The following is a 56,393-nucleotide window of genomic DNA, read 5'->3' as shown; positions in this document are numbered from 1 at the left end:
CAAAAAATCAGGTGGTGTGCTTATTTTTTTCCTTATCTTCCCATTAGCACTACACATACCAGTGCTCACCTGTGTGTCTTTAAAGGTCGTGTCCACAGTTGGTGATTTTTCCCCCTATTTTTCTTCAACCAAAAAGGGCATATTATAAAAAACAGTAAGAAAATGTTATTGTGAAACAGCAACCATTCAGGAAAGGATGAAAGCTTCCCAGTGCTTTAATATGGCTTTGGAAATTCATTAGATTATGAACTGTTAGTGTCCTGTTAGGCAATCTCCTGCAGCAGAATAAATCTTGGACCCAGGCATCCCATAACACAAGTGACCTTGGATGAAAGCCACAAAGATGGCAACAGAATAAACTAGTACGTGTCCTTTGACATTAAGCAGCCGGTGCTTTTTTTTCCCGCAGCAGTATTGTCATGAAGTAAAATCTGGAGTTAAAAGTCAACTACAACTCCATACCCAAATGAAAAGTAAAAGAAAATTCATCTTTTTTTTCCCCTCTAAAATCAGGAACAGAGAAAGAACATGAAGCTATAATTTAGTTTATAAACAAAGCAATAGTCTTTCTTTCTTGTCATAGTTAACATTGGATTTGTTTGCTTCATGTTTTCTGTGTCTTCCCCAACCTGCTGTACAGTTACATAATTTCATTCAACCAGGATTTGGGCCCTGAGTCAGTAATTGGGCCCTGAAACGCTGAAAAAAATTGCTCAAAATCTATTTGAAAATATTACTGTATCAAAAGAAGGAAACAGAATAGGAAGAGAATCCCGTGATTAATAATCCATGCTTTGTGGGAATATCTATCAACAGAAAAATCCGGGATCACTCCACAGTTCTTCCTAATCCAGCAGATCACAGCCACAAACCCCCAAGAGGTGCACTTGTGTGAGGAAGACAGAGGAATCAAGAATCACCATTAAGTGAGAATATGTCTTTGTTTACAAAAAACAGAAGCTCAAGATCTAAGGCAAGATCCTGATGCCCTGGAACACCATTGCATCCTAAAGCCATAGAACAGACAGCGAAGTGAGAGGGTAACAGAGCCTAATCAGAGCAGACAGGAGATGAAGGCAGCACTCTCCCCCACCCTTCCATGACAGGCAGCCAGGCATGATTTGCAACCACAAACAGCTGCTACTTCAGCCACATAGCAGCAGTGGTTTCTCAGTATGTGTATTTTATTAGAAGAATATCAATCACGAAGTAATAGAAAATCCCATGAAACAATCAAATGTGCCTTCGCAACAGTTAGGAAGAAGCAACCACAAGAACTGAGGCAGCCTGAGACTGTGCAGAATTCTCCCTTCGTGATAGAACTACCTTCGGCAGCCAGGAAAGTCCTTCAGATCCTCCAGCCTGGTGGCTCAGACAGCCCTGGGTTCTGAAATCAGCCATACTTACAGATCAGAGGAGCACAATGGGAAAGTATTAGCAACCTCCTTACCTTAGTCCTACCTTCGCGAGATCAGTAAACCTTTTGATCAACAACACAATGGGATAAATATTCTGTAAATGAACATCAGTAGTAGTACCTCTTCCTTGGAGCAATTTCCATGCTTGCTCTTCCAGTGAAATCAAACCTCGGGGGGCTTCTTGTGCATGGACTCTCTCTCTTCACCATCTTGGCTTTCCTCCCACAATGATGCAGACAGATCCTGTCAGTCTTTCTTCAAAACAATAATATAAATTGAGCTAATCATGCTGTTCACCCTGAGCTGATTCTTGTTTGGCAAAATTCAACAACTACCATACTTATTGTACCGAGAAACTAGACTCCATGTATCTGTTTAATCTCGCTTCATGCTGACACCTTTCTGACTGGTCTAGACATAGAAATGGATGGTGATAGCTGGTTCTGTTCAGTGCACGTTCAGATGCATCGCGGTGTTCCCCAATTACTCTTGTCGCGGTTTTGTTTAATCCCCTGCATCCTCCAGAAAGATACTTACGGCAGGAGGAAAACATGACACAGGGTATGCTTTCTGCATACAGATGTAGCTCTTCCAGAGCACAGCCACAACTGCTACTGAGGTCCCAGGGTCAGCCCCACAACTGTGCCAAATCCCTACACAAAGGTGCAGCCATTAGGCTCCATTATTGCATTTTGCACAACAACCTGTCAAGGCAGTCAGGTGCACAGCAAGGTATGTCATGCTGAAAGGGACAGTACAGGTTATTTATATTTAATAGGGTAGGGAGACTTTGAAGCTGCTTAAGACACCCTTATTTGTTGCAGTTGCATACTCTGCTCTACAAGGTGCTGAGAGATAGAAGGCCAATACCTTTAATAAAAAAGAAAACTTGCCATTATTCATATACTCATATGACCTTTCTAGATTCTCTCTCTATGTTTTACTCCGAATCTCATTTATATGACTACGGAGAGTTTTCCCTATGTGCACACAAATCCATGTATCTTGACCTCTGCCAGAAAAACCATAAATTCAGTAGGAAACTCCATTTGATTTGTTCAAGCCCCAGTGCTTTAATCAAATAGGTATTTAAATTCTTTAAATTACTCATTTAACATACTTGATAACAAGAGAAAGCAAACACTGATCATCTTTCACCCTTGCTGGGGACCGACCAAAAGAAATTACCATTTTAAGAGATTTGGAGTTAGAATTCAGCTTAAGAATGTGATTCTAGCTAAAAGAAGATCAATGCTCTGTCAGAGGGCAGGAGGCAGCATAGAAGCCATGTATTTATTTGGGTAAAAAATACACTTTTTAGAGCCTGTTAAAAGTGGCAATCACAACCTACAACTTCATATCTGACCCAGCACGTTTGTTAATACCTGCAGAGAGGCTATAAGCTTCCCAGCACCCTGATACAGGGTATAGACGATACCGCTGGTCACCTGGAGTTCTGCTCCCACGTCATCAGGTTCACTTCAAAGCCCCAAGAGGAATTAGCAACTGGGATGTCATTCACCACCTAGCTGAGAACTATTTTTCTACAGGCTCATCATACCAAGCCACCCACAGAAGATACAATTAAACAATGTCAGAGCTAGACAGCTTAAAATTGCAGCTCAACAGAGGAACTCACTGTTCCTAAGCAATTTCATAAATTAAGTACTTTCTGGCAGAGCTTCTCTGGAAGGTATTAGCAGTGATCCAAACACTAGGACCTAGCAAATTTCTTGGGTGAAATCCTGGCTCCATTAGAGACAATGGCAAAACTCCCAGGCACTTCTAGAGAGCCAGAATTTTAATTTCTCATGCCAGCTGCAACACACTGCTACGGCTTTGGGCAAACTACACTAACTCAACTTCCCCAGTTATAAAAATGGGCCACTAACCACTGCTCTTGGAGATACTGTGGAGGATTCACAGAAGTGCCCCATATAGAAAAGGGCAAGCGTTATCAATCAGTGCAATTTAGCAAACAGGCTACTTCAGCAACTCACCGTCAGGGAAATACTCCACTGATACAAATACCAGCCTTGCAGTTTCAGCAGGATTAATCTCTTGTCCTGCGGAGGCTTGGTAACACTATCTTCTTTATGAATTCCGTGCACAGAAGACTGGCCCAAGCTCTGGTGCAATCCCCGCTCTCAGGACTGCAGGATGACTATCTTCACTAGTTTGATATGTTGAGAATTGTAACCGGACGATCCATAACGATCTTACCTACATCAAACATCAGTTATGTTCTTTCACAGGCAGAGCGCACATGTGAATAGCTGCCGTCGCAAATCTGAGATTAACAAACACACACCGCTACACAAACGCATGTATTAACACTGGATAACACACACATTTGTTTGAAATTAATTCTGGGGTGTTCCTGCAAGTAAGTTTTATGGCTGTATGAAGAGAGGCTATAAAATGAGATTGGGCTCCTCGGTAGGTGGCATGTTACATTTTTTTAAGAAATATTATTCCTCCCATATAAATGCACAACAGATGTAACACTCAACCTAAGCAATAAGATTTATTACTATTTTTAAAGCAAATTCAGCACAGCCTAAGAGAACACCGTACAGAATTCTTTAAAGCCAGGAAGAGGTTCTTCTTGTCCTCAATGCATGTTTTGCATTTGTCAATTCTTGCCCTCAAAGCCAACCCACAGTTTAGTATTTTAGGCTTCTTACAAAGGTGATGATCCTGCAATGCAATCTGCTAATGTAGCACATAGCGGTCTCCCTCTAGTCACTGCAGGCATGGGCTCTTATCTTTGCTTTTAATATCAAAAGAAATCTGCATGGCCCCTTTGGTCTCTTTTTGAGCCCAAAAACATTTCAGGTGATTTACGATAAGTGTACTAACAGCACATGCAATCAAAAGCAATTTTCATACATTGTTTGGCAATGAAAATACCCACATTACAGCTGTGATCGAAGAAGAGAGTCTTGCTTATATTGTCTTATATTCATTTCTTTACCTCATGCACTTTTGTATAAATATTTATTGTTTCATATTTTCTTTAGAGGCCATAGTTGTTCTGTTTTCTAAAAATAACCTGCTTGTGCATAGTCTTCTCTTTTCAGAGCACTGTTCTTCCTTTTGTTGAGTTCGTTTCCAAGATCCCTGTGCGTGGAAAGTAGTGGAAGAGGGATATGTGCAACTTTACCAACAAACACATTGAAAATATCTAAAAATGAGTAACAATTCTCGGATAAACACCTTCAATAGTAAACAGTCCTGTGAAAAATCAATAGTCCTACATGTCATGTAGTAATTTTGTATTTTGTGTAAGGGCAAGAAACCCGAAAATTAAAACATATCTGAACATAATTAAAATCTCATTTCAAGCAAACACTCATTTTTGTTGCTCAACAGCTTCAACTATCAAGTAATTTTTTCCCTTCTTGCATTTCACTTCATCTAACATAATCCTGGATGGTCTAGCAGGCAGCCCCTGACCAACACTCTTCATTCACCTCAGGTGAACCCTGGAGCTGACACTGTTGTGTGCACATTGGAGAAATCAATGCATCTGAAAGTTCATCTCCTACCCCATCATGTGCGTAGCCAAACACTTAAAAATGAGGTGAAAGCGGTATATTAATGCTAGGTTTCTCTTTATAGGCTATATAGAGACTCACAATTTTATGATATGGACAACTACCAGCTTGTAATCAAAATTGCTTTCTGATCCCAAGTTCAAAGCATCACAGCAAATTTGGGGCTGCACAAGCACATTCTCTTCCTGGAGAAACGCATGGGACAAAGTTTTTGGACACTCCTCTAGAAGATCTAAGCAACGTGGGGAACACTGCAGATCTGAGATCATATCAAATGCATCACCTCAATTTAAATGGATGCTTTCCAAATTCATCACAATTACATAGGCCTGCTGATTCTCTCTGAATTGCTGTGCCCCAAAACTCTTTAGCCGAGGAGCAGTTCATCAGTTAGCTCCTGAGACACGGAGCACTTTAGGTAGCCCTGTAGTAGGAGGTATGCTGACAATCTTTAAGAAAGGCTGTAATCCCACTGAGTGCCTCCCGTTGGTGACTGCACATCAGCCAGGACAAGAGGTTCATAGACTTTTTAAAGGGATGCATCTGTTTTCTGCCAGTAAAAAAATCACATTAAGTCTTTACCTCTCATTAACAGCTGTCACATTCAGGGTACTGATATCCATACAGATGTTGCATATTCTATTTGAAAAGTATCTGAGTGCATTTGCAGCAAGTATTGGGATTAGATTCACAGGCCAGGGAAGTCTCTACCTGTCTAGTGCACAAGCAGTGCTTTAGTTCTCTTTCATTTTACACTGGTTTTGTTTGGTTGGTTTTACAAAAGTAGTAGCAATGGAAGACATGTCAAAAGCAAGCAGCTTGGCCTGTTCATATATCCTCTTTACGATACAGCTTTATGCTAAGACTTTCTGGTATCTGGAATAGTGTCTGGCTTCCTTTAACACACTGGGCACATCCATCTCTACTGTATCCCATCCGTCTGGGGTAAGATTTGACATCCAAGCGAAGAGAGTGCTATTTTCACTCATAAGATCAAGAAGTTGATAGCCATGCCTGCTCTATGCTTTGCTGCAATGAGGGAAATATGATTCTCTGTCCACCTGCAGAAATACAGTCTCTTGGACTTGAATAATGTCCTCAATCAGAGATGGAGATCCTTGAGGAACTGACCACCAGACTGTCAAACATTATCAAAAGATTGAGTAGGGCGTATCTCAGAACTAGGACTGGGTACTCTGTTACATAGTGCATTTTTGCCTGTCCTTTGAGCAAAGTTCAGTACAAGGTGTGGGGATTTCAAAGTACCCATATTAAGAAGTAAATCACAGAAAGTCTCTACCAAACTGCAGGCACAAGTGAGGGGTTTTTGTAATTCTGTATCATCTGCATATGTCAAATGAGAGACTTTGTTCTATAAATAGAAATGCAATGGATAGGTTGCATTGCTTCAAGAACAACAGGATTTTTAAAAAATTGTTTAAGCTTTACCTTTTCAGGTATTTTCAATATCCCCTGAAATACCTGATAACACAGTGGTTGGCAAATGCAAGGGAAGGAGGGAAGAAAAAAGACTGAAAAGTATTCTGGAAACAAAAGACAGTTAATAATTCATGTTGTCTACAATTCCTTTGGTTCACAAAAGTCTCAAGAGAGACTCTTGCTTTATAATAAAAAAAAAATCCTCTGCTGTCCTGCCTTCTCTCCTCTACAATGTATGATGGCATCCAGAGTCACAAACCGCCTGGACTTCAGACGCAAAGGGGATATCCTAAAGCAGTTCACTTCATGTCTCCCTGTCACCCCGCAGGCAGCCTTTCCCCCTAAAGCAAAGAATCTCACAGTATCATTTTGTGTAACATTCTTTACATATTTTGACTTACACTCCCAAAGCACATTTATTTCAATCAGACTGTGCACATGTGGGTTTGGGGGGGATTGTTGGGGTTTGAGTTTTTTTAGCTTTTTTCCTTAGCTTGATACTCTGTGCTCTTCCTGGAGCTGGCCATTTTGATTAAAGATTTTGCTTTGCAATGAAAGCAAACCAAGTACTTCACTTTGAAAGAGTGAAAGCAAAAAGAAGCAGCCAGAACATGTCGTGATTCTTATTTTCCTTTCAAGAGTGACAAAACAGCATATGCAACTCAATACCCAGGATCAATTACTTTTATCTGAAAAAGCAGCTTATCATGTAAGTTAACATTTGCTATGATTATAACCTACACAATGCTCATGTCCTACGCAAAGCTCCCATGGTGCCCATACGAGTCACCTTCACACTTTGGGAACATGGGCATGGGGCAACATAGGTCACTGGTTATCAGCTTTTGTTTTATTTTACAATACATTCACGATTCTCTGTACTTCCAGCAGCAAATACATCATGCTTGGTTGGCTGATGCTGGTATCTGATATTCCATGATTACCTTGGCTTCAAAGTGAGACAGTAATGTACATTTGTGTTACTCTCCCTTTAATGTAGTACAAAGCTGGACACAGCTCAGAAAGAAATCCCTAAAATCCATTACCTATTTATGGTCATGTACAAACGGATATTTATCATGTTAAAAGAGAACCATATGTTAAAGTGGAGGCTAGAGCCCAATAAATCTTTTTGGATGAAAAACCTTTTCAAAAAAAAAGGAATAAAATAATTAACATTTGCTTTTGCCAGTAGAAACATTTGCTCATGGATCTCCTGGGAAGGGAAGGGCATTTAACCTTTTTACATGCCATCCCCTCAGACACCTCCGACCCCCACTGCAAAATAGACAACAAAGATTCCCGACTCCATGCTGCTGATTAAACTCCCTGTAAGAAACATCTGGATGAAATTTTCTTGGCAGTTGACTTGAAAAGTATACAAGAAGCAGAACTAGGGAGCAGCCATAGTTCAGCTGAGTGACACAAAGATGATGCTATGCAAAAGCAGATTTTTCCTTGAACACATTAACTCCTAAATATGAGCTTGTGACTGCACAAGCAACCTCATTAGCAGAAGAAAAATAAATCCCTCTTCTACTCTGCATGCCAGTGTAGAGAAGGCAAATGGGCTTTGAAAGAAATCCAACTCGATAATCTCTTTTTTTTTTAAATAAAATAATAAAGGGCTTAAACAGTTTATCTGCCTAACACTTAACTCCAATTGTCAGGTAAGAGAGAAGTCGTCCATGTCCTTAACTTCCAAAAAACATTTCTTAAATTCATGAATAATTTCAAAACTTTGAGAAACTCACCAACAAACTGGATGTAATGCCTTCCTACCATCTCAGTCAATACATCCCCAGGCCTAAATTAGCAAAAGTGACCTATAATTTTCATGGCCTGACGTTCAAAATAAAGGATGTCCCGGCCCTCTGCTGCTTGAGCTTAAAGAGTCTGTCCAGTGCAGCTCAATGTATTGTTCCCTTCTGGAAATACAGACCCTGGAATTCTCACCATTTTCCGTATGTACAACAGACCTAAAAGTGAGAAATTTTCACTGTTGCTATTGAGTAGTAGCAGTGAAAAAGCTACAAGAACCAGGCCAACTTTACTCTGCAGCTGCTGTGTGGGGGGAAACAAAAAAAGAAGCAGCAGCAGAAAACAGCACCAGAGAGAGTGTGACACAAAGGTGCAGGAAAAAGGAAAGCTGCATGGAAACTTCTGCCTCACAGCTGCCAGGCTGAGAAAATTCCAGGGGACGGGGCAAGGAATGGGCAGAGATACTTTGGCCCTTTCTAGAAGCCAAGGCGTAGAGCGCTTCAGATTTATCAGACTGAATTACAATTACTCTGACACATAAAAAATGAAAGCTTCAGCACAGCGCAGGGCCAGCAATCTGTAATTCGCTACAGTCGTTGAAAATTTGATGCGGTATGGGAAGGGCTTCGACTTTTCAGTCGGGGCACTGCTCTGAAGAAATACATTATCAGTATGTACTTAAAATTGCTTGGCAAATATTTTTAAGTTATAAAGAAATTAACACATAGAGACAAAATCTGGTCTAAACATTTTATCTCCAATCCAAACTTCCCATTCTAAAGCACCCCTACTTATTTCGGCTACGCCACTGTGATCCCTATAGATCTAAAGAAGGGGCACCTCTTCAAATTAGTACTGCTATCAGTTTCTCAATAAATGAACATATTCACAAACACTTTGTTATACGTGTTTCAATTTATGAGAAACCAGTCTTCAAAATTTAGGAAATATCTGGCAGATAATGAAATTTCAGCATGGGACAAGAACAGCCAAATGGAATGCAGACCAGAAATTCAATCACAAGAAGTGTAAGGGTAAGAAGAAACAAGTTTGGAGCTGTTTTTCTTCTATCAAGATAAATAAAATATTGTAAATATTTTGTACCACATTATTCAGTACTACCACTGGAATGGTAATGAATGAATAAAACCAGAAAAGATGTTTGTAGAATCCCAAGTAAAATCCAGTATTCATCAAAAATAGTGGAAATAAAAAGTTGGCATGTAGAACATCTACCTGCAAGGGCCACACCACTTGTCCAGGCAGGAGGTAATATCAATGTAGATTTAGGGTAGCCACCTGCCACGCATGCCATCATAACTCGAGCAAGTTGATTTCATGGCTAAGAGAAATAATTTAAGACTGCATCAAGGGAAAATCTGCAATTTTTTTAAGACCCTTTGACATAACCAGTGTATGCTTTGCAACTCCAACAGACACCTCCCTCTACATATTTGGTCTGCACCAAATAGGGAAGATGAGATAATATTCTAAATCCAGCAATGTGTATGTAACCAACAAACAATTAAACCGAGTAGTAAAAAGCAGGTGACCGGAAAACATGGAACCAAGGCTTACAGTGTATCAAGAAATGTCCTTACACTTAAAAAATTATAATGCACTCCAAAATCCATTCGTTCAGGCAATCCACGTACAACAGAAGGCACTGTTATCCATATGAATCTATCAACTCTGCACAGCAAAAACCTGAGAAGTGCAACTAACTCAATTAGATGCAGTCTGGCCCCTCCCAGTCATTCAGGTTCCTTGAGGACAAATGTTTCCTTTCAGTCCATCAAATTATAAAAACACCACAAGAATTTGTACATTACAGTAGCTGGTTAGAAAGATCATTCTGGTGGGGAAGCACACTGCTAATTTCCAGAAAACCTTCAGCAGCATTAAATTACCCTCCCCTATCACTCAGAAGTCACGATGATTTCAAGAAAATGTAATGATGAGACCCTTCCCATTGACCTTCGTAGCTGATCCTTCAGTTGCCACCAGGAGTACTTCCAGCAAAGTTAAATGCTGTGATCAGTCCTTTGTTGTCAAATGTGTAGCCACTTTGTTGTTCTATTGTCTTAGTCTCTAGAATTCAAAGAAGGGAAAGGATATGAAAAATTGTCGATAGAGAATTCTTTTGCCAGAGACAATACAACTCAGCTAAGAATGCAAAGTTGTGGAAAAAACTCTCAGTTGAGTCAAAATTTCATTCCCTAAATGCAGTGACAGTAATAAATTACACTCAGATTTTCTCTAAATGCATAAACACACACACCTCTACAACAGAGCTGAGAAATTAATCCTCCACAGAATCAGTCTATGTTACACTATTCCACGTGCTTTTTGATTAAATCTGAATTTACTTTCCACAATGCAAGCTTTCTAAACATCTAAAACCTTACACTGATTGTGAAGGTAATGTTAGCGGTTAAAAAGTTACAAAACTGTTAAACACATAATAATCTATAGTACTTTTCATCAAATGCCTGGCTGACAGCTAGATATTGCCTTAATTTGCTCTTCATTTCAAATGTCAGATTGTGCAAAACTAGTTCGTACCCCATTCAAACAGCAGCACATGTCAATGAGGAGGCAATTAATTAAAAGCAACAGTAATCTCTCTGAATAACACACACTTCCATGCAAGGGATAATATAAATGCAATATCCTACTCACACTTCTCAGGAAATGTTAATTAGCACAGGGATTTATTCTATCTGGTGTTACAGATTAGGTGCAGTTCCAACGTCCCTGCAACAGATAAAATGGCCCCAGAGAAATGACTCACCTGCAGCATTTCGCCGGTGTTCTGCTAATGTATAAATTTCCTGCAGCTGTTTCTTCTGATCCTCACTCAATGGTGCTGTCAGCGAATGGTACCAGGCTGCATCTCGGCTCTGCACCGCTGTTAGAACAGGAATGGATGAAAAGTGATAATCGATGAGATTATACTTGCAAGTTAACTTCAGAAGAACAAAATGAAACACATGGAATTCCTGATTGGTTTTAAAACAGAATTTGCACTGCAAAACAGGTTCAGTATTCCTGTCAGTTTTCTTAGCACAGAATCCCCACTGTAATAGAGGCAATCCATTTTGGGGACCTTAATTACATCCTCTGCTTCCTGAAACAGAAAGTTAACCATGTGGCCATTATTCATGGACAATGATGAAGCGAATCTTCTAATTTAAAACTCAAACCAAAACTAAAAGCAACAGGATTAGTCAAACAGGAAAGAGAGGAAATATTTCTCCATTATGATTTTAACATCTAGAAAGTGCCAAATATTTCTATATATAGGAGTCCCTCTAGTGACTGAGTCCCATTTATTTAGGCAGTGATTGAAAAGTTCTGAAAGAGAACATGAAGAGAATCAATCTCTCGCTGTATTTGCTACCATTTGTTTTTTGCAGTACTCATAAGCCAAAAACTCTTAGCACTACCATTAGAAAATAAGATCACATTTTCCAGTTTCAGTAATCTAAATTGTTACTCGTAACAAAGAAAAGGCTTTTCCCGGTGATAACCATAAACATCTCCAAACTATTTCATCATGTTATATCATTCTGCCAACTAGCAAACACACCTAAAAGTGCTTGTGTAAAAAACTGGTATTCATCAACACCATTTTCAAGGTCAAGAGGTGTGCTGAACCCTTCAAGAGCAGTCTCTTCCAATGCATCTTCATCCCAGTCGTCATCATCATCATCATCATCTTCATCCTCTTCCTCTCCACCTCCACCACTACCACCTCCTCCTCTACCATGGTTCTCTTGCATTGCCTGGCTCACTTCATTTGTCTCCTCCTCATCACTCGGTATCTCTTCTGCAAAAGCATTGATGTGTTTTGTAAAACAAAGTTTAAAAAGTGTAAGGAAACAATGACGTATGAATTGAAGAACAATTAATAAATCTAGGTTTTGGCTGGAAAGGGGACCCTCTGTTAACACCCCTCCCCCAAAATCTCAGAAGAATTGGAAAAATGAACCTGTTACATGCTTCCTACATTCAAGATCAGTTAAACTTTTGTTTCTAAGCGCACCTGGGGATGGGAAACTGCCATCTTTTTTCTTCTTTCATTTATGCAGTCATTGTGCAATTATAGGATCCAAAAATTTTGAAGAAATGTGTCTTTGACAAAGTGTTCCATTACTGTGCTTTTTAAATTACAAACAAACAGAGGCTTGCATAGACTTCACAAATTGGCATACAACAAAGAGAAAACCAGATGCAGACCAAATGTCTGCCTGCTATTCTTCAGAGTGCTCCTTTATTTGAACAAACTTAAAATACCATCTTTTGCTTAGCTTTACCTTCCATTCCTCTTATGAAACAACTATTATATCCTGAATTAAATGCAACTCCAACATGCAATTCTAAACGCTGCTATTTTTTACTTAAGGAAAAATATTTGTGATTTATAATCCAGATTAAAAAATCCCCCTCCAATTCCAAACCTTCAGCTCTTCCTGCGTTAACAGTTTAGAAAGAATAAAGATGACTACATCTGCAACAAGCAAGGACTGAATCACAAGAGAGACATTTGAAAATTACTGTGCTGTTTCCATACTGTATTCCAGTGCATTGAGAAGAATTCTGTAATTCCATTACAGAACAATCAAGTGTGAAATTTGAGTGGATTACCTAATCTGCTTACATCCAATCTAATTTTCAGACCTCAAACCATCTATCTCCTGTTCCAAGTCAAATACAGCCACACATATCTGCCTGCAACGCTGTGTAAAATTCACTCCCCACAATTCCCCCCACAAGGTATTCTTTGATGTTTTTTTCCTTCTGCCAGACACAGCAGTAAGAGGTCTGTCTACTCCAGGAACCTCAGCTGTCTCAAACCCCACTTTGCAAATCACTTTCCATTTGGACAAAGACGACTTGCTAGGATTTCCTTCAAAGTTCAACCAAACAGGTCTTTCAAAAAGTTGGGTACTAGAAACAGCTTCTTTCCAGGAATCAAGAACATAACCAGTGCAGTCCTGGCAAACTTCTCCTGCCTACATGAGAAGACGGAGCACATTCACAACTCTGCAGAGCGGACTTGCAAGTTTTGTTGTTCTTAAATCAACACCACCCTTTCTCAAAGCATTAGCTGTTACACATTGAAATGCTTTGATTCATTTGGGGAGGAAAAATCAATTCCTAAGATGATCTTTCAAGCACCCAGTAAGCCGAGCTATTTTCAGCAGACTAATGAGTCTTAAAAATGAACTGCAATTTCTTACCCCCTTTAAATTAAATCCAGACTAAATCCACAATGTGAAAAGGGGAGATTTTACCATTATCTTCTGCAACGTGTTTTTCATCTTTAGCATGATCCTCATGTTCCGTGAGTTCTCGAGAGGCGCAAACTTGTTTTAAGCCCAGGAAGAGGAGGAGGATTGAAGGGACAATCTGGGCAGCCACAGCATCCACTGCAGGCGGTCGGTTCTGCAATTCCATTAGGATGCTCAGTCCTATTATACACATCTTTCTGTCATGGAGTCTGAAACAACACACACTTGTTAGACAAAAAACGGATTTTCAGTGCAAGGATACGTAGAGAGCATTAAAGTCCTGGTGCTTGACACAGCAGAAGACAATGTCACAGAGACTATGTTCAACGTCCATGTTCAAAGCTCTGAAACACATTATTTTCTTTGTTCTGAATGCAAGTTCCCCACTGGAAAGTACTTGTCCAATAACAATTAAATACCTTTCAAGCACTGGTCAAATTCCTGGAACAACTGTTTCTGATTACCAAATGCAAAGTTTGTAATGCTAAATAAATACTGTTTAATAATTACGTAGAATATCTTGTCTCTAATAAAGCATTTGATACAGATTATCATCATTAAATAGGATGGAAAATTAATTTGCTTTGGCTTCAATAGCAGTACTGTTGCAGGGATTGAAATTGGCAAAAAGACTATTAGTGAAGAGTAATGATAGGCAGGAATGCACTGAATTGCAGGGTGCATTTATAGAGTGCCACTGGGCTAGCTGTATTTAAACACGTTTATTAAGAGTCCATCAGAATGGCTGTACTATACATCCAATTTCTGACACTAACATTGCTAACTCCAGTGAAAGCAGGGAAATAATTCTACCGTATCAGAAATAGCTGACAGTATACTCTAACAGGGAACTTGCAAATGAGTAGACCTCCAGTAAAACAAACTATAGATAATTGAAGGGAAATAAAATCATGAAATTAGTAGCAGAAAGATTTTTATGTGACCATAGCCAGGAAACTAGGTAAAAGCCTATGCTCTTAAAAATAAGAATTGATTTTCACTTCCAGAAATAGAAGTTATTTGCAATCAAGACAGGGAAAAATTCCCTAACTGCCTCTGCAGATATTCTTTGGTTCTCCTTTACTGGAAACACCAGTAATATTCAACTCTTCTCTAACATTATGGTATTTTGCTATTAAGGGCTTAAGAGGAGCTTGTTTTGTTTGAACTATTCAATTTGACACTGATAGCTTCTGTGCAAGCCTTCTGCAGGACATGTAGTTCCAGCAAGAAGTTTCAGCAAGACCTACAGAAACCAAGCAAACTTCCAGAGCTGGAAGAAAATGGCCAGAAGAAGAAAGAGAGAAGAAATGAATAAGATGTGCACCACAGACTGCAGTAAGGCTTACAGGGGAACAGCCAGCTCAATCCACCACTTCAAAAATTGCTATAGAAATACAATTTTAAAAGTGCTTACAATTTCTTTACCAAAGACCCCATATAACATGCTACTGAACTATAATATTCTTTAAGTAATACAAGTGATCGTATATTACAGCTTTCTGAACTTTACATGTGCTTACACGAGGCTGTGAATCTGGAGGGATTTCATTACACCTCCCACATTGTTAGTCCTGTTAGGGCTTAGTGAAGTGATTCTATTCTCAGAGTAGTTGACAACAACAATAAATTATATATGACCACGTGTAACATTATGATCACAGAAGATCTTCCAAGAAAAACAAGGTCAACTAGCTTATCAAATGACACGCTTTATCATGTTGGGTTTGGCTGCTCCATTACACATGTTGAAAAATGTACCAAAACGCAAGTAGGCAAAGAGCATCCTTCCATCACTGCTAACTGCAATACTTTCTTTTCAGAAGGAATGGGGCACAAAAGAAGGCACAGAAATCAAGTAAAGAAACTGAGTCAGGGGAACAGGGTCTGCTTTCACAAAAAAAAAAAAAAGAAAATTAAACTCCTTACTCCTCTTAGTTTATCTATGTTTAAAACAAGCTCTTCACCATTTGCTCTCATGCCAACACTGTGAAGACCAAAATCCAAGCTAAAGATGATGCCACCTATGAATGAAGCATAGCTTTTTTCAGAGTTCTCCTTACTGCAAGTACAAAAGGAAAGAACTTTCTCTAGCTCCTCTCTCTGCCAGTGCCTTCATCCAAGTTTGACCAAAGCTCTGTAATCTATGCACTAAATTTCTATCTTGCATCTTGACACTGGGAAGCCATGAAATTTCTTCAAGCCTCAAATATATAATGAAGCAATTTCAGTCTACATGCACCAGGGTAGTTAATGACACTTGGCACTACCTTTTATAATACATTTGCAAAAGCTACTATTACACAATGCCAATTGCAAAATGCAACACAGTAAAATGTAAAAAAATCTTAGTAATTAGTGGCTTAGCTTCATAATTATCTTTTCTGGACAGCAAATGGAAGTGCAAGAACCAAGCATTGCTGCTTAAAAGGGATTCATCATTAGGAAGCAGCCCAAACGGCCAAAAATACAGCACATTTGTCATGGCCCATTTTCAAGCTTCTAAACAGAGAAGTTGTAAGAATGAACACATGTCTTCAGAATATGCATGTTATCAGAAGGCCCAGCAGGACAGCAGAAATCCAGGCATCAAGCCATCTTTCGTGAACCTGAGCCAGAAGGAGACTTGTCTCTTCCACCTGCCAGGAGAGACAAACAGCAGGATAAGCATCTGCCTTGCCTGAAGTTCAGCATTCTACTACGCCCCAGCTGTATCAAGTGCCCACAGGACTGAACAAGCAAAACAGAGTTTTATGTCATTTACATAGTTTCATAATGGCAAAGAATGGCTTCAGGACCATTCCTTTGCTAGCAAAAGATTCATTATTTCAGCACCCTTCTGTCTGCACAAGGGAGCCTGGATCCGATTCTCCTTAGTGCTTCGTGCTTCGAGATCCATCCTTGCTTGCTCAGCAGCACACAACAGTCCTCCCTAGAAATCACGGACTCTGCTTGCTCCCTCAATGGTATATCAAGCCTGGAGGGCTAAACATGCAACACATGGCTGTGCAATGCACGACTCCCAGGCAAGCCTGTTTTTAACAAGCTGTGTGTGGTCTTCATAATTTGCAGGACCTTTTCTTGCTAATAAACTTCCTTCTAACACAGGATAAAAAGATCTAAGAATCTTTTGTATTTTAAACCAAGCTGAAAGTATTTCAAAGGGAAATCACTAGGTCTTTCCTTTACTGGTTTGCTGTGCTCCTTTATGAGAGGATCAAGTTGCTTTCTATTACATCAATACAGTTCCTGGACAAACTGCAAATAATTAGCCATTTCCTTCTAGTTGCAAAGTTGGAACCAACTCTGTTTTCCTATGTAAGACTGGGATTTTATACACAACTCTGAGAAAACTAGGATTTCTAACTATTTAAACTCCTATCAAATAAATCCCCCTGTTCAGCTTCTAAAAAAATAAAATCACTTATTGAATTTTTTTGGACACAAGTTAGGTTTTCCTTTCACCCCAGTTTCCACAGAAGAATTTTTAGTATGAGAGTAAGCGTAAGTCATGCAGAAGTCTCATCCAAATTTCAGCTGTCAGAGAAAAGGTGGAAAGCAGTAAGGAACCAATGCTTCTACAAATGGCTTTTCAGTTTGAAGTTATTGTAGAAAACATTTAGAAATAAATAAATACGATATACTGTGGCACATGGGCATTATGGGCACACATCCACCAGATACGCAGCATCTACAGTGACATACTGGATTTATGTGCAGTCTTACAACGAGTTCTGAGCTCTCCTTGCCTGGATAATTTTTAATATTCCAAGTTTCTAATCAGTTTTAAATAGAATCACAGAATTGGTTTGGTTGGAAAGGACCTTTAAGATCATCAAATCCAACTGTTAACCTAGCACTGCCAAGTCCACCACTAAACCATGTTCCTAAAATAGCTTCCATATTTTTAACAACATGGAAGAACAGTTACTTATCTTACCATAGCTGCTTTTCCTCCCCAAGATGTATTACTCCCATGGATTCCATCTCATGTTCACAAGCGCTACTCAAGAAACACTGCATTCTTTTGGCAAACACCATTGGCTCCAGCCTGAGAGCATCCAGATACGCACAACCCTACTGCTGGCAGAGCATAATCCATGGGTACTAAGACTTCACAGGAGCAGAAGGACAGCGGAGTGTGAGATTTTATGTGGACAAAGCATCTTGAAGAGCCACTGTTACCAGTAAGTCAGAGATTTCCTGCATGGCTGACAAAGAAATGGCAGTAAAATTCACCTGGCCCTTCACACCTGGAGGTGGATTTACTTTGATCTTCACCAGTTTCTCTAGGATCTGTGACTCTTCCAACTGATTTGAATTTAAGCCTAAAACTGCCTCTTGCTGGAAAGCAATCTAACTGTAAACCAAAGCAGCTGTGAATGATGGCTGGTGAGAAAAAGGACTGCACAAATCAGGGTACCCACTGCTGTCTTCACTGATGAAGACATTAATTCTGCAGGGGTGGACCCAAGGAAGGGTTTCAAGAATGCCAGATTTTGTTTGCATTTCTGTCTTTTCCTTTCCTGTTCAGTTAGGCCTCTGAATATCTGGCTGCTGTTCAGATGATGACCCTTGCTACCCTTACGAAAACAAATGGTCTTCTAGAAGCAGTGCTGTCCTGAGGGAAAGGGAGGAAGTCCCTTACATCACATCACAGTGCCTGACAAGCAGTACTATAGCAAAAGCCCTACACCTGGAAGCCACATATTGAGGAAATAGCACTGAAGGACAAGTGATTTTTAGATTTAAGTAATATTACAGATATTTATTTCACTGCTGGTAGCAGCAGATCAAAGAGATACATTTTAATCTTCCACTGCCCTTCAAGTGCAGAGACTGAGCAGAATCTAGCACGACGATCTCTGTGTTTCATTTTCATACGCTCGGTCAACTTTTGTCTCAGCTCTGAAGAATTTAGTTCAACAGTAGTTGAAGTAGCTGATGCTTTTTGAAAAGCAACACAGAAGAACTGAAAGTTAAGCTGTAGCTCACAGGAGTACTTGAGGTTGGAGCCTAGTCAGATCTGCAGCATTTCTCCCTCCTGGATCTGACTAGTTTCTCACTGAATGCTCTAGGATGAGCTGTTTAAGGTTATAAATCTCTTTCATTTTTTATTTCTTTTGAAAAAGGAATGACAAGTTTACCACCTATAGGGAATATTTTCTTTCATACCGTCTCTGTATGTGTTCAGTGTTTGATATGCAGTAGAAAGAATGACAGCACAAAGAGCTGAATCTCAAGAACTTTGCTTCAGCCATAAAAAAACAAATCGGTACATGGAAATCCTAAAAAGTCTTGCTCTTTTCTAAAGTCGGTAGATATAAAAATAATTTAGTAATTAACAACTATATTCCCACAAGGTGTGGGACAGGTAGACTTAAAGGTGCCCTTTTTCAGCCACTAGCACTCCAAAGAAATGAGGGACATTGGGTCCTTTATGCTTTCTTTGTCACCAACTCAAGTAACCCCTCTAATTGAGAAGATGTGTATTTATGTTAAGATACAAAACCTAGACATTTTGTAAACACAGCAGGCAGAAGTCAGAATGCTTGTCATAATATGAACTGTCCAGTTTTGTTATAACAAATAAGAGATTTTGTTCCCCACTTCTTATCCGCTTAATTTAGTACTTTCATTTTTTTTTTCTTCAGGGAGAGACTGCTATGGTAACACCTTCAAATACAGACACGAATGAGGAATCTGCACAAAGCCTGTACACACCCAAGCAGGCAATTTCTCTTGTATCTCCAAGTGGTTTTCATTCTAGTAAAAGAGACAAAATTAACGTACAGACCTGAAATAAAGTAGTGTATGCTGCAGTTCTACAAACTACTGTACTTTCATCCTCATCCCACTAAACCGTGTACTTGTGACAGAGGAGGGAGGAAAACAATTCTTACTGTGTACATTTGGTATGTGTTTTAAAAATACTACAAAGGACGTGCTGAGAGCAAAACCCACATATACCAGTTGGTCATTGATTGACTGGGAGTCACTACTTTATTATAGTTATGAAAAAGGTAATGCAGTGCTATAACGCACCACACAGTTCCAAATTCAAGATGGACACTGAGGCAATAATGCAGCTATAACAAGCTGGCACATAATTCTGTTCAAGCAAGATTAACTCAAATAATATTTGGTACGGAGAAAAGCTATTTGGATGACTGGGGAGTGGAGAAACCATCTTATAAGAAGTCCCCTAGAGACTTGTTTAGAATTGGAAAGACAAGACTCTACCAATAAAAAACAAGTAGGAAAAGAATGACAACCTATAATAAGTTACGCATCTATGGGTCAGGAGCTGCCTGTCTCAGCCCATGCTCATTCATGGCATGACTCCTAACACGCTGACGCTTTACTTAGTCTGTTGGCACAGACTATGAACAGAAAAGTCAGTTTTAAGCCTATCCATACCCCTGCAGTCAGATGTCAGCTTCCAATGACAAAATGAACTCATAGCAGGAAGGAGAGAGGTAGCTGTTAACTACGTTTGACTGTCTGCTTTGCCCTTAAGTGGATTTGAATTTCACAGTCAGACACCACATCTCAGCTGAGAGGCAAGCACTAACTGTCAAGCATTGGCCTTCACATCTGCCCAGCATCAAGTGCATGCTTAACTATCTGATGACAGGCTTTGTCCACCTTCATTTACTTTACAAATGTTCAGCTCCTGCCCAAGTGCATAGTAGAGCAGTGTACCCACATGTTCAAGGGAGGTTGGAATGAAGTTCAAGTTCAGGAGTATGCTAAACAGTCAGTACATCAATGGCATAATGATAAACATGCAAGTTGATCATGAACAACTCACAGGGATTAAAATCAGTATGGGATTCATTGGATAGAATAATGTTTTTTTAACATTAAATGGAGCAGTTAAAAATACTTTATAAAATACGGAACAGAAAATACGTATACAGTGTTTCAGAAAAAAAGTTAACATCCCGCTGAAATCCTGCTGGTCAGCTCTGAATATTACCCTCAATGCATGCTGGACCATCTCTTGGAGAAGCAGATATTTCGTAATTAAGGAACTTAAAAGAATTCTGAAATACGATACGTATTGTACCCTTGTATCCTCACAACACAGAAAATTCAGCACGTAGCTCAACAAACCTGGAAAAGTTACATGGACATAGGTCACCTTGACCGGCATCACAGCAATTAGACCTGGTGTGGATTACTGTTATTTAGACTAACCAAGGAATGAGAACGCTTTCATCAACACGACTAGGGATACAAACAGAAGTGAACAAAAAAGTCAAAACCATGGACTTTTTAAAAGAAAAAACTACAAACTTGCCCAAGAAAACAGTCTGTGTCATTCATCCACTGATTTATGAACTGTGCAGTGATGGGCTCAGGATTGTGTGGAAATCTGATGTTCTCTAAGGTGTGCAGAAGTAGGTCAGGATTGTAGTAGAGTGCAGCTATGGCAACCTGAAGACACATGGTACGAAGCTCGCTTGTTTTAACTCCTCTAGTTAACCGCTCCAGAACAGCCTCCACAAAGAGTGGAATACACTGGGCATATAAATATAAAGGAGAAGAAAAGAAAAAAAAAAAGAAAACAGGCATTATACATGTTGCCAGATTATACAAAAGTTTAAAATACTTTTATCAGAATTGATCTCCAGAGTTAACTGAAGTCCAGGTATAACCTAGGAATGCATTCTATTCATTTCCTAGTATAAAAGCATTTTAAGCCTCTGATTACATGCTTATAAATCTTCCTCAAAACAGCTATTCTCTGAGCTAAGAATTGCCAGTGTTATTCTCAGCACAGAGGAGAATATGTGGGGCGCCATTCGGTGGAATTTGTTCTGGCGTGTATAAAAGGTTTAGAAAAGAACTCAAAGACATTCTCATCTTTGAACAAAGATATGCAACAATCTCAAAACTAACAGGCATTAAAAATGAAATTACCTAAATCTGCAAGAAAAAGAAAATAAAGTTTTTCCTAATAAATGCAAAGTGATGTTAAATTTCTTATAAAAGTTTGAAATGAGTGAGTTTATTCAAATAAGAGCAAGTATGCACAAATTTCTACACAACGAAATAAACACCTACATATATTTCAGGGTGCAGGTTTATGCTTTATAATAATTTGGGAAGCATTATGAATGTTTTCGTTTATGAGCTTCAGTTCAGTGTGCAACCATTTTAATTCACAGAGTTGTGGAGCTCAAATAAGCCTTCCATCACACACTTATTTCAATGCAAATGCATACAATTCACTCTAATCCCTTCCAGACTTTTAAAAATAAAATCTCTCAGGGAACATTTTTGTCTTCAATTACTTCAGATTTACATTAGTAAAGTTATATTGGTTTCAGTGAAATTAACTGAAAATTTGTCACTGAAGTCCATGGATTGCACTGTAGCAACACCAAACATGATATGTTAAAGTAATTTAGGCTGGACCGTTATGTAAAACATGAGACCAGAATTTAGCCCTAAATAGGAAAAAGACTACTATCTGAAAGTGTGTTCTAAGAACCTCTGGGAAATTGTAATTATGTTTTTCCAAGCAATCACAATCCAGCCACAATAAAAATTCTTCATTTCTACACGCAATGAGTAATTCAAAATATTAAAAAGAACCAAGTTCATATTGCTTGGAGAAACAACTTCAGTAGTTGGATACGTACAGTCAACCTCTCAGCCACAATAGTTTTAACATAAGTGTTTTGCATCAAAAGGGAAAACCTTTTAGGAGAAAGCAAAAAAAAGACAATCCTGCACATTCTTACAAACTCTCCTGGGCTCATGTACTCCTTTCTGTATTTCTCCCCATTTCTACACTTTACATTTCTCTCAAATTCTCTAATTCCAACTGCTTTTCTCAGGAATCATACATGTATCATTGGAAAACAGTAAAAGAGAAAACCTGTTCAATATGTATCACCTGGTCAATACCCCGTCCTTTGCACTGAAGAACTATTACTTCTAGGAGTTTGGCTGCATGGCATTCTGCATCTTCTCCTGCATCTCCTGTTAATACCTAACAACCAGAATGACAATTTAGTTTATCAGTATTAATCACTGACAACTTTGAAAGCAAGTGCTCCTGTACCTGCATACATGAAAAAAAATCTACATGGCATATATATATATCTATTCATGCTACATTTTGTGAGGAATTAAGACATATAAAAAATCATCTCTACAGGACATAAACAGGGATAAGTGGCTAACAATTAATTTAAAAATTTAGAAGAAATTGCCATAGTTCTTTATGAATGTTAGTATTCTTTATATGTCATCACTTTCCCTTTTTTAAAGGAAATGTTACGTATAAGAATCATTGATGTTTTCCACATTCTGTTTCCCTTTTTTGACTTAAATTTTAACAGACACTAGCAGATTAGCAGCCTGGCAAAGTGAAGTCTTATCTCTAGTCTAGTTTCTGATTAAAACTAAGATGTATGCAATCACTCTATGTATATGCACATACATGTGAAACTAACTGTTTCTTCTCAGTACATTTCAACCCTATGGTCAGTGTCAATCAAACCTGACAAAGAAGCAGAATTCTCAAATACATTAAATTTCTATAAGCGCCTAACACTCTATAATGCCCAAAATCACAGAAAGGCTGCAGCATGATCTCATACTTCACTATACATGAGAGAACCAGCATAAAAGAGAAACATTATAAATGTAGGAAGAGCTTCAAATGAGTTCACACCTTAGCTGACAGCTAGAGAATCCAGTCGCAAGATACACACAACCCAAGGTAATCAGGCTTCATTAATTCCTCTACTTACCAAAATCGCTGTTCAAAGAAGAAAGTCAAGACGAACTGCAACTTTCTCCCACACAGATTTATGCAGGTAATTTTTTAAAAAATGTGTCACTTAAAAAGTGTGAAGGTGCTATGTGTACTCAGAATGGAGCCAAGACCAAATTTCATTTTGTTCTGAAATGACTGGCCACCACCTGGCATGTTCAGGTCACTCTGCTAATCTGATTGTTAAGTATCAGTGATAAGCACAACAGTAAAATCAGAAGCCTTACCTTTTTACACATAGCATAAATGATTTCTAAATGCTTTGGGTTAGACAGTAAAGTATCAGTGTCAATGGTCACATAATTATGCAAGAGAGGCATCATATCTGCAGAAGAGGGACAGCAAAAGAGGAAAAAATGACAAACTAATCCATGCAAGTGCTAACCCGTGAGGCTGTAGTCCTATAACGGAATTCATTAGCTCAGATTCCTGAATATGGTTGGAAATTCAAACTCCACAAAAGTCTACTCTAGCAGAATTCTTCATAAAGTGCACCACGCAGGGTGCATTCTCAGAAGATGAAATAGACTAGGACTAATTTTAATTAAGTAATTTGTAGTTTCACATTAACTTTGTATATTTCAGCTTTCTTTGAGTTCAGGACCTCCTACAATAACTGATGACACTAACAGATTTGAACACACTTCTCCTACTTAAATACTGTTAGTATTCTAACAGTATTTATACTCCCACACTACACTCCCCTGTTATACTCCCACACTAAACTGATGGTCAGGGCATGACTCAAATACATGATCATTTTAAACCAAGACACTAAATGGAAGTGATCCTTATTAAGGTGGGTTTTAGAAATTAATTCCCAAACAGTGGAAACATCAATAGAATAGAGGTGATCATACCTGCAAAGTATTCAAAGCAATCCTGCTGGAAAACCTCATATAGAACACCTAAAAGCTGCCACATTTGAGGTGAAATCATCTGGCATGTCAAGCTGTAGGCCAAGGAAAGAATTTCTTCATAAAACTCTGGAAAGGAGAAACAATTTGAAGTAGGGTGCTTTAAAAAACAAATTTAGCTTGCAAATACCTTGAAAGCTGAAACCAAGCCTCGAGTCATATAACAACTAGAAAACAGCAATTAGTAACTACATCAATACGTAGAAAAATAATACAAATTGGAAAATACTCTTTTAGATGGGCCTTATGTTGGCTACAGCTACAACAATACACATAGTTTTTCATTATAAATACACACCAGAAAAATATATTACTAGCACATCAAAGACATTGCTTCTAAACAATTTACTGAAAAATATTTTTATTTTCTCAACCTTTGTTTTTTCTTAAAGGCCTTATCACAAAACTGTGTAGCTCTTTAGTGCAGGGTACTGACAAAGCAGTAATTTAATTGCAGACCATGTCCATAAAAATACTAATGCAGACGTTGTCCTTTAACACAGCTAGCTAAAACTATAATCAGAACTGCATCTTCTGCTTTTGAGTCTGACCTCCAAAGCACAATAACGAGCCTGACTAATGTACAAGAGGAGATCAGGAGAAACAAATCGTAACTGAAAAGTAACATCATTTTTTCTTTAAAGAAGCACACAAAAAAAAGACAAAGTTCTGTTCATGAAGATAGTATTGTTTGCAATAATTAATTTAAGAATTTTAAACGTAAAAACGTCATGTTTTTTCTAAAAATTATCTCTAAAACATACCTATAACATGTTTCTGCAAAACGAGGCCAATGATCTGTAAACAAATGCTCTCAAGCTGTTGAGTTATCTGAAATGAAAACATAGAGCAGTTTATTTAAAAACTTAGAAATACAGTAATTTAATCAATGTATTTGACTAATTCAGTTTGAGTAGTTGTTCAAAGCAAAAAGGCTTTTATCACTTTTTAAATGCTGCATTAATGATCACAATATTATGAAATAAGGTCTCACTGATGTAAGTACTCAAATTTTCAATAAACAGTATTGCTTTAAAATTTGTCACAGCATTTTTCTTTATTTAAAAAAAATCTTATTTTATGGCTATTCTATAGATACAATTTTTGATAGGATCTGTTGTCCTGTCTGGATATAAAGTAACACTGTGCTCAAAGTGTTTGAGATAAAGCCTCTGTCCAAAATCTTTGAAATAGAATGGGTTAAAAGGAAGAAAGGAAGAGATGCTTTTGCCTAAGGTCTACGGAGCTTCCCAGAACAGGCTCAGCAAGAGGAACACATGCAGAAACTGGGAGCATACAACTATGTTGAAGTCAGGATTCAGCCTTGCCATGTTGGACAGAGGGACCACAATTAAACTAAATTAAAAGGAGTACTATATGGCCACATTATAAGTCTAATTAAAACCAGCAAATACAGACAGTTCACGTTATTACCACAGGTCATTCATTACAGACATAATCTTGCAGCATGTCAGGCTTTCTGGGCTTGTTCTAGCAAAGGGATTAAGTATGTGACCGCAGATTCATCCACTTACCTTCAGACACTTGACTCAAAAGTTATCATCCCCTAAACTCTCTCCACACTTAATGGTGAAAGGGAAAAGAATTTCTAAGGAGTTTTCAGCCTCATATATCATTTTTATATCATTTCTATCACTTCTAAAATTATTTAAGATCCTGAGATGAAGAGCACAACAGAAAAACAAGCTGCTAAATTTACACCAAAAATACCCCAATCCCAAAGGTTTTCCTGGGCTAAAACCTGAAGATCCACTTCAGATTAGCATTCCTGATGCTCAGCTTAGCTATCAGATTTCATTTTAGCTTTCAAAAGATGCAAGGGGTTCTTGTAAAGGAATGAAAGATGTTTTGAAATCCAAAGGAACACAACAGTCTTAAAATAAAATAATTAGTATTTTAATTGATGTATTTTTAAAATTATAAGCTTCATAAAAAGATTTCACATTTGCAATGAAACATTCTCATTGTAAATCAAGGAAGCAAAACAATCAATGACAATGCACTTTTATGCCAACTGAGCTTAAAGTTACTCACTGACTTTGCCTCTCTGGTCAGTCACTGAACTCCTTCCTACGTCAATCAGCCCAGGTTGTATAAGCAGAAAGAATCTCTTTCTTCCCTGAATATGTGAAATGTAGACTTACATTGCACCACAACTGGGAGACCAGTTCCTAGGAATTCTATCCAAGAAACTGCTGAGTAAACAACAAAATATGAGTTGCCACTGTAAAAAATTAGCCTTATGCAAAATACTTCTCCCTAAAATCTGTTTTAACAGTCTGTAATACTATTATCCTATGAAGTGTTTACCAGAATAAGGGCTAAAGACTTCACCCTCAGGATATAAAGACCCCTTGAAGTTGAGAGCTAAACAATTAAGAAATCACAAGAGTAAACCGGGCTTTAAACTCAAATTTGTCAGAGATCACTTGGTACAAATTCACCATCCTGCACATTCATGTCAACTCAAGTGATGCGACATACATAAAAGCGCTTGTCATCATGAATGAAAGGCATGAAGGAACAGAAGGAGAAAAGATGTATACAAGAAAATCTCACCTCCTTGTGATCTTCCACAACTGTCAGGATAGTGTCAATTGTGTGCAAGATGCCCATGGCCATAACTGTTTTGTCCTCTACTTCCTCATATTCCTCACTCTGAAGTACTTTACCAAATATTTCAGCCTATGAAAAAAAACAACTTGAAATGCAAGTTTGCTCTTGAATGTCTAATTTGTCATGCAAAACCAAGACAGGTAATGCAACAGCAGTAATGCCTTATCTGTAAGAGCTGTCAGCGTTGAAAAATATGCTCCTTACTTTTGAAAGGGGAATATAGATTAAAAACTCCTCTTTTTCTGAGAAGTCTGGCTATGTTAAGTCATTTGAAATGTTAAATAGTTAGAGCTTGGCTCATTAAAACCAGTGACAAAATTCAGTATCTTTGAAAAACCTATAGGTTTTAAAGATGCTTCATACAGAAAAAAAAATACATTGTGAATACTATAGATGAACCTTTATCAAGATTACTTTAAACAGCATGCACTTCAAACAAAGTTCATTAAATGTTTACCAAAGTAGGCATGTGCTTCTGACAAGACTGTTATTTTACTATTGTCTCTTACCAGGTGTTGAGTCATGTCAACGGCGATAGTAGCTACTTCCTGACTGTACTCACAGATCATCTTCTGGATTACATTAGTAAGATCATCATTTTCCGTCTCTCTAACAATGTGCAAGAGCTCTTGCATCACTGGCCTTACATAAGGCTTCACATATTCCTTGGCTAAAAAAACAATTGAAGCTACGTGAAATCAACTATCCATAAACACAAATATACAGTATCTCAAAACTACTAGGTAACTGACTGCTCTTGAACAAAATAATTTTGTAACGCTTAATTGACTAAAAAAAAAACCCTCAAAAAGCCAAAAAACCTACCCAAGACACTTTTACAGCCCATAACTAGTAGACTAACAAAGTAAATAAACTTTACATTTACCACATTCAATACTGAAATGCCATCTACAACAAAAATCCACTGTTTGGAGGGAATATATGCCCTCACACATAGGCAGCATTCGTTCTTTAATATACACACTATTCCACTTCACTAAAGAAAAACAGACACAGGTGCTATTTACTTTATTAAAAGAAATATGTTGATTCTAACTTCTTTTGTGCACAGACCTGCCATAAAAACTTGCAAGTCAGAATTCTGAGATGTACACAGTAATGAGCAAGTGAAGCTGTCTTAAACATGATGAAATGTTCTGAGATCTGTCTTTAAATGGTAGAAATGTTTAGATAAATCTGCACCAACCTCCTCATCGCTCCAAAAAAAAATCAGTGTACTGATGAATCACTGTAGCATACCTTGCTCTTGGTTGCTTATTAACGTCTGAAGAGCTATGGCTGCTTCTACTTTGACAGGCATTTCCTTGTCATCAATCAGGCTCTTCTTTGCCAACTCTACTGCATTCCTCAAGTTTAGCTCATTGTGAAATTTCAAAGCACTGAATGAATGAAGTACCCAACAGGACTGCATGACAGAAAGAAAAACAAGTTAGGGACTATTGCAATTTTCAGCATTTTGTAACTGATTCAAAACCAATGCTAACTATCTCTCTATTTGCATGCATTGCTTTTTTTTTTTCCTTAATTATGGTGTGTTCATACAGTAAATGTAACACAGTTTTTGCACTCAAGCAGTTCTTTATTTTCTTTTCCCAAATTCCAATAAATTCAGTGTGCACATAATTGGCATTCATAGTTTTGGTCCTTCTGAGGGAAAAAAAATCGGAACAGAAATGGAAGAAAATTAACTTTGTTTATGACTGATATGGGCACTTGGGGATTTTCGTCATGTTACACTCAAACTGACATTATCTACTCTGTGGAAATCCTACCACAAATTTCTTCACAGCCATCCAACCACTCTAGTTATTGAGATCTGCTACCAAAAAATGGTCACAAAAGGGTCACAACCACTGCTCAAATTCTCCAGTCTGACTGAAGAGATAAACAATAATATGATGCAGACTTTCCATCAATTCATGTAACTGACAAATCATTCTTTAAATCAAAATGCTGAAAAAATTACTGTACAAGGTCGTTATTTGAAATTTTACTATGATGTACTTGCTTTATTTCTTTCATTAACATTCAGAATGAAGTCAAACTGCAAAAGAAAGAATCACAGCAAACACTGAAATTGATAAAACTGGTGAACTTACTCTAGCTCTGAGGTACCCCAGGTTAGACATGAACAATGGAAATACATGGTTCTGTAACATCAGCTCCATTTGATCCTTGAAGACACTCTTCTGTTGGTGTAAATAAAAATTAATTTTGGAGACCATTCATTTTACATACTTCATTCTAGCCAGTAATCCATTTCAACTATTAACCATGGGAAATACAATGATTTGTCTATGTAACAAAGGTATTCTCTCACGAAGAGATCTGGATCTCGTACCTTGAACTGAACAAACCTCATAAGCACAGCAAGTTCAAAGCCAGTTAAGTGAAAGAACTGTATATATAATATTCAACTCTACATTATTCATTTCAATACTGTAAACTGGAATTTTCATTGTCATTAAGGCAATTGATTCCAGTTGATTTTTTCTTAAAATTAATTAGGATCAAGAACCTGATACTTCCATTCTTCCTACAAAGGAGTACATACATACCCGAAGATAAATATAAGCTTAGTATGAAATAGATCTGAATTTGAAATAACCTGTTACGATAAGCATCAAAACTAATTATTTTACACACTACAACAATAACTCACATCTTTTTTCATGTTTATTAATGGACTAAGATAATTTCTTTGTGATAGAAATCTCCTTGGCTGGAGAAGGATATTCGAGGAAAATTATCCTTCATTAATCCAACCTTGCCAAATCCCAAGGTATTCATAGGAAGCCGGGACCACCAGCATGGAGACTTGGGACTTTCCTAGCACCTACAGCACCAGGATACTAGAAAAGATATATGCTGGGGACTGTGTTACCATTAAAGTAATGATTCAGTGGCTAAGACAGGAAGAGAGTGAAAGGGGACATTCAATACTAAATGTATTTTAGGTGATCACACTTCTACTTCACCAATGCATACATCATTTTCTCCCACCCTGATTCCCCAACCTTCAGAGAGGCAGAGGAAGAACTGAGCAGAGAAAAAACAGAGAGAAGGGAAAAGAATTTTCCCTTGTGCACACAGGTCAGAGGTTTGCACGTATTAAACTGGAGCCACTGTGGAGAGCCAGGTGGCTAAGTCAGGGTCTATGAGCTCCTGACAGTCAGCTCACCAGCCAGAAAGCACTTACACATCAAGTATTTTATGCAGAAATATACCATGGAATTTTTCGATCTCCCAAATCCCAAACACAAGAAATTCAGAGTTGAGAGGAGTCTGCAGTGTTTGGGGATTATTACTCTTTTATAAAGTATATTATAACCTCATGTTTCAAGACTGAAAATTTCAAATAGCAGAGTATACTGCAATAAATCCTTTTTTTTTCCTCAGGACACAGATAAATGGGTTTAGAAACACCCAGTCAATATGAAAGGCTCCTCAAAACATGAACAATGTCTTCCTCTTTCACTGTTATACTCCAGCACAAGGGAGGGCATTTATAACCCAACGCAATCTACAAAAATTCTGCAAAAGTCACTGATGTTTCAGGATTTCAGATCAGATCATGGATTGGTACACTGGTAAAAAATAGATGGTAAACGTTGGTAGGATGTTGCTTGTAACATGAAGACACATCCTGCACAGAGAGACAATGCACACGAAATAAACCAAATTATTTTTAAAAGGAAGCCTCCAACACAAGGCCGCTGTTCTCACGCTAAAAGTGATAACGTTTTGGCAGTTACTTTTGACATGGAGACAGGACATACTTTGGACTCCATCGTCTGCAAAAGCGTAAGGGAAACTGTAATCAATATTACATTAGAGAGCAACAGTGTGGATTAAATATGTATTCAAATTCCAGAAAAATACTCAAAATTCTGAAGACACTGTCTATAAAAAAATGGAGGAAGGATAGAAACTCTGTGCTCTTTCCAGTTATTTTCAAAACTCCCAACAGACTGATGGGAGTTGATGAAATAAGACTTAGAGCCACACACTGCAAGGTAAGGAAGCTGGAAAGCTAGACAAAACATTCCTGCAACATGTTAAGTAAACACTTTTCTGGAACCAGAAGAATCCCACAATAGTGCAGGATGTTGGGAGGTTTGCTAAAGAATCATAGGCAATGTTATTGATGGATGCTTGTTTGCTTTTTTAACACCCTGCTATTTTACTAGTAAAGCAGAAGAGGACCAAGGGACTGTTCTGTAGCAAACAAACAGAGCTTTGGAGAAACTTCACAAGAAAAATCTCTGTATAAAATGAGGAACTAAAAAACAGGAAAGAATGTTAATATTTTTAAAGAAATAACCCCTCAGATTCTTATTGCACATTGCAATCTCTCTATAGATTTTATAAATATGCCTAAGGGCTAGCCATACTTTATAAGCTAAGACTTTTTTATTAGAAACAGCAGTTGATATAAGAATTACAAACCTTTTTCACTTCTTTACCCACTTACCTTCAGTAAAATATCTGCTAGGGATCCTATAACATGCAAAGCTCCATCTTTTTTCCTTGGATCAATGTTTGGCTCTGTCAGAATCTGGTAGCAATATGCCATCATTTTTGGTAATACCTATGCAAGACAGAAAACACACAATCTCCTTTTGTCAAATCATTTTAATAACAGTGCTTTAAGTTTAAAAATTCATATAACATTTTTAAGTAGAAATTTTATCTTGGCCAAAGCAACTGTGAGGTACTATGTGTAGCATCTTTCCACAGTTAAAAATTTAGAAGGTTCATTTTTCAACTTTTCAGCCAAACTTGTCAAAATTAAATTAATCTCCTTTAAATTTCACATTAGTAATAGTAATTAAGGTATTTTTATTGCTGTCTTGAGGCAAATCAAAAAAGGTGATGAAAAGGCAAGAGGCTCAAACAACACTTCACCTGTTTTTTTTCCCCTTAACTTCTCTTCCAGCTTGTCTTACACATATATCATAGAATCATAGAATAGTTTGGGTTGGAAGGGACCTTAAAGATCATCTAGTTCCAACACCCCTGCCACAGGCAGGGACACCTTTCCACTAGACCAGGTTGCTCAAAGCCCCATCCAGCCTGGCCTTGAACACTGCCAGGGAAGGGGCATCCACAGCTTCTCTGGGCAACCTGTTCCAGTGTCTCACCACCCTCACTGTAAAGAATTTCTTCCTAATAGCTAATCTAAATCTACCCTCTTTCCGTTTAAAACTGTTCCCCCTCGTCCTGTCACTACACGCCCTTGTAAAAAGCCCCTCTCCCGCTTTCCTGTAGGCCCCTTCAGGTACTAGAAGGTCTCCCCGGAGCCTACACACATATACATACATGTATGTGTGTACATATATGTATGAACATATACATATTTAAGAACAGCTTGGACTAAAACCTCATAAACTTATTTTAATCTATTGATTCTGGCAGGAGCTTCTAAAGTTGACTGGACTTTGAAAGGTTTCTTGGCAAAACCAATTGTTTAATGTCATTTCCACACCCATTATGTGCCTTTCAGATATTACGACATTTTGATGGTCCCAGCACAAATTATGAAAATAAGAAGGTCAGTGGGCAAGGACTGTTTTGACAATAAAGAAGCAGAAAGATCATAGGCTATTCCACCTGATGTAAAGACTACACTCCTATCTGAAAATCGATCCAGAAATGGAGCTCCATGTTTACTGGATGTTAAAAAGGTACCCAGAAAAAAGTTTGTCGTTTTAGCAAACTGACCTATGGTTTCCAGGGCTTGGCCAGGTACTTCTGCACAGATCACTTTTTGAAAGATCTACAGAAAAGTTATGTACTCATTTAAAGAGCAGCTGTATGAAATTGGTTTCATTCTTGCTAATTTCATTGCTGTCAACAGGATTTTAAATAGCATCAGTTAAAATTAATAAGGATCAGGTTCACTTTTCCCCCCTGCTACAGTCTAGGGAGCTCAGAACAGTCATGACAGAGACTGTTTGTAACCTTGGGAAAATACCAGTACATCTATTCCAACTCAGTTCATATCCAGTAGGTTAATTTTAAAGCTGCAAGAGGAATCCTCTTATTTATTTATACATACACACATATTTTAATTCTCCCAAAATTGATAGCACTCAGCCAGGAAAGCATTTGACTATGTATTAGCAAGCAGATTTTTCAAGAGTAGCTTCCTGTAGCATCTTCAAATCTAAGCGAAAATGACATTATCAAGGAAACTTCAAATAATTAAAAACCATTAGTTCCATACCTCTTTTCTCTTCTTCGCAGCAGTATAAAGGAGATTCTGTGCTGCTGTTGTAGTGGATGCATAATCCTCAAAGACATCTAACAAATTTTAAAAAAAAGGCAAAAAGAAAAATTTCCTTTTCTGAATGACATAATAATAACATTTTTATAAACCATCTTGTTTGTGGGGTATCACAAATTCAGGGTGAATATCTAACTTCAAAACTATTAACATGGTTGTCTTCACGGTTAAAAAGTCAGATCCAAGCTTATGTCACATAGCTTATGAAAGCATTTACTTCTTGCCTTCCAAATCTACTGACCACTCATCATTCCCTTTATTAGGAATGTGTTATTTATTCATTAATTCTTTTGAGACCATGTATGTAAGGGATGAAAAATCCTGGCTTTTTTTTTTAATTAAAACAACTATAGGAAGAACAACAATACATTCCAGTAACATGTGTATACCATATGTACACATTTTTGGCTTGATTTTATTAAAACCTCATGGGAAACTTTTTGTATGTAAAAACTACTTGGATCTGGGGTAGTTTTAAATCTGCTGAAAGTTGAAGCTTTTTAGCTTCATTCATTACAAGTAAACCTCTTTAATCATATTGAAAATATAACTTATATCTTGAAAAAAAATCTGTGCTGCCAAACATGTTCTAATCCAAACATCCCTAAACAAATTGAATTAAAGAAAAAGATCTAAAAATGTAATCTTAAAATGTGGTTAAAATTATACACTATCTTTTCCCAAGAACTTGAACATAAAACACAATTAAGAAATACTACCAGACTACTGGAATTCTTGTTCCAAACCCAAATGTGCCTCACTAAACTTCAATTTAAATGTACTTTCATGCTTTTCTTTTTTTACCTTCCACAATACAATTTAAATCTGTATTTAACTGTCTCAGCTACATATAAAAATAGGATTCTCTACTTACACAGAAAAAACTGAATTCATATACCAAAGATCAGCAACAGATTTGTACCCCAGTGATCAACACTATATCATGATTGACCTTTTCCATGACAACTCTCCAAGTTTTTTTAATTATTCTATGAACGTTTAAATTCTGTTTTCATATACGCTAATCGAAATCAACTAATTAAAAATTCCCAAATGCTACATATCTCTGTGGTGCCCGGCTTACAGGAGTTTTCCAGCTAAAATTCCTATATTTTTAAAGTACCCTTCTCTTTTTCAATGACATGACTCTTTTAAAATAAGTAATTATTCATAATAGGGTCCTATGTGATATTCCCAAGATTTTGCATTGCATCTTTTGAAAGAATACATATTGGAAAAATAATAATTGGCAAAAAATACTGAAGACATTAACAATTTTCAACAGAGAAAGAGCAAGTGAGGCCTCTTCTGGTCAAAGTGAGAGCTGCAAGAACTTGCAGGCAGCTGGCACATCTATAATGCAGGATTCTGAAACTGGCATTAAAAAGTGAGCAAACCAGTCTATTTGGGCTGCATTGAGCACATGGGAGGTAGAAAAAAAAGTTGAAAATAATTTAGTTTAAAGCTACCAGCCAAATGGCCAAAACTCACTTGATCTGCCGCCTTCTTTTAACTACAGATTGGTGAGATTTAAGAAACAAAGTTTCTTCTTCCTATTGTTCAGGACACTGGTGAAGACAGAGACATTACAGTGGCCATACTGTTAATTGGGACTATAGTGTACAGTTATCAAAAAATGAATGCTAAACACAAACATTTACCAAATTTCATGCGGATATATTCATACGGATCCTCTTGCCAGAGCTCTTCATCCTCATCTTTGTAGCACATTAGAGAGAATATGACTTCTTCTGTTATATTCTAATATTAGAGAAGACACATACACGTATGTACACATAAAATCATATTCTAATACAGCTTCGCTCCACTATGCACTAATTTACTAGACCTACTTTTCTGAAGAGTAAATTCTTTTAACCAGTGCTCTTTTATTTTGGCTAACAGAGATAAACTTACAATATACATACTTTCCTTTTGCAACCATCTCAGACAGCAGTAATTATATAATCTATATTTATAATAATACAGTACCATGCACAAAACATAACTCAAGGGACATAGTCTATAAACAGCAGAGCATCACATTCTGCAGAAGGATCTCACCAACGCAACACTTAACATGAGAATGGATTTCAGAGTCCTTCCTCTTAACCATCATGGGATTAACTAACTACAACAGGGGAGCTTACGATATGAAAAAATAAAAGCATGAAAATCACTTTTCACTTGTTCTTAGTTCACTTACAAAACATGTTCTTAAAACAGAGTTCATCATAGCTCATGTTCTCTTTGCGCTACAATCAATTATGAATTTCCAAATCTATAGACAATTCTGAACACTAGCAACTAATAAAAGCCAGAACATTATGACTGCCTGGCAGACTTCAAAAATAAAAATTAAGAACTTATGGAAAAGAATGTCTGAGTTAACAATATCTGTGATAAAAGGTAGTCATTAACACTGAAAAAAACAACCACATTCGTGTAGAAATGCTATTTTTTGTCCAGATTGATTGCTGCATGAAAGATTTATGAAACCTTCTTTTAAACTGCAAAACTGGTGGGGTTTGGGGTTTTTTTTTCATCACTCTGATGCCATGCAGTGTTTATGACTGGGTTTTATGCACTGACCTGTATGTGTGGCTTCATTTGCTTCCATGTTACAGAGTGAATAACCCCTTGGTTCAGATAATTTAACGTTTGCTGAAGAACACGTGGCGCAACATACTCTTTTTGCCTGTATTGGTCCAAGATTCTTAAGAGAACCTAAAGAAATGACAAATTGATATTTTTAATGAAGACTGAAAATTCTCTCTCATGCATAGATGTGCAGTGCACCTTTTCAGGGAATGTACACGGACAGATTAATTAGTTTTACAGCAGAGGTTCTAGTATTAGTAATCACTAATGGCTTTGATCCAAAAATCAGAGATCATTTAAATACTAAGGATTGAATGCTGCAAGCATTTATGTACATGTCTACTTTTACTACTAGCCCCACCAGGTGATCACTTGTGATTGTAAACCAAAGATATATGTCAATATTCACAGGCTCACAGTTTACACAGGCCTCAGCAAAATTTGGAATAGATAAGGAAAAGGCACAGTAAGATTTTCAAACTGGTTGGCTTCTAAATCTGTTAGTGGTGTCTGTGTTAACTTTTTAAGGACAGGCCCCTAAAGAAGACAAATTACTTTGGAAGAACAGTGATAAGAATTGAAATACTAAACTAGAAAAGAAAAATACGTTAGCACCTAAATCTGTGAATCAGAAGAGATGCAAAACCCTTAACTTTAATTACCTGTTGTAACCATCAGATAGTATCACCTAGCATGCTATCACAAACTATCACACAAAGCTTCCTTAATATAAAGGCTTGCTCTACTAAGAAAAACCTACAGTACAAAATGACTAATCTGCACTAATGGCAGATGAACTATTAAGTGTTAATAAGTATAAAGAATTGGCATGTACATGAATAACAATAAAAATCAAGGGCAATGTGTAACAAAATATTGAGTCATATATTTTCAAAAGGACAATTCTGCTTCATAATTCTTCACAACATTATAATAAATCTTATTTTGAACATAACTCCTTCATTAGGAGTACTAAGTCTGATCTTAAGTCTTTTATACGATACACTCCTTGGACAAGAATCGTCCATATCTCATATAGACTCTAGCATGATGTCAGCACTTAACAACTGATGAATAAGTAGTAAAGGCTTAGTAATGTAATATTCACAATACAATTCTTACTAACACTGCAAGGAAACATGACAAATCAGCATTTAAGAGGCAGAAATGTAAGAAATGTGCAAATTGTCCAGTCCATTTATCTTGAAAGCTAAACTGCTCCCTCTGCTACATAGTCTAATCTCTTAAGTAATCTCATAACTTCAAGTATTACAAATGACAACTGCCCATGGGAGTGTATTTTTCCACTCAGGAGTTAAACATTGCAAGGAGTTTAGAATAGATATTAGACTGTTTCCCTTTTCATTTAATGCTTACAGCCTTACCACAACCATTCCTCTCCTTAGTTCTTAACATTTACATATTTACACAGAATTAATATGCTGATGGATAAACTATTCTGTGGTCAAACTGGATGGAGAAAAGTAATTTTTTTTTGCAGACAGTACTGGTATTTTGAAACTTAGTTTAAATTTGACTTGAAGTGACAGTAACAGATTGGCACCCTGCATCAAAGACACTGGAAATTTAAACTGTAAGAAGCCTGCAGATATCATGTCAGGGATATTTCATCTGGCAGCATGCTGAGGAGCCACATATTCTGGAAATACACATTATCCAAATGCTTGCCACTTGAAAAACAGCATTACAAGGTTTTTTTCAAGGTTTACATGCCAAAGGGAAATCAAGAGCCCAGAATCATGAGCAGAAGAGCATACTGCATTCTACTGGCTTCTTAGGAGCCTCTTCGGAATAGGTAACCCAAAAGCTTGGACACCCAAGAGCTCTGGCTGAGCCAAAAGCCTGGGAACTACCGCTCCTAGTCATCTAGTATATGGCAGGCTGAACAAGAAACAGGAGGAGCTCTGCCAAAAACATGGAGCTTGGGAGCCAGCACTCTCAGGGCTTTCAGGCACCCAGTTGCTATAGCCATTCTACGAAACCAGGGAGATGCTGGGAAACTGGAAGCCCACATTCCCAGGGGCCCACAGTTAAGCTGGCAGAAAAATACAGAAAACTCTGACAGGAACTGCCTCTCTTCTATGCAACTTTATCAGAACTCAACTGTCTCCACAACACCATGTTAATCACAAATAATTAGCATTCCCCAACAAAAATAATTTCCTTGCAAACTGTGAATTTGTGTTATGCTTTCCAGGTATAAACTAACTTTTACTGCTGTCCTCCAGACATCTTCTAATCTGCTTTTATCTTCCTGAAATAAAACAGTACCATTGGATTACTGTGCCCAAGTTGTTTGCAGCAAAAGCGCTTACTAAAGACTGGCCTGAAAATACATCCTTCTATGACATAAGGCCTCTGCATCAATAGTTTTTTCTCTCAGCTATATTTAGAATGTTTATACATGATGATAATACTGTTTTAACAGTACTTGCCTTTTCTGAGGATTTTACTGCAGGGTTTTTTGATTTGCTGAAAATTTGTGTTATTATATCTCAGTTATATGGCACTAAGTTCTAAAGAACAACTCAGTCTCTAAAAGGAAAACCTGCCTGACTCTGTTAATTTTTGTTCAATGAATGAACTTTGATACAAACACACTGTTGAAAAGCAATACACTTGTTCAGTCAAAATGATCTAATTCAGAAACAAATGAACTGTACTTACCTGTTGTATGCCCACAGCATAGGTTTTTAAAAAAAACTCTGAGAATTCAAAGTATTCTTTAGTTACATTTCCAGGACTTCCATAACTTTAAAAAGAAGAGAACACAGATATTTACATTGTGAGAAGTCTGCTGTGTTGGGAAAATACAGTACTTCCTAAACCATAAAGGACGCTGAGTAGTAGTCCAATCCCAATGGAATCCTTTCCCACAGCTTCCTTCTAAGCCATTATTTCCCATATAATGCCCCACTTCCCTTTTCTTTTCTTAGATTATCATAAGGTACAATACTACAGTCAAGTAAGTATAGCTGCTTTTTTGTCACAAGCTCTGTAACTTCCATGTTTATGGATTTCTTTTCAAATCTTCCCCTGCCTTTAAATTTCAGAATATAAACACTTGTAGCCAGATGTAATAAAAGAAAAAAAAAACCACGTACTTTTCCTGTGGGGTTAGTTTCTTGCCATCTCAGAGAGTCAAATCATTTCACTAAGAGCTCAGACCAGTGGCTGTGCCAGTGCAAGGCAGAGGACAGCAGCAGGAATACCTCTTTGGTGACCATGAGCTGTTAAATCGACTAAACTGTCTTGTCTAATTGCACCTCAAGTAACATTACAGATTTGCAACCCAAATTTAGTTTTTAATCAGTTTGTTTGTTACCGTTCAAAAAGACGAGCTACAATATGCAATGCCCACTTCTTGCATTTCCACCACACCAGCTCCGGTCTATCATCTTCATCAATTTGCAAAGTCTCCTACAAATAAATACATTTATTTTAAATTAGCTGTGTGTATTGTTGAGAGAAATGATGCTTTAAATGTTCCTTGCTAAGTAAATGAATACAAATGCACAGCATTGACTAAAGCTTTTGTTCTGTTAACAGTTATATAACATTCAGGAACTTTCAAATATCTTAATTAGTCCATAAAACTGTATATGTGCAATACCTGTACAATTCTTGTACTTTAATTTTCAAAATTATGCATATTTAAAAAAACAGAAACTCTCACATATACTTGAATACAACACAGTGGCGTACACTCTGGCTTAAAAGTTAAGCATAATACTAACTCCTCCAAATATATACACCTTAGCCATATACTAATGCAAAAACTACCAAAAGAATGTTAAGGTTGTGGAATAAATTTCTAAAAAACTTAGGAAATGCCAGTTAATGTTGTACACACACAAACAAGAATTTAATTACTATTCTTCTTCTGTTCTTCGAGAAATATGGACAGATGAAAGAAAAAGAGGAACAGAGACAATGATGGGTTTGTGATGAGCTTTTGATTCTTGTTGGAGAGAAATTGGCTAAAGTATTTGGAAAATTCCAAAATATCCGAGATTGAAGTCTACATGGTGTCACCACCTCAGACAATGAAATTCTGACAGCTGACATGGTCTTCTTGTGTTTCTGTCAGAAACGCCACTCATTCCAAGGATAAGAATCTTAAATAGATGACATCTTAAAAAAAGAGCACTTAGAAAAGCTTCACGCTGACTGTTCCTCAAATGCCAACACACAAGTATCAGAGTCCTTTACAAAACTAAAACTTACTGGAGGTACATTTCTATCAATGATAGTACGGAAGATCTCCATCCACTGAGTCATAGTCTGGTTATTCACCAACTGGAGCGGCAAAGCATACTGAAATAAGAAAAGAAGTCACAGTCATGAAATACCACTTTTCTCTGAAAAAGGCAGAAGATCTTTCTACAGTAGTTAGATTCTGAGGAGGATGACATTTTAAGTAAAATTAAAACTAATTAGGTTGCATATCAATACTACTCTAATTGCATCCTTCTTATACAACTTCCAGAGGAATTTCTGAGCTGACATTATTTGATGAAAGTTCCTTGGTCTGAGAACTTGCTAACTCCCTTTGTTTCTTCCTCTTTTTCACAACAGCCCAGCTAACTTTTAGGGACCACAGCAGTGTCTGTATTACAGGGTCTGGGTAAACCAACAGCATTTTAGTAAGTGAAATGTACTCCTAATTACTACCTAGCTACTATCTATCTAGTAAATCTTACTTCTCTACAAAATCCAAAGCAAAGTGACAATATTCAGGCAAGCTATTGAAAAGTAAAGTAGGATCTTGGGATCTTTTTAATCCTCCCCCTTTTAATAACAAACTATTTTAGCTTTTTAACCCCCAGTAAGAATTTTCAGGCTGCTCCTTATGTCAGATCTTGTTTTGTTTCTCGTTCTCTAAAAGTACTTCCTCATCAAATTCATCCCTGTAAAAGCCAAACTCAACTCTGTACAACCCATGTGCCTCAATAAATACTTTCTGCCAGATCTTCAGATGAGAAATGCCATCTTCTGAAGTGCACTATTTGACAATTATACTACAATATCCACTACTGACACTTTCAGAGGCCAACTAGCACAGTCTAGATACTCATACAGTTTATATCAGGTTATGTGTGACTCTATAAAAAATAGGAACATTTCTCCAGTAAGCTTACGGATAAGATGTGCAGAAGTACCTAGGTTCATTAAAAAATTCATCTGGGGGATCATGTGCCCAGTTTTTAAGTAGAAAAATCTATAAAGATCATATTTTTATAAAAGCTGTTTATTGCACATGACTTTTCCCATCCAAATTGATATTCTTATTCAATCACACCCATGAGTGTACTGAAGGGGGTCGATGTGCCCTGCAAAGTACAAGTTTCGGTTTTCCTCTACACAGATGCCAACCTGAACTAGAGCATAGAAGATTTTTAAGATTTGTTTCTGAAGCAGTACAGAGTAATGGGAGTTATCAGGCAGAAGCTGGATCATCTGCTGCTGAATCCGAGGCAAAAATATTTGCATTGCTGCTATGAGAGGATCTCGCTCCTCTGCTTTTTTGTATCTGCAAAGGAAAACAAAAATGTTGGTCCAGGATCTACATGCTGTAGATTCTAATGCCTATTCCCCACCAGCAATTTAATTTTTGTACCCTAAAAAACCCCCATAAATTAATACCCAGCATTTACCCTCCCTTCCTCTAGCCCCCATCTCAACAATTTGTGCAAATTCGCTAACCTATAAATAGAGAAATGAAAAACAACAAAAATTACCTTACATAAATGCAGCTATTGGGAGGAAGAACTAATGTTCTTTATTACTGAATTGTCAGCTCACAGGAGCAGGGACCTGAATTTCTCTGACATTTGTACCAATGCTAAACCCAACTTGGGTGCTGAACAAATAGGAGTGAACAGCCATTGAAAGGGAAAGACGATTCATTTGTTTGGAAAAGATTCTCTGTTTCTCCATTTACATTTCTTTTGTGCAGTTTCTACAAATGTTTCTAGCAACAGATAATCTTTTTTAAAAAATGAGTGAGAGAGCTCACTACACTTCTCCTAATTTAAGCTTTGTGGATTTAGACTATCAGGAGGATGGTACAGGTAACAATACGCAATAGGAGCATATATGACAATGACAATACTGTATTCATGACATAAAAGTAGGCAATAATTTGCATTCATATATCCAGCATTTGGGGAATCTTCAAACAAAAGAAGTTATAAACGTTTAAGATTTTTTTCACAGATGGGTTAAATCAGATCAAAAGCACAAAGCCTCAACAAAAAAATGTCAGTAAATTCATACAGATTATTGCTGGCATCTCTGCTTTCAATCCACTGATGATATAATGATGATGAATAGTTTTCATTTATTTGCAGGAAAAGAAGCATATGACAATTATTAATTCCCATTTTCTATCTGAATTCCTTGTAGAACTGCCAGTGCTCTTAAGAATGTCATTCGCAGTAACCAGCTGAGACTAAAAGTACTGATTCCTCATCTACTGATGGACATCAGCTTACTCATAAGTCTTCACCAGCTGATACAGGCACAGGAGGCTCCCAAGCCAACTCCCGCTGTTCTGAGACTGCAAGTAGTAGCCTATCTTGTCTACCACGGCTGTCCAATGGCCGGGAAAGTCGTGTTTAATGATAGCACGGAGACACATTGTCAGCTGGGCTCTATGGCAGGAGGGAAAAAGAAATACATTATAAGTAAATAAGATCATGGCATGGTGTTTAATATTAAAGGACAGATCCCAAATCTTGGTTTATTGGCCACATATATATATTGTATATTGTAATATACATATTATATCATAAGCATCATACATATTTTGACAGCACTGAAAGAGTTCTGAGAAGTGGCAGAGGAAAATTTTGCGTTCTGTCGTATAAACTTAGCCTTGGTATTTATGACATGACGGCAGGGGAAGCTACATGCCTTTATTACATTATCACAGTAACGACACAAGCTTCCTTACCTTGTAGCACCACCTTGGCAAGGAGCACCTATCTCTTTCAGTGGAGATACTAATCATCTGCATCAGAGCGCGTTAGGAAAGCTGAACTGGAAATGATGATTCAGTTCATTTTCTTGTCTCAGTACAGGACCATTTATACCCTAGGCACTCCTGGCAGGTGTTTGTCTAATCTATTCATAAAGACCTCCAGTGACAGCAATGTTATAGCAGTCTAAGGCATGCTTTCATTATTTTTTTAGAGTGTTTTCTCTAATCCCAATTTCAATCTGTAGTCAATCACTCCTCTTCCGGATATGACTATTGACAAAATGACATCTTTGGGCACGTAGATGGTGGAGAGGAGGAGGAGAGAAGAGGAAGATTTCCTTCTGTTTTTCAAAGATGAACATCTATCCACTACAGCCTAATCCCATCCTATCAGCCTCACTTTAATCAGTGGTGAACAATCATAGATTGTAGTATGCCTGTGAATCTTAACTATTCTTCCAGCAAAAAGAGAACAGCATTTCTCCACTCTTAACATCTTAAAACCAAGAATACTAATACACATTTAAATACTGGGATTACATACAAAAATTGCAAAAGTAATTGAGAAAGGGCTACTAGAAAAGAGATCTTGGGCAGTATTTGTCTGAATGGTTAATTCTGTATCGCAGATAGCCCTCTATACTATGTGCCCTGAATCAGCCAAATAGACAGGCTGTCACTACATCAAGTGTGGTAAGACACTTTAAACAACACCATAAGAGGATAAATCACATCACAGGGCTCTTAGCCAGGTTACTACGTTTGTGGAAAACAAGTGCATACAAATATGTTAAAATTGATTATTATTACATTTTCAAAACAAGTACTTGCTTCATCTTCCAAGAAACTGATCCTCACATTAACTACATCCGGACTGGTAGCTCTGAAAACTTGAGCTACAGAAATATCTCTGCACAATGCAAGGTACCTCACTAAGTCAGGAGAACGAATTATTCCTTCTACAATGTTATCACGAATCTGCTGACGATCATTTTCGTGAATGTTGAACGGAAATACTGCTTCTCCAGGAGGTGGTTCACGGTCCGGCCAGTACTGTGTCACCATGTTCTTCAGATAAATGGCAGCTAAGTATAAACATTGGGGAAATAATAATTTAATTCTAACACATCTCCACATTACTATGTGCTCAACACGTAGTACAGCTGAAAGTAGAACAAAGAGTTGAAAAGACGACTGAAAACCACTGCATGAGTTCTTAACAATTACAGGCACTAAGTGCAGCTGAGTCAGAAAACCATTTTTTTTTATGATTCCACACAAGATCAGGATCAAGTGCCTGGTCTCAAACAGAACAGGATAGTATTTCAGACAGCTTCTATTGGGGTACATTCTTTATTACAGCAGTCTTCCACACGGACATAATATTCCATTGTTCTAAACAAGCAAACAAAAATCTACTTATCTGCATTTTTACTCATCCCTAAAACAACTACTCAAGCTCAGTAAGTGAAGTTTTGGAAGGCTCATGTAAACAAATCATTGAGCACACAGATGGGACACTCTGCTTGGGGAAATGCCCAGTACGAACCTGGCACGTGGCCTACCTTCTATTCAGACAGAAATGTTTGTTGTGAATTCCCTAAGCTTTATCTCACTATTAGGATTTCCCATAATCCTTTAGAATTGTTCCCTTCTGCCTCACATGAAAAAACATGAAAAATAAAGTTAATCTTCAACTGAAAATAAAGCAGCATTTATGCCTCAGTACTAAAATGCCTGTAGGCATTCTTTAGAAAACATAGGAAATATGATGTAAGACATTAAAGGAATGTTCTTAATAAACTCTTATCCCTGTACTGTTTTGGTTGATTACTAGCTAGGGTTTTAAAGTATAAATAAGATATCCTTAGGTACAATCATTTTTCTTGGTGATGACAAATTACGAAGCATGAAAACATGTAATTTGTAAAATATTTTATAGGAGCAAAAGGAAAAATAGTTCTTTGCCTATGACGTGCCAGAATATTCAGACAAGAAACAGGTCCAGAAAGACCAGCCCAAGACTTTAATTTACTCTGTCCATAGATCTTGTTGTTATAGAGATTCTTGGCTTTTAAAAAATTCCCAGGGAAATCTGTTGACTTACAAATGTGATTTAAATGTGCTTTACATTTTATACGCCTACTCTGTAAAAAATAAAAAAATTAAACAACAAAAACTTATGTTCTACACACTTGTTTTTCTTCCTGAATGATACTGAAATGAGAGATTAATTTATAAAAATGACCTTATGGAGTCTAGATTAAGCATCAAACTTTACTACAGAATGGTTTAACAATGCCATTCAAAGTTGGATTATCTTTGAAAAAATAAACGCCAGCATGACAAACAGCATATGTCAGCATGCCGCAATGCACTCAGGGGATTAATAGGATCTGTACAAAAAAAACCAACAGCGCTTCTATGGGAAATGCTGTTCCATAGGATAAAAACAGAGCAGTATTCATGAGTTTCTTAAAAAAGCTGAATATTTTCCTTATCTGTCAAAAATATTGTATAGGAGTAGTTAAAATAGATTATGAGAATTAGAATCTGATCTTACACAAATGTATACCCTAAAGTTAACTGCATCACCATACCTGAACTCACACACACAGCTGAGCAATCTTTCTAGACATGCTCAGACTATGAATTTATAACTTATCAGTGATGTGACCCTCCTTCATATCTACTTTTGTAAGTGGAAAGCATAGATACTGACCAAGCATATGTGGCTACCCTTGACCTATGGAACTGTGTTTTTTTTTCACTTTTCAAAAACTTTCATTTTTTCAGGAAAAGGGATCCAAATAGAGAAATATGTATTCAAATGAGATTCACTTTTTTTTTTTAAATTCCCACTTGTCTTGGCATCACTACTTCTCCACCACCAGAAGAAAGAATACTTAAGCTTCCCTGGGTGCTCCATTTTGAGAAGAAATCATTCTCTTTTCATATCAGTATCACAGCAATCCAGTAGGGATCACTACAAACACAGGAAAGCCAAAGCAGGACTCTACCCTATACCCATGGGTTTATCTGACCCTCATGTAGCAAAGAAACAGCAAAGATAGATCCCTTTCATCTCCACATTCAGAACAAATGTGAACTTACTTACATTGCAACAGCTCAATATTCTGCTGAAATGCCTAACAGACTGACTTTCTACTGAAAGAAAATGAAACAAGGAATTCATCTCACCTGCTTGACGCACTGGAAATTCAACTTGATCTGATACTATGATTTGCAGTAGACTTGGAGCAAAATTGATGATCTTATAGGACTGAAACACATATAAAACACAGTTAGAAAATCACTACATTTAAAGAAGACTATTACCAAAAGCTGACAAAGAAATGCAAACAAAGGATTTTGCAGTGTTCTTTGACTCTCCTCGTGAAGTATGAAAGGTTTTAGCACTTGGATTTACCCAGATCTGCAGCAATCCAAATAACTACTTGTAAAAGCTGAGCATATAACAGCACATGGATGGAATAAGTAATGTGACAAAGCTCTCTATTAGAGCTTAGTGATAATGAATGTTTAAATAATTCTGAGAATGCATAATGAGAAGCACTACAGAACTGTCTTTGAATTATTTAACTTAGCCTCATAAGTCAAACGGATATTGACATGATTCATCAATACACACCATTTATTTGCAAAATAGATTGTGGTATAATAGCAATACTGAATTTTGAAGATATTAAGAAAACCATTTAAAATTATTTTCAAGAGTAAACAGCATCTGCATTAGCTGTATATTATACAGCTATCTTTTAACGAACTAGATGTATAGAACATCTTAACAGAAAAATAAAAACTGGGGAAACGCAGTGGAATAACCTTTTTTAATTAAAATCAAGCGTAGACAGATAACATTTCAAAATCCACAGCCTTCCTGGGAACTTTTCAAACACTACATCAGCCACGCAGCTGAAGAATTTCAAAGCGAAAACAATGCTCACTGAACTTCTGAGCAAAGCACGCCAGATTTAAAAGATGTGAAAATCTGATAGCATTATACTGCTGTCATTCAACAGGGGTCCTCCAACGTGAAGAATCGTTGACTCGGCATGGTGCAGTTACTGATAAGCCTCGGCAACATCAGTAGTTACTAGTAGGTCAGACCTTTCATCACTTAGATTCATGTGCTTTATGTTCAAAGACAGATGCTTCTTGGGGCTAGATAGCAGAAGCTTTCTTTATTTCACCTTTTATAGTACTTCTTTCCAACTAGATTATGCCTGGCAGTTCTGTGGTTGTTTCCAGAGCTGTGCTTTAAGTACAAGTACACTACATCCTCTTGTAAACTTTGCCTCACTCAAAAGCTGCAAAATAAGAGGTATGTTCTGCTCTTCATGTACCCATTTCCTTGATCTAACAGTTCCATAATAAGGTAAAATCACATTGCTTTCATGATGCCTAAGTGTAACAGCTGCACCACAACACTATCATTCAATAATTTTATCAAATCACTTAACTTTCTGGCCCTCATTTTACTCATAATGATAGGGTAATTCCAACCTACTCTGGGCTCAGAGACTCATTTGATGTTTATAGAGTAATCTGAAATCTCAGATAAAAGCAGTAAAGGCAAATCAAAAGCATACTCTCCTGCAATTTCCTTCTCTATAAACTTTAATTATCCATAAGAAATGCTCCAAATAAAGTAAAAGCTGTAACAGATAGCACAGGAACTCCATTTATCTATGGACATGCTGAAATAAAAGCTTTCAACGTCAACTGGTTGAAGCATACTGGATTCCAAAGATCACCTTTTAATTGACTATGCTGGAGTCCAAAGCTTGCCCTTCAGTCGCTACCAGCCAGAATCTGCACAACGCTGGTGGGTTCTGACAGGGGCTGCAGTAGGTTGCAGCATCCTCCAGCACTCAAAACCCAGCTCCCAGGGAGATAAGGAAAGCACGAGGAATCCCAGCAGCACAGAAAACCAGAAATGTGCCTGAACTCTAGTAGTCCTTTTTCTTCTAAACAGTGCCAATATGCTGTTCTCAGACCCAATCTACGCACAGCTTTTACTACTACAAACACATTGATTAATAATGCAACCTTCTGGGGGGTTGTTTTGTTGTTGTGGTTGTTTTCCTGCAGTAATCCTACCAGCATCACATTTAGGATGGACACAGTGGTAGCAGTATAAACTATTTCCCTTTCTCCATGCAAAAGGCTTTTACTGAACCTACATTAAAGTCACCGCTACTCCAGGAAGCTTTATTGGTACCACTTGTGCTGGCGTACAACTGCTGTCCCTGAAGTTTTGCCAGGATATAGACAAATATGGTTATTTGGTCTGCGCAGCAAATCCTCTCAGCAAGCGCCTGGAGTGACAGAAGACATGTTACGCAGAAGGTACGCACAGTGTCTCAGAAGGGGCCCCATCGCTACCAGCACACTGCTATGAGGGTTTCTTTACACTTTACATACCAACACCGCTAAAGGGATCACGGGGACACAGTATCAAGCTCCCACTAAATCCTTCTACTCTGTACTGCTGTCATTACCATAACTCACATTTTTACATAGCTTCGTTTTCTACTCATTATCAGAAACACGAACGCTGTAGAGATCAACAGAGATTGTGTGCCCATTTTAGAAACAAGACACCCAATTCTGTTGTATTTGTGAAGCCCAAATACCACCCTGCTCACTTGTGCAGCAACAAACCCGGTCAGGAAAACTACATGCCGCTTGCAATTTTTGGAACAGAGGACTTTTTAAAAAAAAGCTGCATGCAGCAACATTTTTACTATACCAGCACATTCTCGTTGGTTTAGCTGTCACGCTAATTGTGATCCTGGGATGTATCCTTTCCCTGCCTTGCCCGGGAAACCATACAACAGGCTCCTGGACACCAGCAAGTACAGCTGTACGTATCACGTGAGCAGGTGCAAAGCAATTGTCAGGTGTGCACTGTGTAAATGGAAAGAGACAAGGAAGAGACCTCGGAGCTGGATGAATTCAGCAAGACAGTTACTTCTATCGTTACAGCTCCACCTGAACTTTCACAAAGGGAGAGGAGGAATATCGTCAGTCCCACGGAAGGAACAGAAAGCTATCTGCTGATTTTGAAGAGCTGTGCCCAGGAGCCGCAGGAAGGCACCAGATGGCTGAAAAAGACCTTCAGGGCAACTCCCGTAACACAGCACGCTGCTTTGTGCAGTTTGCGAATAATCACATTGCCCTGAATTCACATTGCTGTGATTTGGTAAAACTTTCTATGAAGGTGCTGATTGAACAGGGGCATATGTTTATTTTGAAGGAGAAAGTAAAAGTTTTTGCAAAATAAATTTTCGCTGAGTACTTACAAAGAACGATTATTTTAAAGCTGTGTAAAACACATACTGACTGCTCTGGCATGAATCACAGATCAGAGCATTTATGCTAAAATTTGCCAGCGCTATGCTAAAAAAAAGATCTCGTTTCATTTCCAATGGGATTAAGAGGATGTGATACAGCAACGTGCAAGGCTAGCAGCTAAACTGGGAGAGGCATACAGCACTGGTAAGATACAACTGGGTAAATATACAGCAATGGAGAAGAGATGCATTTGTCCCCACGCATCTTGTTCCATCTGCAACCACTGTCTCAGGATCTGTGCACTGCAGCTGTACTGCTTTCTGCACTCTGTCCTTTCACCTTTGGCCCAACACGTATTCTCCCCCGCCTCAGTATCACAGCTCCAGTCTTCAAAAGATCAGAGAATACATCATTTTTTGCCTATTTCCTCTTCCATTTGATTAGGTATGGAACAGATGACACCCAATAAAGCCTCAGATGGGCCACTGAAAAACAGCAAGATGAACACCGTCACTTGTAAGGGACTAGAATGCAAGGAGAGATAAGCAGGAAAAAATATACAAAAATTTCCACAAATGGATCCTACTGAAGCAAATACTTTTCACACCTAACATTCAGATTTGGGTCCCAGGTCATCATGCATTATATACCACTAAACTCATATCAGAAAGCATGACTCTTGTGTCTTGCTTGCTGTCACATCTAAAGCCCACAGCCAGCAACTTCTCCATAATCACATCTCAGTAACCTTCCCATTGCACTGATTGATGGCAGAGTGCCGAACGGCACTGGAAGGTGCTTCTTCCCTGCTGAACAACAACATGACAATCTAGGACAATGGATATGGAAAACTGGAGCCTTCCCTCAGGTTCTGCAAGCAAAGCCAAGACCATTCTTCACCAGCAGGAAACATCTCTTTCTCTGTACCTCTGACTCCAAGTATGGCACGTAAAAATTGCTGAAGAATCAAGGCACTACATCTTTGCTTGCAAAGACAAATAGACAGATGAAATTTGTACCTTGAATACATATGCAATTAACTGTTTAGAAAGATTATTTTAAGGCTTATGTACATTTGATCTGAATGCCCATCTAAGTTTTATTTTCTGTTTGCTGTGCACTGAAAATGTGTTACTTAGAAATTACATCAGTATTTGTCACACTCAGGAATATTTTTGCAGTTGTTAATAGTATTTTCTCTCGTTTTTTACACTGTCATTCACAGACAGTTGTTAAAACAAACCAGAACTTCAAAAGACACTTTCTTCTTTCCCTGTCCACGTGCAAAGGTATTGTTTGGGGAGGGGAAAACATACCGTGTTTTCATACACAGTGAAAATAAGCATGTGGAAGAACCTACCTGAGCTTCTTTCCTCTGTGGGTTCTGCTGCCAAATTCATCCAGTCTCAAACAAACTCCACTTTCCACAGAACTTCTAATCATACAAGTCAACTTCCTCATCAAACTGGTCTTCAATACAAATACCTAAGATTTCTTCCTCTACGTAACATGAGGTGCTCATTGTCACTTTCAGAGTGGCCTTAAGATCCCTACCTACTATGGCAGCCAGCTCAGCAAAGATGTGGAAGATACGGAAGGAACCCCAGCTTCATTCCGGACTCTTCTGCTTTTGGGCAATCTTCTCACCCTTCTTTCTCTTCTTCCAGCACTGCTACTCAGTTCCCACCAAAGCCAAATTCCGCAGCTCCTTCTCAATATCTGAACAAACAGCTGTATTTCTGCAATTGTGTTCTTATTTTCCCCTTTGTTACAGGCCAAAGAAATGTACTACAGCAGGCTGAGCCAATGAAGACTAACGCATAAAAATTGTATGGTAATCCTATCTGAACTGGAACCAAAATCATTCGACTTTGTATGTTCACATAATCAGAAAGTACATTCCACAACACTCCAAGAACTGGCACACGAAAGCAGCATTTAGCCATAAAAAAAAAAAAATTAAAACCAGCAAAAGCCCCTGAAGTCCATGAGACAGACCTAACAAGAGTAACAGCCTAGAACAGAGATCAAAGAAAGGTGCACAGAAATTGAGTATCTTTCTTGGTATGATAATTGACTGTTCTAGTAAGTACAGTGTGATTGATAAATATGATTATAAAGTGCACCCCGATTATGATGTGACAGAGCTGAAGGAAAAAACGGGACGGGGAACTGAAAGAAAAAGAGGGTGTTGGAAAGATGAGTACACTTAGAAAATCAACAGGCTAAAAGGGAAATGATAGCAGTTACATGATAGAGATTACTGACCTGGCAGGAAATTACTGCTCTAGTTTATCAAGAATCACATTTCAGACAAATCCTACACTTACATTTGTGTTCAGGTCACTGAGAGAAGTGAAGTTTGTTGATGACTCAGAAGTAGTGTGCCTCATCCAAGGAGAAAGCTCAGAGAAATCCTACAAAGAACTGAATGATCTTTAGAATCGCACCAACAAAAACGGAGTGGGGTAACAGGACAAAGTACATGGTCATGCACTCAAGGATAACAGGAATTTCTCCTAAAAGCTTGAGGTTTCTCTGTGAGGAACACTCACAGGATAAAAGGACCTCAGTATACTAAGTGATAAGAAATATGTAGACATTGGACACGAAGAAGATAACTGTAGTTTTAGGACGTATCAAATAAGGTATTAGTGGCATTGAGTGTGAGACTTCCTGCAATGCTGCAAACACAAATGACCAGATTGCACAAGAAAGATGAATTCAAAGCGAAACAAGTGCGGAGAAGAGCTGTGCTCTCCTATTATTAGATTTCATAAATTCAGTTTTATGATAAGGCAAAGGAAATACAGCCTGTTGAGGCTAGGAAAACAGGCTGGTAGGGATCAGCCTTTGACAAATATGTCAGAGAGGGTACCAAGAAACCTACTCTAGTTAAGAAGTACGATTGGTACAAATGGATATAAATGGGCCATAAATTAATTTTGGCTTGAAACCAACACTTCTTTCTAGCTGCGGGAGGAAGACAATTCACAAACACCCTTCCAATAGATATAATAAGGGCAAAAAAAAGGAAACTTGATTCCTTTTCTGAATGCAGTTAGATGATAATGAAGAAGGCAGAGAGCAACTTCCTTGATTTAGCTCCATCTTTACACAGGTGCAGGAACATACAGAACAGAAAGGGCATTTTCAAACATGCTGGGACTTTTCACAGGTAGGTAAGCTTTCATTCATTTTAACTCCATTCTCCACACTCTATACTGTAAACAAATTATGGAGTCAGGATCACTATGACATTGTTCTGAAGGACTCTCTATAGTGGCACAAGCAATGAGGTGCCTACAGAGAGGTGCTATACTGGTGGACTAGTAGGATTTATACCCTCTGGGAAGCTCCTGTCACTACCTGGATTCAAACTTGAAAGCAAACATACCCTGCAGACGGGCTAACACAAGAGAAGTTTTACCTCAATACCCATTAGCGTGTATCAGGAGCAGCATTACTTTTAACTATTGCACAGAATAAAGGTGACCCCTGTTCTGTTCGGTCAAGTGTTATATTACCACTTCAAGTACTTATTGTTGGAGGGTCTTCTGTTTGGTTGGCGAATTGGTTCCTTTGCTAGAACAAGATAAATGCTAGAACAGCATCTGGATTCCAGTACTTGCAGGAACACAGTGACATGTCAATGCAATCATTAGATACACGTGAGTCTGACAGGTCACTTTGAAGCCTTGCTTCAGAAGCACTGAAACGCTTCAAGATGTCAAGGCCCACATTAGGCGACATTCCTCAGGCGCACTTTTGTTCCACTTGTCCAAAGAGTCACGTCAAACCCAGCACTACATCAGTACATTATGTCAGCCAGATACATCACGCTTCATTTAGTAACAGGAAGCCTACACAACAATAGGTATGTCTTAATTTCAAGATTCATTCAATAGTTCGAAAAGAGAACGTGTGACCTATTTTAAATACAAATCTGTGTCTCAACCTGTTCTCAATAAATATACTTGTACTCTTGAATCTAAAAGCTGTGTCTTTCATGACACTTACATTATCCATCACTTGAACTTAAAACATTTTACAGATCTCAATCTTAAAACACTTTCAAAACTTTTCCTGACCTTCACAGTACTTATTGGTGATGTTAAAACGACAGCATTAGGAGCAGGACCCAGGAATGCAAACAGCTGCCACTTTGTTCTGAGCCTGCCAAACGTGCAGCAGTTTATTATTGTAGTTTTGACTCCTGTGCAACAGGCTGCTGACAAATATTTATCATTTCCCTCTCAGTCTTTACCAGTAGGGATAAAAATAGGTACTGATGAATTTTTAAAGTAACTATGTCAAATAAAAAGTTTTTCATTTTTATCTAACTATCCCCAAGAACATTCTCAATGTCCAGCAAGTAATCCACTGAATTACTAAAAGAACTGGCCAACTGCTAAAGCAAGGATTAGCTATATCCAACTCAGAAGGAGTTTTAAGTTGCCTAAATAGAAAACTAAGCTGGAGGAGTAATCCTGAAGTAGCAGTAATTCCTGACAGCCAATTCTCATTGACCATTTTGTTAACACACCAACGCAGTTGAAAAATCCACTTCCAATAAATTGATCAAATATTCCATCGAAGTATAGCAGTTAAAGCTCTATTAATGCAGTGCAAGGGAACTTTCTCTTTTTTCAAATGTCCAAATCGAGATTGTGGTCGCAGTTTTGATTCAGTGCATACTGCCGTGACATTAACTGTGGGATGCTGTGACAAATACTACCCATGAAAATCTAATGTGCCTTTCTCAAAGTTTCACTCGGCACAGAATCATAGAATCGGTTTGGTTGGAAAGGACCTTTAAGATCCATCAAGTCCAACCATTAACCCAGCACTGCCAAGTCCACTACTAAACCATGTCCCTAAGCACCACATCTACTTGTCTTTTAAATACCTCCAGGGATGGTGACTCAACCCCTTCCCTGGGCAGCCTGTTCCGATGCTTCATAACTCTTTCAATGAAGAAATTTTTCCTGATATCCAGTCTAAACCTCCCCTGGCACAACTTGAGGCCGTTTCCTCTCATCCTATCATTTGTTGCTTGGGAGAAGAGACCAACACCTGCCTCGCTACAACCTCCTTTCAAGTAGTTGTAGAGAGCGATAAGGTCTCCCCTCAGCCTCCTTTTCTCCAGACTAAACAACCCCAAGTCCCTCAGCTGCTCTTCGTAGGACTTGTGCTCTAGACCCTTCACCACCTTCATTGCCCTTCTTTGGACTTGCTCCAGCACCTCAATGTCTTTCTTGTAGTGAGAGGCCCAAAACTGGACACAGTATTCATGTTCTGCAGACAGGACAAAATCAACCCCTAAGAGTCACTGCTATCTACCACCTGTAAGAGCAAGAGAGACGTGAGCAGAGCGGAGCTCAGTGTCATGCCTCCCAGCACCGACCACCGCACGTTAGGGCTGAGGCCACGCCGAGAACTGGATTGCCGCCCTTCCCTTCCGTACGCCCTGCTCGCAGGGTCACAAAACTACGGACAACCCCGAGCGAGGGCAGCGATCCCGCCCAGCCGCCGGGCACCCACGGCGCGGACCAGGGGACGCCGGCGGGGCCGTGCTCCTCGCCCACCACCCGGAGGCTCCGAGAGCCGGCAGGTCTGGCAGCGGCAGACCCCGCCCCAGGGGTCCCGGCAGCCGAACCGGGGCGGCCCTGCCTCCCGCTGCCAGGCCGCCCCCTGTCAGCCGTCGGGGAAGGGCCCGCTCCGGCAGGGGATGCCGCCGCCGCCCCCGGCCCGGCCCCGCTTCCCGCTGCAGCCCGCGGCGGGGGAGGGCAGCGGCGTGGGGACCCCCCCTCGCCCCACAGCCTCTCGCTGCGGAGCGGGCGGTCCCGGCGCGCAGGAGGGGGCTCACCTCGACCCCCCACTCCCGCCCCTGCCGGCGGGGCCAGGCGACCCCGTGCTGCGCGGTGGCCGCGGTGAGGCGCGGCGGGACGGGGGCGGGGCAGGCGGGCGGCGGGTCTCGGCCGGGGCCGTCCGCTCCCCCCTCACCTGATTGAGCTCGTTCTCGGCGGCGATGCGGAGCTTGGGGTCTATGGTGCCCTTCAGAGCCTGGATGATCCTGTTGGGATCCATCTTCCCCTCCCCTCGCCCGCAGGCAGCGCTTCCTCGGCGGCAGGAGGAGGACGAGGAGCCGCCGCCGCCGCCGCTAGCGCCGCCGCCCCCCCCGTGCCACAATCACAGGCTCGTGTCCCCCACCCCCCCCGGTCCCTCTCCAGAGCCATTCACCGGTTTGCGACAGCTGGGTATCGGGAAAGGGGCACTGCTTTACGGCCGCAGCACCTCCTTCTGACTTCGTACAGAGGTCGGTGAGAGGTGGGCGCCATCTTGTTGTACGGATAAAAGTCAGCCTGGATGGCTCGCAGCGGGCGGGGTCGGGCAGCGGTTTCCAGGCCGTAGCTGTGTGGGGGCGGCCATGTCGCGGTACGGAACGCAGCCGGTGGATCCCGCCGCGCCCCTCTGCCTGAGGGAGAGAGCGGCCGGGGTCGGGGAGGCCGCTCTCCTCACTGTGTGTGTGCGGCTGCCGGCTCCTCCACTGCAGCCTCTGCTTCCAGGGACGCCTGCCCCGTGCTCCGTCCCCGGAGACACCAACAGGAGGCTCGGCTGATAGCAAACCGCCGCTGTCACGGCGGCGGAGGGGAAGCCGCGCCCTGCGGCACAGGCCCCCGCAGGGAGCAGGCCCGGGCAGCTGCGGCAGCGAGGGGCCGACTAGGCTGGGGACAGCCAGGCCGGGGACGCTGGGGCCCAGCATTGGTGCAGCTGTGCTGAGGTGTCTCTGCCCGCCGCTGCTTGGTGGCCTCTGTTGGTACCTTACAGCGAGCGGCAGCGCTGGCTGAGGCACACCAGCCCCACAGACACACCGTTGCCCAGCCCACGGGATGCTTCCAGACCCTCTGCACTATCCATCTTTGCCAGCACATACTTTCACTGCATTTAAAAAAAAAAAAAATCCTAGTTTTCCTCCTTAATAGTTTACTCCTTTTTCTAGTAGTTTTCCAGCCTACGTATGAGGCTTGATTGTTTTGTATTTGCTACCATGTGAGTTGTTTGCACAAGAATTAAAGTGAGAACACAAAGACTGAGGGGGGATCTTATCAATACTTATAAATACCTTAGGGGTGGGTGTCAAGAGGATGGGGCCAGACTCTTCTCGGCGGTGCCCAATGACAGGACAAGGGGCAATGGGCACAAGCTGAAACACGGGAAGTTCCATCTCAATATGAGGAAAAACTTCTTTACTTTGAGGGTTACACAGCACTGGAACAGGCTGCCCAGGGAGGGTGTGGAGTCTCCTTCTCTGGAGATATTCAAAAC

At 38.9% G+C, this 56,393-nt stretch overlaps 1 protein-coding gene across 1 annotated transcript; it reads right to left on the bottom strand.

The window, feature by feature from the left end:
- Nucleotides 1–3,926: 3,926 nt before the first annotated feature.
- IPO8 (importin 8) lies at nt 3,927–55,185 on the bottom strand. The gene is made up of 25 exons (XM_068400869.1): nt 55,071–55,185; nt 45,945–46,026; nt 43,672–43,828; nt 42,256–42,414; nt 41,135–41,291; nt 39,986–40,075; nt 39,084–39,178; nt 38,426–38,510; nt 35,729–35,863; nt 34,798–34,897; nt 33,077–33,153; nt 31,322–31,438; nt 28,947–29,036; nt 28,087–28,252; nt 27,336–27,496; nt 26,770–26,895; nt 24,954–25,020; nt 24,133–24,258; nt 23,500–23,597; nt 22,388–22,483; nt 20,783–21,003; nt 13,480–13,685; nt 11,772–12,011; nt 10,974–11,090; nt 3,927–10,270 (listed from the first exon to the last, which is right to left on the bottom strand). The coding sequence occupies exons 1-25, from the start codon at nt 55,152–55,154 to the stop codon at nt 10,173–10,175; spliced, it is 3,150 nt and encodes a 1,049-aa protein (XP_068256970.1). The 5' UTR covers nt 55,155–55,185; the 3' UTR covers nt 3,927–10,172.
- Nucleotides 55,186–56,393: the final 1,208 nt, after the last annotated feature.

Source organism: Nyctibius grandis, chromosome 5 (genome assembly GCF_013368605.1).
Source record: "Nyctibius grandis isolate bNycGra1 chromosome 5, bNycGra1.pri, whole genome shotgun sequence".
NCBI classification, from domain to species: Eukaryota; Metazoa; Chordata; class Aves; order Nyctibiiformes; family Nyctibiidae; genus Nyctibius; species Nyctibius grandis.
Note: the sequence above shows the minus strand (reverse complement) of the source record. Positions and strands in the feature narration are given on the sequence as shown.

Excerpts from the sequence above, each read along its gene's own strand:
- IPO8 (XM_068400869.1), bottom strand. The coding sequence starts at position 55,154 with ATGGATCCCAACAGGATCATCCAGGCTCTGAAGGGCACCATAGACCCC. Across the intron at positions 35,864-38,425 it reads ATGCTGTGGGCATACAACAG|GTTCTCTTAAGAATCTTGGA; the intron begins GTAAGTACAGTT and ends TCATTTCTTTAG. Across the intron at positions 10,271-10,973 it reads ACACCGGCGAAATGCTGCAG|AGACTAAGACAATAGAACAA; the intron begins GTGAGTCATTTC and ends TTTGAATTCTAG.